A 72,089-nucleotide genomic window follows, 5' to 3' on the forward strand; every position below is an offset into this window, starting at 1 on the left:
GGTTAAATCTTAAAACAGGCCAGGGTGAGTCTATGGGTAAACTTAGGATAAAGTATTTGAATTGCAGATGAGAGCAGGTTAGGAGTTTTGTGCTCTTAACCACTGTAGCTGCCTTTGGTGAGTGGAACGTCTCCTGGTTTCTTTTGACTTTACCATTTCTACTTCCTCTGCAGGCATATCCTACCCAACTTGGCCATGAACCTGTGGGATTTCTGAAGGTTGGATCTTGGGTCCCTTTTTCTCCCTACCCCAGATTCTATCCTTAGGGGATCTCACCCATACTCACAGCTTCATAATCTGGAAACCCTGTTGTCTCACAAACTGATATCTTCAGCTCTGACTTTACTCTGATCCTATATTAAACTTCTATATTGACATTTCTACTGGGATGTCTCAAATATCCCTTACACTGCACTTGTCCGAATGCAGATGCACATTCCTCACCAAGTGTGGTCTTCTTTCTGTGTTGTGTGTTGCCGTGAACGTCACCCCCCGGGTTTCTAGTCGGAGACCTCGGAGGCCTTCCTCACCCTTGTGCTTCCCCAGCCCTGTTTAATCCCTTCCCATGTTCTGGTGAACCCATGTCCACTTGTCACCTCCTCCAGGCCCGCTGGGGCACCATGGCCTCCCGTGGGATTTTGGCTGCCGTCTCCTAAGGCCTCTTTGCATCCCCTGTTGCCCTACAATCTGCTCCATATAATAAAGTCAGAATCACCACTGGAAAATGCAAAAATACAAATCTGGTCATGCAGTCCACCCTCCTAATAAAAAGCAGTGACACAAAATACCCTCTGTGATGATTTAATGCAAACTGTAAGCTCAAGGGCTTAACTCAAGAATGGAAACTGCTTTCCTGGTGGAGCATGGAACTCCAGCTGAGTCTGGTTCTTTGAGCTCTAGTTGGGCCTGCATGGTCCTGAGCCAGCCAGAGATGCAGACAGAGTTCATACAGAGAATTTGGGGCTCTATTCCTACCAGACACTCACCCCCCATTGGTTTCCAGATGCTGGGGTTTTTCCATCTCTCTCTTCTCATCTGCAATTCAATAAGACTGCAAATTTTCACCTGCTCCTTCATGCTACACACTGGGGTCTGTCCTCAGGGCAAAAGGCACAGACAGCTCCTATCCCTTTTTCAAATAAACCTCACCATCCCTTCAGTCTCTGCCTGCTTTAGTCACCCTCCAGCACCCTTCAGGCAGTTGCTTATTATATCTGGTCTCAAGTTTGTAGGTTGTTTTTTTAACAGTTTAAGGGAGTTTCTTTTTTAATTTTTTATTTTTTTAAAATAATTTGCAGGGATGTTGGTCCCATAGGAGTTACTGAGCCATTATCAGAAGTACAAACTCAAATCTAAAATTCTCAAGCTGGCCTTCAAGCTTGCTTTTTATGTGTTCCCCTCTCTTCATCCCAGAAATGCTCCCCCAAACACTCTTCCCTTTGGCCACACTTGTCAGTTTTCACTTCCTCAATGGTGCCACCCTCTTTCCACCATCTTGGTGTTGTCCACGCTTTCTTTCCCCATGACCTGAGCGCTCTCCCCCTTTCCTCAGCTCCACATAGTTGAAGAAAGATGCTCTTCCTCTGGGGGAGTCAGGCACTGCTTTCTCAGAAAAGGTTCCCTGTATCCCCTCCAGGTCCTTTCTCTGTTATATACTGTGAGTACCATGGATGTTTCCTTTGTGTCTTTATTTATTTATTTGTTAAACTTTTTATTTTATATTGGAGTAGAGCCAATTAACAATGTTGTGAGAGTTTCAGGTGCACAGCAAAGCGACTCAGCCATACATACACATGTATCCATTCTCCCCCAAATTCCCCTCCCATCCAGGCTACCACATAACATTGAGCAGACTTCCCTGTGTCATACAGTAGGTCCTTGCTGGTTATCCATCTTAAATATAGCAGTGTGTACATGTCAATCCCAAACTCCCTAACTGTCTCTTCTCCCCACACCCTTCCTCCCTGGTAACCATAAGTTCATTCTCTAAGTCTGTGAGTCGCTTTCTGTTTTATAAATAAGTTCACTTGTATCATTTCTTTGGAGATTCCCCATATACGTGATATCATCTGATATTTCGCTTTCTCTGTCTGACTTACTTCGCTCAGTATGGCAACCTCTAGGTCCATCCATGTTGCTGCAGATGGCATTATTTCATTCTTTTTTAAGGCTGAGTAATATTTCATCGTGTATGCACCACATCTCCTTTGTCCATTCCTCTGTCGATGGACGTTTAGGTTGCTTGTGCATTTATATTGGCTGTAATTTGGCGTTTGTTTCTGGAACTCTGATTCATGTCTATTTCCTCAGTCAGACTATAGGCTGGTGAGGTCTGGGACCATTTTGGGGGGATGACAGTGAGCCACTCTCTCACCACTGTGTATAACTCCTGGTCCATCCCAGGAAGTGCTTGCTCAGCAATTTACATGCTTTGTACATAAGGCTCTCCATACATGCATTACGGATTGATTAATTTTAAAAATAATCCAGCAGAGTGTGGAAGGTTCAGGACAGCAGAAGTCTGTTCCTATTGCTAAGCTGGTTTAAAGTGGGCAGAGCGTTAAGAGTCTTTCGGGCTTTGGGGAAGTGACTCAGCAGAGAAAATGCAGGCGAGGTCGAATCCATTTTTTTGGAGACTCATTCTTTGTGACTGTTAACCCCTTGTCAGTCAGTCTAGAGCAAGAAGAGAAAAGGCAGAAAGTTGGGGTGTTTCAGCAGGCAGCCACTGTGGAAACTCAGCCATGAGGCTGCCCCAGATGGAAAGGGAGGGAGAGAGGAAGGGGCACTGGAGGAGGAAGGGTTGTCTGGGTGTGGGGAGGTTATGGTGGGATGAACAGTGAGAGAATCAGAGGTTATGGGTCACATCAGTGATTCTCTCCAGCTTTGTCTAAGCCCCAGCTCTGTCGATGTACTTAGGATTGGTCCAGGGCAGCGGGCTGTTTCCACTCTTCCGCCTCTGCTCCTGTTTCCTTGCTATATTGTATGAATCCTAACCCCTTTCTGGGAGTACTCCTACTTAGCTTTCAAGTTTCTGCTCAAAGTTCCATTGATTGTCTTTTCTTTTCAGGCAAACTGACTTTCTTTCTTTTTTTCTTTCTTTCTATCTTTCTCTCTTTCTTCCTTCCTTCTTTCCTTCTTTTTTTTTGAATCCTTTCTTTTTATTCCTGTGTAATGTCCATATATATTTCTATTTCCCTAGTTATGCTTGTTACAACTTATCACACTTGTTCATTTTCATATCTGCTTTCCCTGTTGGACTGTAAGCTCTTCAGTACAGAGTCCAGGTCTTATTCACCTTTTATCTGTAGTACGAGCTCAGTGACAAGCACACAGTCAACGTTGTATAAATGGTTATGGTTGGAACAAGTGAGTAAATGATGACAGGTGTTCTGGGTGGTTTGGGGGTTTGGGACGCCACCTTTTATATACAGGTGGTAGTGGAAAAGCCTTGTGTGATGAGTCGAGTATTGGGGGATGACAAAGGCAACATGTGGATAATCAAAGACAGTGGAGCGAATGTGGTCAGGGAAGTAGGAAGAAAAGGTCTTGAAGTTCTCTGTGACCAGGGTGCTGAGGAAACTGGGGAAGACAGGATGAGATTTGCTGGGAGTTAAATCACTGCCTGTGATTATTAGTTTATGGTGTGATCAAATTACCTTTCAGTTAAAAGAAAAATGATGGCTGGATATGGACAACTGAAACTCCCTTGTCCTACTGATAGAATGTAAATTGGTTCTATTACTTTGGAAAACAGTTTGGCAGGACCTACTCAAGTGAACACACATACAGTTTATGCCTCAACAATTTCACCCTCAACAGTAATGCAGACATGTGTGCACCAAAAGCTGTGTGTGAGAACATTCCCAGTGCCATTAGACATAATGGTCCTAAACGAGAAGCAACCCCAATGTCCATTAACATATGGAGTGAAGTAAATCAGAAAGAGAAAAATAAATACCTTATGCTAACGCATATATATGGAATCTAAAAAAAAAAAAAGGTACTGATGAACCTAATTGCAGGGCAGAAATAAAGAGGTAGACATAGAGAATGGACTTGATGACATGGGGTGGGGGGGCGAAGCTGGGGTGAAGTGAGAGTAACGTTGACATATATACACTACCGAATGTAAAATAGTTGGCTGGTGGGAGGCAGCCGAATAGCACAGGGAGATCGGCTCTGGTGCTTTGCAATGACGTAGAAGGGTGGGATAGGGAGTGTGGGAAGAAGGCTTAAGTGGGAGGGGCTATGGGGACATGTGTATGCATATGGCTGATTCGCTTTGTTGTGCAACAGAAACTAACAGTATTGTGAATCAATTATACTCCAATAAAGATCTATTAAAAAAAGGTTAAATAAATTAGAATTCAACCCCCCCCCCAAAAAAAACAATAGGATGGATAGATTTTGGTAAATTCAATAATGCAGTAAACTTCTATACAGACATGAAAATCAGTGAAATACTGCAGAATGAAATGACATGGATAAATCTCACAAACATAGTGTTAAAAGAAAGAAGGCAGACAGAAAAAATATGAGAGTATGAGAGTCAGTATTTTATAAAGCTTAAGAAAAAGGGAAACTTCTATTGTTAAGGCCAGGAGAGTTGCTACATCTGGGGAGAATCAAGAGGTAGCAACTGGGAGAAGGCTCGAAGGGCTTGTGGTGTGTGGGGATGTTTTATTTCGTGACCGAGGTAATGGTTACGTGGATGTTTTACTTCCTGATAATTCATTGAAATGCATACATAGGCCTTGTAAACTCCATCTGTGTGCTTAACTACAATAAAAGAACTTATTTCAAAAATATAAATAATGTTATATATTTTAAGTTAGTAAAAAGGTAGCTACCATCCTCAGTTTTCTTAATATCATTTCTCTACGAGAAACCAGTTCTTTGATACTGCTCATAATTTTAGTGATGTTTCTTCCCCAATGTACTTTTCCTTATTTATTTGCAAATGGATTTTCAAATGACCACTTTGCTAGTTTTGTTAGAAAGAATTCTAACCTGTGTTTTATATTTCATATGCATTTATTACACCAATGCCTCCCTTCCTTAAAAGGTTAATTTGCTGCCATGTCATCCTTCCCCTGCCCTAAGCTTTTCTGACTCATTGACACATGTTCTTCTCCCACATAAATTTTCAGTTGATCAAATCATTCTTTTTCTCTTAAAGGATGAATTTACATTTTAATTGGAGGCTGCAGAGAGCTATTGATGAAACTGTACCTTCTCATACTTGAGCTTCTTTTTTCCCTGACTTATACCATTTGTAGTTCAATTTCTTAAAACATCCAAACTTAACAACACCACATAACTGAAAAATGTTTGATCAGAGACAATTAGAGCAGTGCTGCAGAAACAAAGTTATGGTATATTATAGCAAGAGATTGGATCCTGTTACACTAAATAATTTGTGTTTGTGTTTTGCCTACAGTGATATCTACATAAAGCAAATGAAAGGAATTAATACTGTCTCTTGTTAGCCAAGTCAGCAGTCTTTGAATTTCAAAGTGATCACAAATCTTGTATTTTTAACCAAACGGTTTCACTTATATTTAACTTTTCTTCAAAAAAAGAAATTATAAATTCATAATGATTATCAAAACATCAAAATTTCATTGAATATCGGTAATTTATTCAACATTGGAGAGGCAGTACCATGTATAGATGGAAACAGGGGCTCAGGATCAGACTGCTGGGGTTTGAATCCCGACCCCTGTATCAACTGAGTGACCTTTGGTGAGTCATTTATCCTTTTGGTACCTTAATTTCTTTGTCTGTAAAAAAATGTCATTGTGAAGATGAAAAGAGTTATCCATGTATATGGCCTCTCTGCCTGGTACACAGTAGGTACTCAGTACACACTAGTTGTTTTGCTGGTTTTGTTGCCATTGTTACATCTGTGTTGCAACTGGTGAACTATTATTTAGGACTGAGAGTGAATGTCAGTTTAAAATGGAAAGCCATATTTTTGTGTAGCAAGGGTCCATGTGACAACAAAAAGCACAATTTGAATGATAGGGAATGTAGAAAAAGAAATGATTTCTTTTTAAATACAGCTATTTTCTAGAAAAAGGTCAAAGTTATTTGGAGCTAAGGTTTAAATAAGGGTATTAGCTGAGAGAGAGAAATTAGTGTTGGAGAGAGTGCCAACTGTTGATTGCCAGGCTGACAGCTTAATAATAGTTGGGGTGACAGGACAGACAAAATCTACCCATTATGAATCCTGTGGAAATGATACCTTAGTAACCAATAATAGTAATTTTTGTCTCAACAATTAAGATGAAAATGTATCACATTAGATATTCCATTATGCTTATTCTAAGTACATGAGAAAGCCTAAGTTCCTCAGAACTGCCCAGTAAGGACCAGAAGAACTCCCAGCTCATCCATAGACTCAAGAGAGATAAAAATACCATTTATACCATTGAGTTTTTAGTGCAGCTTGTTACAAAGCAATAGCTAGCTGGCACAATCAATTTTATCTGAAGGGCTGAGAAGCTTTGTCTTTAAATATTAGTGATATGTTCTCAAGGTCCTCAATCTTTCTAATCTCTGTTACTAAATACACAATGTCGACCACATCAGTGCAAAATATGCTTTCAGATTCCCCAGTCTGGTCTTCTAGTTGGTCCCTCATTTGAGCCTGACTTGAATTTTATCTAGCAAATGGTATCTCTGGTGATGGACTTGGTATCAGCCTCTCCTTGTCTACAACCTGCATTTATTTTGTAGGCAGACTTCATCCTTATCTGCCTCTGAACTCTCAATGTCTGATCTTGGGTTGGCCTCCACTTCTGACTTTGCTACCCCAGCATTGGCCCTGGTAGCTAGAAGGAGACTGTGTTGTCATCTACACCAGTGGTGGGACTGTGGTGTCATCTACACTCTTAACTGGGGGCACTTTTGGCACCCAGCAGATGTGTGGCAATGTCTGGAGACATTTTTGGCTGTCACCACTGGGGGAGGCAGGACTATTGGCATCTTGTGGATAGAAGCTATGGGTGCTGCTCAACATTCTACAATGTATAAGAGAGCCCCCCCCCCCCACAACAAAGAATTATCAGTAGCGCTGAGATCAAGAAACCCTGGTCTAGATCTGTCACAGAGAATGGGTCCCTCGACAGAAAAGTCTCTAATCTCCAACAGCTGCCCTTGGGTGTCCACCTCTCTGGGCCCCAGCTCTTCTCATAGCAAGTCTCAACAGCAAGGTTGCTCACTCTCTGATAAACTGTGATTTATCCAACTGAGCCAAAATTCCTCAAAAAGCAGGTGTCTTCCCCAGAGATTGTATGAGAGTCTTTTCATGATCATGACCCCAGTTTCTACCTTAACCAGCTCCAGGACATATAACAATACCAAAATTATTCAGAAACGAATCCATGATTTCATAATCTGGAAACTTCATAAAAATCCTTAAAGAAGATAAACAATTCTTCTCTTTTAATTATATTTTAAGTTTGACTGAACTTTGCAATTTGTGCTTTCAAACACAATAGTAGTTTCCTCCAATGAGGCCCAGGTTTGTGGAATTTGAGTTTATTAAGCATGCCTTCTTTAGGGGACTATGGCTTTGTCTTTATTGTTGATAAAGAAAAAACTAACCCAAACTAGATGAGGAATATCTCTGCCCCAGAATAGAGACAGGGACATCCTAGTTATCTGTTTCTCTATCAGGTATAAACAGTAGGCTCCACTGATATGGAGTCTCTGATAATTTAGCAAAAGAATGCACCAGGCAACATCTTGACCACATCAGAGAGATGGCTCACACAGACAGAGAGAGAAAGCTGTAGCTATTTCTTTGTACAATTTGACCTTACCACTCCTGGAACTTGTGTTGTATTCCTAGCTGACATAATCTAGTTTGTATACAGAAATCATGTCCTTATCAATCAGAGAAGTAGAACCACAACAGTGGTATGGAGTATGGGGATGCTGTTGGAACCTTCTGTGCTACTTGTTGCCATGGTATCCGGTTTCTGTTTTGAGGGCTGAGCATGAAGTTGCTGTAGGTCCACCCGAATGACAATTGGAAAGCTGCATGTAGAAGGGCATAGAGACACACTGGAGCATCCAAGGAAGAGCAGGACCCTGAGAAGGAAAAATGGAATGTGCATATGTTGTTCACTGTCTCCATCAGTGCTGTGGACAGACACACCCTCTGCTACAGAGCTACACGTGTGCCAGTCCCATGCTTTGGACAAGTTGAAGAAGACCTCGTGGCCTGTGAGATCAATATTACTGATTCTTCCTTTTGCCTCAGACTGCTATATGGCTTGTTCCTGCACTGTGACCCCTCCTGTCTATTTAATATTGCGATAATTTTTTCACTGTATATTTTTCTGCATTCATTTAAAAAATCACATTAATACAGTATCTATCTTGATTATTGGGTTTTTTGATTCCCCCTTAAATTGTGTGCCCTGAGGCCAGTACCTCACTCACTTCACCCCAGTCTCTCCCTGCTTGTGGAATCTGGAGAGCTGCCCCACACCACCAAGGTCAGCCAACTGGTCAGTGGCAATATCTGTGAGCTGCCACAATGCCTGGAGCCCCACGTGGACCTTCAGAGCTTAAAAAGACATAGCTACTACTTCACTTCTGCATTCCAAATCTCATGCAAAATGTCCCCTGTGGCCAGCACTAACCCAGGACCACACAAGAACGGGAACCTGGGAAATGTGCTTTAAGCTTAGCTTAGTTGACACAGGTCAAAGTCACTAGAACATTCCAACGTGTTGCATTTTATTCTTCTTTGTGGAAGGTGTTGATGAGTGCCTCTAGGTTCCAAAAGTTTCTCTAAAAATGCATTCACAGGATGCCCAGTGGCTCTTCGTGTCCCTACCCTGACACAGTTACTATGTTTGGAACCCATTGTAACTAACACCCTTATAGCTGTAAACCAAGAAAGATGATGTAGTCACATGAGCTAAGTAAAAACGACCCCAAACTAAAGACAAGTAGCTTTGAAAGGCTTGTATTGTCTAAGTGATCAGACAGCACTACTTCGTTGCAAGGGTTCTTGGTTCATGTCCAAATGCTGTCGGATTCTATCTGTTAGATGGCCAGTTCTGTTTGGATGCTTATGCATGTTGAGTCTCATCAAGTAGCTCAAGGCGCTAATGAGCGAAAGCCTTCTGATGAGCATGATCTATCCTCCTGGCACCACCCTCCATGGGAGGGGCGGTGGTGCTGGGCATGGCGTGGAGTATCTAAAAGAAACTCTCCCACCGAAGTGGAGGAATGTTGAGGAAGCTCCCAGTGTTCCAGGAGCTTAATGCCCTGGATGAAGTTCAAGATGAAGCATTTTATATTACATTTTACTCTCTGCCGAATGCTATGATGCTATGGTGACTGAGTTTGTTTTCTGAACCTACAAATTGACTGAGAGCTCCCCAATGACTCGTGTTCCCCACACATGGCAGTCCAAATGACTCCTGTTACTGGCTTTCAGTGGAGCCGTTTTAGTGGATTGTGTCTAATTCTGGTGGAGGGAAAGAGCAGCCACAAGCTATAACATGTCCTCCTCCTCTGGTTTCTTCCTCCAGCGAGATTTTGATCCACTTTTCCATTAGGAGGCAAGTGACAGCTGAGTTTAGAGTCCTTTTCTTTTCTCTAACCTGTGATCATAACTTGAAAGACATGATATTCTATTGATGTTGTTTGGGGGATGGGGGGAAGGAGGTGACTTACAGAAAAAAAAAAAAGAGGAAAAAGAAAGAACAACTTTTATACTTTTATCTCAGAGGGAAATTCATGCTGATTTCCAATATATTAAGTGGTCCCCAGACAGAAATTTGAAAATACTTCCAGCTGTTTAATTTGTCTGCTCTATCGAGAAAGTAAATGCGTGTCAGCCATTCACCCAGAGGACAGCAGTTAATACTCTGACACAGGCCAGATGGCCCTGAACAGTGTGTCGGTGAGGTGATGCCACCGATGACAGGATCAGTTCCTGGATGTACTTCTCAATGTGTTAATCAGGAGACTGCATGTGTGTATTTTAATACCTGTGGTCACTTGCTATTCAAAAAGTACAAAGAATGGGAGTCTGGGATTGACATATACACACTACTGTATTTAAAATAGATAACCAACAAGGCCCTACTATGTAGTACAGGGAACTCTGCTCAGTGTTCTGTAATAATCTAAATGGGAAAAGAATTTGAAAAAGAATAGGTACAGGTATATATATATAATGGAATCACTTTGTTGTACACCTGAAACTAACACAACATTGTTAATCAACTATATTCCAATATAAAGTAAAAATTAAAAAAATCCCAGAAAGTACAAAGAATTGAAAGGGTGAAAGAGGCATATTTTGCATATATATTGAATTTTATTCACAAGGGTAATATTAAAACTTACTGGTAATTTGAAACTGTTTCTAAAATCTCTTCTATATCAGGAAAGAGGGAAGGAGAGGGGTTAATTGACAGTAGAAAACACAGATTGGGGAGGAAACCCAGCTATTTTCTGTAAAAATAAGAATGTGGTTAAGAGTTCAACCCTCTTGAACAGTGGGTTTCAAGAGAGGCCAGTTACAAAAATATAAAGAAACCTCTGTGTTAAATAGTCATTTCAGGAGGAGTTTAACATCTGAGTAAATATATTAGAGTTGGGAGCATTTGTGAACTGTGGTTTCATGTTCCTGTCTTAGGAGTTGAGCAGAAATTTGGAGGAAGGACATTAAATATGTGTTTCTGGAACTCTATATTCCTTGTGGCATGTGTAGACACATTTGGGAGTAATCTGTATCCTGGGATTGGTGGTGTCTTTGTTCTTTTCCTTTACCTGAATAAACGCAGTGGAATTGAACACGTGTGAGTGCTCAACCCGACACATTTCAGGACAAGGAATATCCTTTATGATCTCTGCAGCTCTACGACCTACCTTTGCTTTTCCATCACCTCCCACTCGTGAAGTTTCTTGTGCAGCTGTTGTCGCCATCTCTTTCAGTCCCTCGTGGGAAGCTGGATCCATAACTTTTAAAATTAAGAAGTCATTATAGTGTTATGATTTGCATTTTTAGGTTAGCTTTTTCCATCTGCTTTCCATAAAAGATACTTCTGCAAAGTAAATTTGGCAAGGTTTTATTTAATAATACTTTAAAAAACCCACCAGGAAAGGCAATGTTCATTACACACAGAACAGGAGAAAGACTATGCTACTGAGATGTGACAGATTTCGCTTTAGGACTAGATAGAATGTTCCATGGGGCTCCTGTGAAGACTGGATTTCCTAGCCAAATGTACAAGAGAACAATTATGGACTTCAACAGTTATAAGTACAGAAAAAGGAGACAGACAGATCTGGAGTTCTCATTTTAACAATAACATAAAGAAGTGAATGCAGGAATAATCTCATTACTCTAAGCTACACCTCGCTGTGTCTTCTCAACTCAGCAACCCCACTGGCTCACCCCTTCAGAACATTGAATGCATATTTGAACCCCTTGCCCATCTTTTGGTTTGTCATCTCTTTCCTCCTACACTTCTCAGAGGCCCGCTTCCTCCAGCAGGTAACTGGCTCTCATGACTCCCAGATCCTTGTCTTTCTGGAGTTGTCCAGGCAGGAAAGGGTCCTTCCCCACTTGTGTCTGCTCTTCCCTGGATGCTGGGTTTCTGCACAGCCCTGGATCCCTGGATATGCTGCTGCTTTCTCTGTGAGACTCAGCAGATTGCTTGAAGTGAGATAGGGCTCGTCTTTCCAACATGGTGTCTCAAGTTCCCCAGCTGTGCCCACACCTGCTTATGCAAATATATTTCCTGAAGATATGGAGCAACTTAAGATGGGAATTACAATGCAGAAATGGAAAGGTTAAACCTAGGTGCAAGTAGGACAGTCTCCAGAGGTCTATGAGAAACATTTAAGGGATGAAACACTTTCCAACAAAGTTCCCCATAAACTCTCTCCCACAAGAATTACCTGCCCCCCTGTCCAGTGTGTCAGTCATTAAAAATCTCTCTTTTCTTCTAATCTATCACAAAGGAATTGCTCCGCACTTTTGGGGAGTCCTCATGCTCCCATTTCACACGCATCCTTCTCCCGTCCAAACAGTCTGCACTCTGAGACATTGTCATGGCTAACACCACAGCATCAGCAGGATGGTCAATGCTGGCCCCTGATGCACTCAGTCCCCCTCTTCCCCACAAAGCCTGAAACAGTTCTGGGGGGAGGCTGTGGGATTTCACACTAGATGATGGGCTGCTGAGAGAACAGACCTTCGGTGACTCCCACACTACTGTGAGTGCCTGCATGCCGTTCCTTTCCTACTTGACAGGATGTGCCAAACTTGCAAGTGTGTCTCCCAAGGACCAACACCCTTTCTCAGGCACTGAATCGTCCAGATGTGAAGTTGCAAGCTGACAGCACAGGGGCTGGATTCAGGTGACAGCCTTATTCAATGTGGCTGGCACGGAGTTATGAAAATATCTGAATTTGAATGCCTGTTCGTACGTCCCCTTTCCAAGTCACCATGTCCTCACCACTCCCTGTTGGCTTCTGTTCACTCTCTCTTTATTTGAGCTGCCTGATTCCTAAAGTCATCTGAATGTGTGATCAAATGGAGGAGGGAAAGGATGGCTAACTTCTGCCTAATTTTCAAAATGAGTCCCCCTCCATGAAGTCTGTCAAAGCATTGCTATGCACAGTAGGTCTTCTTGCCCTTGTTTGGACTTCCCAGCATCAGAGAAGAGCCACACCTCCCTTCATAGCACCTCCCTTAGCACAAGAGGAAATGTTCTGGAAGTATTATTACTGGACAGTTGCCAATAAACTTGGGTCTGAAGCATAAGGTCTTTCTGCTTGAAATTGTTTGATTTGGCTTGAAGATGGGAAGTTGATAGAATCACATAAAATGTAAGATCAGTGCACGACCTTCAGAGATCTTACACCTTGACTTAGAAATGGAAAAAGAGAGGTTGAGGGAGATTGAATGATTTGCTCAGAGTAGAAACAGCATCTATGCCCAGATCTCTTGATTCCAAGTCTGCAACTTTCACCTCTGTATCAAGAAAGTCCTTCAGCAATGCTGAACATCTTTTCATGTGCCTGTTGGCCATCTGTATGCCTTCTTTGGAAAAATGTCTATTTAGGTCTTCTGCCCATTTTTAATTGGGTTGTTTGTTTTTTGATATTGAACTGTAGGAGGTGTTTATATATTTTGGATATTAAACCGTTATTGGTCATATTTGTAAATATTTTCTCCCACTCAGTAGGTTGTTTTTTCATTTTGTTGAAGGTTTCCTTTGCTGGGCAAAAGCTTTTAAGTTTAATTAGGTCCCATTTATTTATTTTTGATTTTATTTATTTTGCCTTAAGAGATAGATCAAAAATATTGCTATGATGAGATATTATGTCATATCTGTCAGAATGGCTATCATCAAAAAGACTGCAAATAACAAATGTTGGCAAGAATATGGAGAAAAAGGAGCCCTGGTACACTGTTGGTGGGAATGTAAATTTGTGCAGCTACTATGGAAAAGAGTATGGAGGTTCCTCAAAAAACTAAAAAAAAACCTAACATATGATCCAGTAATTCCACTCCTAGTATATATCTGAAGAAAACAAAAACACTAATTCAAAAAGATACATGCATCCCAATGTTCATAGCAGCATTCTTTACAATTACCAAGATATAGAAGCAAGCTAAGTTTCCATCAGCAGATGAATGGTTAAAGAAGATGTGATTTATCTATCATCTATCTATCTACATATACACACAATGGAATATTGCTCAGCTATGGAAAAGAAGCAAGTTCTGCAATTTGCAACAGTGTGGATGGATCGAGAGAGTATTATGCTTAGTGAAATAAGTCAGACAGAGAAAGACAAGTGCTGTGTGTTACCACTTCTATGTGGAACCTAAAAAATAAAACAAATGAATGTATATAAAAAAACAAAACCAGACTCATAGATATAGACAACAAACTAGTGGTTACCAGTGGGGAGAGGGAAGGTGGGGAGGGACAAGATAGGGGTATGGGAGTTAGAAATACAAACTACTATGCATAAAATAGATAAGCTACAATGATATATAGTACAGCCCAGAATGTAAATATAGCCATTATTTTGTAATAACTTTAAATGGAGTATAATCTATAAAAATACTGAATCGCTATGTTGTACACCTAAAACTAATATAGTATTGTAAATCAACTATACATACTTTGATTAAAAAAAGAGAAAGTCCTCTAGTGTGGGATCTTAGATGAACCCAGCTTAACTTTGGAACAGGCATAAAAATAATTTAAAAAAGAAGAGGAAAAAGAATCCTATGGCAATTATGTCCTGCAGCTTGAAGAAGGTAGCAGAGATGAGGTCTTAGTAGGACTTTGAGAGTCCACTCTGGCCTTGAAGGTCTGACTCAGAGCATGAAACAAGACCCCAGAATCTCCACCTGAGGAATAAATGCTGGGCAGTCAGTGAAGAGAAATAAGGTTATTTCTCCACTTTTAGATTTTGCAGATTTTTAAAAAGACAATCACAACAATAGTTTTTCCTGATCAACCTAACATTGCCAACATCTCACTTTGCCATATAGGATACTGAAAATAAAACAAAGTGAAACTAGTACCATCTACTATCTCTATTATTTTATAAGATAAAAGACTTTTTTAAAACCAAAAAAGTAGGATGGACATAATCTCAAAGTGGGAGAACAGTCCTTCCAAAGAAAAATCGTTGGCAAGTTTATACCAACAAGGTAAGAAAAATAAAGGATTTTGTTTAAAATATCAAATGCAGAGAAAATACATTATACAACTTCACGTTGTATATTTTGCTTTTACAATAATTTTGTCAGTTTGAGAAGATATATTTGATGCTGTGAGATCAAGTGACCCTTAGTTACCCAACTCATTCCATGTGGTGCTTTGTTTTTATCACAGTTGACACTGAGAATTGTGCTGGTATGGAGTTTTGATAACATTTTACATATGTAGAATATTTTCTGCAGTCTGAGAGGAAGTTAAAAACAGTCTATTTTTTCCAGTGGCTTCTCTCACTTTCCCTGTGCAGGACCAGGAGAAAGCAGGCCAGATGCTTAGTTGCATGGGCTCCAAGGGAGTCATTTAGGATTGCCAGTCTGAGGTCCCCAGCGTCCATCACAAAGAATATACCAGAGACGGACCCCAGTGTCCAGGGAAAGATGGTCAGTGGGTGGCACAAGTCTGGTACAGTGGGTGAGGCCTGGGGCTCAGAGGTGGACTCCCAGGTTGATGCCAGGACCTCTACTTGTTAGTTTCAAACTCAGAACAAGTTACCTAACCTGAATTCTTTATTTCCTTGTTTGTAAAGTGAAAATCAGAATAGTCCTACCTCATTGGGCTATTGTGGTATCTTTGAAGTTCTTAGGACCACTCTTGACGTGCCATACACCCTCAAAAGACAGTTACCATTATTACAAAGCCAGAACATTACCTGACAGATTAATGATTAATGGAATAAATGGATGACCTAATGATAACAGGGCACCGGTGAATTTTAGGATTAGACATGCTGTTTCTTCAAGTCAGTTATGCGTCCGACAGTGTGATTATCATCTGTTGCTTGCATATATTATTTCCCCAGCTTAATTAACAAATCATTTCTTCATGTGCTAGAATTACACTATTTAATTAATTTACATAAATCATCTTTGGTTAGTGGCCTAGGGGGCGGGATGAATTTACAGGTGAAATTTAATTTCTGGGCATATTGGTATTTGTCTGCATTCAAGTATCATGTTTCAATTTTAGATAGAAAATTCCAAAGTTGTCATAAGGGCCTTGGAAAATAAAAAGTGTGAGGGCCATTTGGAAATACTTGATTGAGTATCTAATTCCAGCCTACTCTTTCTGCTACCCAGAGTGATGGGTGGTTAGAGACTGGACTAAGGCTTTTGATTTTTGAATGATTAGTATTAGTTTTGTACTGTCTTGAGCAACAGGCTTTCTCAAAGGGGAAAATTATGAAAATTAGAACTTGTGGTCATAGATATGATTCTCTCTTTGCTAGTGTGAACTACTTTGGAGAAGTCATCCTCCAATCAAGCTAATGGTGGCAGTCTAGAAAATAAAAAGTTAAATGGCTGGGTGTGAATTACATTGTTATATCTATTTGCCGATCACTGTACCATCACTGAGCTCTCTGAATTACATGGAGCCTTTTGGGAAAATTGCAGGAAATATTTTCTTTCTTGTTTTTTAAGGCCACAATACTGTAAAAAGTGTTTATTAGCTTGGAAGCAAAAATAATATATATAAATAAAGGTACTTTTGTTGACTTAGAAAAAAAGACTATGTATTATATTAGTATATTTACATACATAGATATAACTTTATTATATAATAAAATCTATAATTTTGAAGTTGGCAATGAGTCAAAATTATTTGCAATCACTTTATTCCTATTGGTTTTCTTTTTCTACCCTGAGCCTATGTCCATATTGGAGATTTACTCTTTGATCATTGTGTTTGTTAACAATAGACAAAGTATGACACTTTGGTTGAATTTCCCATTTCCTAGAAGTATTTATTTTGTGGTGGGCAGGGAGCATGTCTTGTAGACATTAAAAAGCTCAGTGGTAACTAGTGCAGCCACTTACCCACAGAAAATTTTTGACAGTTGTTAAAATGAATACCAGTTATCCTTGGACTGTCCTACTTTGTCTGGGCACAATTTGGAGCAGAGGGAGAATTTCAGGAGGCACCTTTTCACACATGAAGAGAGGAAAGTCCTGGGGTAAAATTCCTTCTGTGGACACAATGGGTCTTAATGAACACGCTCCCCGAGGCCAAGTCTGAGCAGTGGGGGAGGCGAGAGAGGGGTTCTCTGAGATTGCTCTGGCGAGCCCGGGCTGGGGTCCTGTGTCTGTGTCCATGGATGCAACTGGGACAGGCAGAGTGGACACTGTGGTGAGATTTGAAATGTGCCAGGAAGTCATTCTTGACCCAAACCTTCCTGTGAGTAGTAATTGTGACACTGACTATAGGAAAATTGATACCAATGTGAATGCAACCAACTTCTGAAACAGCAGCTGTTAACTATTCTCTGGACAACCTTGGAAAGGACGTGGTCAAACAGATACTCCCCGAGAGCCTCTCCTCCACCCACCCTGTTATCATCAAGAATTGTCTGGGGAAGAGATTTTGCCCCGACTACTGGAGTCTTTAACTGGCTTCCTTATCATAATTCCCTCCTTTTAAAGATTTCCTCTCATAATCCTTTTTGCTCACATTCCCCTGATGCCTCTTGGAACTTGAATCTGGCTCTTGTCTCTTGCTCTCAAGAGAGGAAAGTGCTTACCAGCTGCTCTCTTGAGAGCTAATGGAGACAGACTTGTCCAGAGCCTTAATCATTTGAACCCCGCATCATTCAGCAAAACTCTAGAAATGCTAGTTCTTTTATTTCATTAGATTCTCCTTGTAGTTAGGTTTTCAAATGAATGCTGTTTTAAGAAAATTAATACCCTACATTTTAAATTAGCTTAGTTCCTGTGACATTTTCTGTTGTGGTTTTCCATAGGCATAGTGACTTTGACATGGCCATTTCTCCCGGCAGTGTGCATTTCATCCTCTCATCCATTCTGTCTTTATGAAGAATACCCACTGAGCTGTCAAAATGTAGCTTAAGCATCCCCTCCTCCATATTCTGGGAGATCTGACCACTTCCCCTTTTGAGCACTCATTGTATGTCCTGACTTTGTTCTGTATTCACATTTATCATTCTTTATGGTACTTATTTATTTCTATGTCTGCCACTATTTACTGGCCTATAAAGCCCTTGAAGATTGGTTCCATGTGTTAACTATCTTCATATCTCTGGTGTCTAACAGGATGTATGTAGTAGATGCTCAACAAAGTCTTATTGTCTGAACCCAGAAATTGAAAGGATTACAGACAGAGAGGAGACATACTATGCAATAACTAGGATTAAAAAGTTTAAGTGGAGGCACGAGAAAAGTGAAAAGTGTAGGTGAAGAGGAGGTGCTGAGAGACAAAGCAGTTGGTTTGTTTTTAATAGGAATGTTGGAATCACCCAGCATTTGGGGTAACTCTGATTTATCTGAGAGATAAGTAGGCTGTTCAGCATCCAGTTTTAGAGCCTGAAAGGAAGTTCGAGGCCAAAGCTGTAAATGTGTAAGTGCTCTGTACATAGGAGGTATTTGAAGCTGTAGGTGTGGATAAGAGTTCCCACATAGAAAGGATATCATGAGAAGAGTAGAGGGCCCAGGAATCTAAAATCATGTGCTTGCAAGTTTGTCAGAGGAAGAGAGTAAGATGTAAACCCCATGACAAATTATCAGTAAAAGGCAATAAAGTCATGTTTTCAGAAAGTTGGATGGTCAACAATGTTAGTGCTGTTGAGAGATCAAATGAGAACCAAAGAAATACCTGGTAGAACAATGAATAAATAACAGGTCAAGTAAGATAAAGAGTACCTCAAACTTAATCTATCCGAATCTGAAATCATTTTTGTTCCCAACTCAACTGGTCTGTGTTCAGAGGTCTCCAAGACCACTGCCAGGGTTTGGGGATTCCCTAGAAGGATGTACAAGACTCAGCATATAGTCATACTCATGGTTATGATTAATTATGGAGAAAAAGGATCCTGGTCACAAGTAGCAAAGGAAAAGGCATATGGGGCGAAATCTGTGGGAAACTAGGTGCAAGCTTTCAAGAGTCCTCTTCCAAATGGATTCACGAAGGATGAACTTAATGCGCCCCAGAAATGGGTTAGGACAACACGTGTGAAACGTTGCCAACAAGGGAAGCTCATTAGAGCTTTAGTACCCAGGGTTTTGGCTGGTCACATTGGCACCCTCTGTCTGGCACATACTCAAATTCCAGACTCCCAGAAGGAAAGCACATGTTCAGCATAAACCAATAGTTATTACAAAATGTTTAGGCACAGCAAGATACTCTTATCAGTAATGACAGGAGCCCTCCAGAAATCAAGTTCTCAGACTCCAGCCAAGGGCTAAACTTGGATAGCAGTCAGGCCTACTATGTTAACTCTTTACTGCAGAGTCCTTTTCTAGAATCCCTTGTCTTGGTGAATGACACTATCACCAATTCCCTTAAGCAAGTCAGAAACCTAAGCACCTTCCTAAGCCAGCTTTTGGCTGACTGTGTGGTTTTAGATCCATGGGGAATAGTGAGAAATGCTATAACACACATGCACACACATATACATATATATGTTTGAAGGCCTCAAAAAGATACAAAGAGAGTGAGAATTTCTGGGGCTAAGATACAGAAAAAATGAGAAATAAAGAGAGGTGTTTGTCATCTGCAGTTGCTTTTGCCCAGACAGCAAATGCAAAATCAGAAAACAAATGTGGCATCTGATAAGTTAAGATTCTGAGCAAAACTTTTGGTACTGTCACAAGTCTGAAGAATCAAAAATTGTAGTGAAGGACATTTTAAGAAGAAGAAGTCCTATAATTGCTCCAGGTTTTTGATTATTACATGAAAGGCCTGCACCCTCAGAGTAAGGCTAAACTGAAAACATCCCATAACTCACAAAGACTGAAAAACAACTCCCAACCAGCTTAATCCTAGAAAAGAAAAAGATGATCTGCCAGAGGAAAAATTAAACACACTTGGGAGGGTAATAACATTATCCAAATCCTTGAATTGTCTCTACAATTTTTCATACATATTTGGTACCCAATTAAAAAAAAAAATCCAGGTATACAAAAAGACTTGACCCAAAACTGGAGAAAAAAAGAAGTAATATAAACATACCTTTAGACAATAAAAAATTGGAGTTATTGTACATGAACAGTAAATGTCTATAATTAATATGTTCAAGAAATAAAATTGAAAGATGAGGAATTTCAGTAGAGAATTAGAAACCATAAAAAGATTCAAATTGAAATCCTATAGTGGAAAAATAAAAATAAATAAAATTGAGATCTTAACTGATGGGCATAACATCATATTTGGGTGAACTGGAAGCTGTAGAATATATGCAGACTAAAGCACAGAAGGACAAAAGACTAAATATAAGGAAAAGAAGAAACATATGAGACATAATGAAAAGATGTAATTGTAGTTCCAGAAAAGAGAGAAGAAAGAAAATGAACAGAAACAAAATTTGAAGAAATAGTGGTCAAGAGTTTTTCAAAACTTTGGAAGGACAGCAAGCTTCAAACTCAAGGCCTATGAGCCCCAACAGAATTAAGACGAAGAAAATCAAGCTTTAAACACATCACTGTAATTTCTGAATACCAAAGACAAAGGAAATCTTAAAAGCATTCAGAGGTGTTGAAAAGGCAGAGGACTTTGAAACAGCAAGACCAACAACTGACTTCTGATGGGAAACAATGGGAGTCACAAGACTATTGAATAATTCCCTCAAAGTGATAAAAGAAAATAACTGTGAACATAGAATGCTTTACTCAGCAAAATAATCTTAAAATATGAAGGTGAAATAAAAACACTTTCAGAGAAGCAAAAATTAAGAATACTTTCCAAAAGCACATGAAGGGAGTTCTTTAGTCAGGAGGAAAATGATCCCAGATGCAGATATAGAATGCTGAAAGGAAGACTAACAGAAAGTGGAAATGAAATTGTCTATAAAAACAACAAAAATAACATATCAAGATGTTTAACTGTACATGTTAATTAAAAACATGAAAAGAAAAGCACAAGTTTTGGAAGCTGAGTAAATGGAATGTATTAAGTACTAAGAGCACTTCATTGCTTTATGAATCCACAGGCACAGTGGGAAACAATAATTCATGACCACTGACCTTGTTTTACTGATTTTACATCCTGCTTGTCCCTTGAATCTCTGTCCTTCTCTCCATTCTTCCACCCACATCTAGTCCAGGCTGTAGACGATCTCGTTTTCCTGGAAGACTGCAGTCACACCCACTGGCCTCCCCACTTTCCCTCTGCAACTCATGCAGTCTGTTCACTAGTAGCCAGAGTGATCCTCTGACAGTCTAAGTGATTCTGTCTCCATAATCACTTCTCTCTGGTCCCGATCCTGCTCTTCCTCCACTGCCTGGATGTGATCATTCCTGCAATGCTCCCTGACCTGAGGAAGGGAGAAGGTATGTAGATTCCTACTCTTTGCTGAGCTGCCACAGCACCTGGCTGATGTCCTTGTGATCACAGCCCCAAGCTGGTTCCTCGGTCACAGGGAGGTTTGGCATCCCTCTCTTCTTTTGTAGCAGGACCCTCCTGTGGGTCTTAGACTGAAGTTTCCTTCTTCTATCTGTGCCCTGTCACTTTCCATCCTTCTGGAATCCCTCAGTTTCTTGTTCAACAAGGAATGCCTTTCTTCTTTACCATTACATTAATGGGTTAAGTTTTTAAATGTACAGGAACTGGGTGATGATGTGAAGGCTGTAAGGTAGGCAACTTCACATTCCAGAAAGGGATGGGAAACTTCTACAGATGTTACCTCTTTTCATGAGGTGGGGAAAATATGCTCCATCTCTTGCCTCTCTCTCCTACACACATGGTGTACCACTCGCTCAGACAGAGCAAGGCTCCCTGGCCGCTCCCTCAGGTGTGTGTTTCAGCACAACTGAGGGTCTGTGCCTGCCACACTGAGGAAGGCTCAGCAGGACAGGGGTCCCTCTTCCTATCTCCAGGAGAAATTTCCCTTAGCTTGTTTTGTTCCAGTTCAGACCGGTGGATCCAGATGTCTTTAGCTGTGTGGGTAGTAAGAGTCAGGTTTTGAATAGAAAACCCTTGTTTGGTCTCAGTTCTAGGCCATGTTCTCTAACTGAGCTTTTACTAGAGAACCCACTTCTCTCCTGGTTACTGGGGACTTGCTCAACCATTAATTGGGTTCAGACCATGGACTCTATTTGGCTAACTGTCCTTTGAACACATTCTTTATTGTTCAGAACTTTTGAAGGAGAGGAGTGTGTCCATACTGGTCCTTAAGTACCAACATCACCATCAAAGTGACATGTGATTACTGTTTATATGATCATCTTCATAGGTTGCTCTTATTTCTTGGGCAGCACTGAGTACTGAGCACTGAGAGCAATCTACCATGAGTCAAGAAACATGGGATTAGTTCCTAGCATGAAGAAGAAAGGTCAGTGACCATCTTTGGGCCTCAGCTGCTCTCTGTGTGAAATGAGCGACTAGGTCAGCGATGTCTACTTCAGAATCTTGTTGCGGGGGATAGTGTTTGGTTTGAAAAACATATTTAATATTGTAGTATATATTTATATTGGGGGAAAATTTTTTCGTTGTTTCCATTGTTTTTCTTCTGTTGGTGTCTGGTTGTCAGCTGTGTGATATGATCCTGCATGGTTTGCTGCAAGGACAGCATTCTCTCCATCAGCTGGGTGTGGATGCTATGGTTTCTGAGGGCCTGGTCCCTCACCTGGCCATAGGGCATGCAGGGGATGTCTGATGGGTCACTCATGTTCTGGGTATTCGTATTGACCTCAGCAGGCTGGCTAGAACTTCTGTCCCTGTTTTCACTCATTTCTTCTCTGGTCTAAAATCCTTATGTCTGAGGAAATCATCCTTAACCATTGGGGCTTAGAGACCCCTTCATCACCCTCTGCCTCTCACTAAGCTTGCTTCCACTGTTCCCATTACATACTCTATACAATATGAAACTCTGAAGTCTACTGGCTTCTCGGGATTCAGAGCAAGGCAGAGGTGGGGTAGAGCTGGGAGCCAGCATCTTTTGAGGGCATTCACATTTACTGTGCTTATTAAAAGTTATAGTTTTTAAATAAGTCTAAGAGAAAGATGGACTACACCCCTGCTAATATCCCTCCTATTGTAATGTAGTGGATTCTTTTTTATTTTATTAATTAATGTAATTTAATTTAATTTTGGAAAGAACACTTAACATGAGATCTACTGTCTTTACAAAATTTTAAGTCTACAATATAGGTACAACGTTTTAGCAAGTCTCTAAAGCTTATTCATCTTGCTTAACTGAAACTTTATGACCACTGATTAATAACTTCTCATTTCTCCAATCCTCCAACTCCTGGAAACCATCATTCCATTTTTTGATTCAATGAGCTTGACTACTTCAGATACCTCCTGTAAGTGGAATCGTGCAGTATTTATCTTCCTATGACTGGCTTGTTTCACTTAGTACAATGTCCTCAGATTTCATCCACATAAAACATTGCAGAATTTCCTTCTTTTTAAAGACTGAATAGTATTCCATAGTATGTATATAACACAGTCTCTTTATCCATTCATCTGCTGATGGACTTTGAAGTTGTTTCCATATTGTGGCTATTGTGAAAAATGCTGTAATGACCATGGGAGTGCAGATATCTTTTTGAGATCTTCTTTCTTTTAATTGAGGTATAAGTGACATTTAACATTACAGTAGTTTCAGGTGTACAATATAATTGTTCAATATTTGTATACATTGTGAAATCATCACCACAATAAGTCTAGTTAATATCTGTCACAGTTGTAAAAATTGTTTTCTTGTGACAAAAACTTGTAAGGTTTACTCTCCTAGCAAACATGAAATTACTAACTATATTATTAACTATAATCACCACGCTGTACATCACATCCCCATGACTTACTTATTTTATAACTGGAAGCTTATACCTTTCGACCCCCTTCACCCATTTTGCCCATTCCCCACCTCCGGTCTCTGGCAATCACCAATCTGTTCTCTGTATCCATGACCTTAGTTTTTCTTTGTTTCTGTTTTTAGATTCTAACTATAAGTGAGATCATATGGTATTTGTTTTTCTCTGTCTGACTTATTTCACTTAGCATAATGACCTCAAAGTCCATCCTTCCTATCACAGATGGTAATATTTCCTTCTTTTTATGGCTAAACAATATTCCATTGTATATATATATACCACAACTCCTTTATCCAGTCACCCACCAATGGACACTTAGGATGCTTCCATATCTTTAGTTATTGTAAATAATGCTGTAGTGAACATGGGGTTCATATATTTTTTCCAATTAGTATTTTCATTTTCTTTGGATAAATACTCAGAAGTGAAATTGTTGGATCATATGGCAGTTCAATTTTTAAGTTTTTGAGGAATCTCCGTACTGTTTTCCATAGGGGCTGCACCAATTTACATTCCCGGTAACAGTGCATGAGGGTTCCCTTTTCTCCTCATTCTCAACAACACTTGTTGTTTTTTGTCTTTCTGGTAATAGCCATTCTAATAGGTGTGAGGTGATATTGTGATTTTGATTTGCATTTCCCCAATGGTTAGTGATGTTGAGCATCTTTTCAAGTACGTATTTGTCATCTGTATGTCATCTTTGGGAAAATGTCTATTCAGGTCCTCTGCCCAATTTTTAATTGGATTTTGTTGTTGTTGTTATTGAGTTGTATGAGTTCTTTATAAATTTTGGATATTAACCCATTATCAGATACATGGTTTGCAAATATTTTCTCCCATTCAGCTGGTTGCTTTTGAGATCCTTGATTTCAATTCATTTAGGTAAATGTCCAGCAATGGAATTGCTAGATTATTTATTTGGTAGTTCTATTTTAATTTTTTGAGGAACCTGCATACTGTTTTCCATAATGGCTGCCCCATTTTTCTTCTAGTGGATTCTTTATAAACCTATTTATCCTTTGGAATAGTGGGTTCAGTGACAAACCATATGCAGAAGACTCTACAGTCTGATGCATTGAAGGTGCTTTGTCAGACTTATTCAATACTTCTGTTCCTCCCCAATGGTTTTTCTACAGATGAGGACAACAGAGCAAGTTGCCCACAAACTGAAGGTTCTAGCTCTCTGCCTCATGTCAGGCTTAGATCTAACTTTGAGTTTTAACAGCAGCAAAATTTGACCTCAAAACACAAACCTCTAGTCTTTTAGCTGGAGATGGATGCAGCAAATATAAGACAGTAAGAAATGAGATGAAAAATTGACTCATTTTTTAGACTTAAAGTTTCTTGTTTTTAGCAAGTAAAATGGACTTGAAGGAGCCTATTTGCTTCTAATGGATTTGCCAGTCCCTCGTGGTAATCAGATTGCACAGGGCCTGCTCTCCTTTATCATCTGGTAGTCATTTTCAGAGCTAGTGAGACACCATGGGGGATTGCCTCTGGCAGGCAGTTCTCTGTTTGATTTGCACCATTTGTCCATGTGCATTTTTATGCATTTGAGGAACGCACATCACATCATCACTGAGCTTGATTCTTTCCATCATGCCTAAATCTGTGTTAGCTCTGGGATGAGGACGCCACATGCCTGGCTGCCCTGGAATGTGGCCCAGCAAGTATTTTGTAGCGATGTTTCAGGCTGCATTAGGGCCAGCAAAGGAGCTGAGATAAGCACTATTTCCCTGTGCAAACCCACTTTCTCCTCCTAAGTTTAGAAGGGGAAGAAAGAATCCCTGCATGAGAGTACAGGATGTGCAATGGTAGCATGCCCATTGCTGGACGCACACCCATTCTGCGCCATTCTGCAGCTACTTTGCTCCCACCCATTCCTGAGAACAAATGCACTCTACTGCTATGTCTGGAGTCTCATTTTCTTCCTTTGGTGCCAACTTGGTTCTTTGTGAACTGAGCAAGTTTAGTCCCAGACAAAACTTTGAAACAAGTTCTTTTTCTTCACCACCACCAACCCAAACAATATCTTCCAGTCCTCTGTGAAGATAACACACCATTTCATTGGCCAAATACTTTTTTAGCAGCTACTGTGTGCCTGGAATTGTTCCTGACCATTGATTTGCCTCAATGATCCAAACAGACAAAATCACTGCCCTTAGAGGGTTTATATTCTGACAGTGACACAGGCATGAATGCAGGCCAGTCAAAAGTTCAGATGACCAGAGGGGACAGTCAATAAATAATGAGTGGTGTGAGCTAGTGTAAACCTAAAGGAGTGGTGGGGACTGTGGGCACCTGGAGAGGGAAAGTGCACCTGATCTTCTGCAGGAATGTTGGCCCTTTGCATCTCATCTTGAGAAAAAGTGGAAATCTGAATGTATAACATGTAAAATCTCTGGTTTACTAAATGTTGGTAACTAGCTCAAAAGTTTTAAAAGCATTATCAATCCCTAAATCCAAAACCAGACAAACAACAAAAAATCGTCTTCGCCAGATTCTATCCAACACAGTCAGTTTGTGACTTCTGTGCTGTAGGTTAAGCAGTTAAGATGGGTTTTTTAATTTCAAGTGACCAATAGATTAGGGAACATAGTTCTTGAGAGGCAGCTGCTCAGGTCTGTCTCCTGCTACAGGGGATACAAGTGACCAATGGTCCGCTTTATTCACTCCCCTTCTTATCCACTCCCACAGTTATACCAAGGCCACCCTTGCTGCAGGCTGCAACCAGCCAATGACTGGGCATGGCTGGGTACTAAAGCACGATGCAGACTCCTCCAATGGGCGACTCTGGCTCAGGGTTGCCCATAGGCTTGGCCAAATTTGGCTCTTCCTGCGGCTGAGGTTCTTGCTCCCCAGTCTTTCTTCCTTCCTTCTCTCCTTCCAGAGTATCAGACCTGCACTGCAGTCTCAACCTCTTCCTGCCTGCTCCTGCTCTCTCCCAATAAATCCCTTGCACGTCAAATATTCAGCAGACCCAAAGTAACACAAGGTGCCAGAAGTTCTGATTGAAAGGAAGTCTCCTTTCTAATCCTGGTTCCTCCTTACCTTGTTACTTCCTATTGTTTTTTATTTTATTTTTTTGCTGGCTTGTTACTCGATGCCTCAGATAGTTTCAAAGGCGCCCAGAGGCTGGGGAGATGAGCTGCAGGGCAAGGAGATGGGCTGGAATTCAAGCAGGTGGGGAGGAGAGTGGAGCTTGGCAATGACAGAGTTCCGAGGGTGGAGGCAACACAGGCTAATAGGTTAGGGTAGACAGGTCTGGACAGTAGGCTGCGATGGTGGGTGGTGTCTTTCGTGCAGAGGGCAGTGAAGGCCTTTCCCAATAACCAGCTTTGCCGCCTGATTCCTCAAAGGTTCAACTGAATGTTTTCGTATAGTTACAGAGCAAAGAGGTCATGGTCTCCCCTTTATTATTTCTTCTTTGGATTCTGTTCCTGTCTGTCTGTTCTCCTTCTTACCTTTGTCATCACTCCCCTCACTTAACACTTAAAACACATACTCAAACACAGGTGAGCGCACACACCACACACACACACACGCACACAAACACACGTGCGTGCACACACACACACGCGCGTGCACACACACACGCACACACTTCCAACTTAGGTCTCCGGAAGTTCACAACCTGCCAGAAAAGACATCGGACTTTGGGGATGTTACACAACGGTATTGTTGACTTGATATTTTATAACAATGCACTTGGTACTTTTCGCTCCTTTATACTGATGCTTTCAATCCATTTTTATTTGTTCAGTTTTTCACTGAATCCTGTGAGAGGTAAGAAGCATTGTCCTTGCCATGATGATGGCGATGCGGACTTGAACCCACTCACTCTAGTACTCAGGGGCTGTCGTCCAGACAGTGTAAAGACTTGTCGATGCATGTTTGTTGACAGTAGTTGGAGTAATATATTCAATTCTGTGGAAGAAATAACCAGCCACTGAAGTTTCTAATGGGCAGCTTTCATCCGGTCCCTCAGCACTGCTTTGGCTGTGAGTGTGTGTGACTCAGGACAGAATTGCTTTGAAACCAAAACAACGGACACTCCCCAGTCACTTAGGTTCTAAGAGATCTGTGGCTTGTAGGGAGCAGAATGCAATAATCAATGGGACACTCTAAGCAAAACCATCTGGGGCTCTTATATCAACTTGAAAAAAATGCTTCTTCAAAAGAGTGATGAATTTTCAGTTCTTAAATGAGGATGAACCCACTCTATGAGAAACAAAATGTGGTTTGTAAGTGAAATACATCCACTGGTGGGCAGAAAGTTCTTGTGCTCATTTTTAATGCCTTAAGCTTTTTCTTTCTACAGACTAACTTCTCCCACCATTCTGTATCTTTGCTTTTATTTGATTTCTGCCATAGCTTTCTTTCTTGGCTACCTTGACCATGTGGTGAATCCAGTCCAAGTTAGGGAGGATTGGAGTATACTTTGGGGGCCAAGGGGAGTGGCTGACCTAAGACCCAGGGTGCTGCTAAGTGAGGGTTTAATTGTCCCCGACAGACAGGAAAAGACCATTATAATGAAAAGTTTCTTGAGCTGGTAGGGAATTAGTAAAAAAAAAAAAAAAATCATTTAAGAAAAGACTGTTGGTCTTCCCTGGTGGCACGGTGGTTGAGAGTCCGCCTGCTGATGCAGGAGACACGGGTTCGTGCCCTGGTCCGGGAGGATCCCACATGCCGCGGAGCGGCTAGGCCTGTGAGCCATGGCCGCTGAGCCTGCGCGTCCAGAGCCTGTGCACCGCAACGGGAGAGGCCACAACAGTGAGAGGCCCGCGTACCACAAAAAAAAAAAAAAGAAAAAAAAAAGAAAAGACTGTTGTTGTTCTTGCATCTGACACTTTAAATACAGCTATTAAACTCGCCTACTTCTTGGTGACTGGGACAGGAAAACCAGCAGCTGACACCACTTCATATACCCAATTGTGCAAGATTTTCTGTGGCTTACCTGCTACCTACTAATTCTTGTTTTCATTTTGGAAGTCTGAGACTTCCTAGAGACATTGCCTTTTGTCAATTATTTTTCTTGGTTTTATTGTGAAATATAACACATCCAGAAAGTGCTTACAGTTGATATGAACTGCTGTTTGACGAACACTTATAAAGCAAACAACCCCAAAACAGCCACACCGTCTGAGATACAGAGGCTTACCAGGCTCCAAATTTCCTTCTCAGATCTATTGCTCGTCCAGGGGCTAACCCTTGTCCTGGTATTTTCAGTAATCATACCCTTGCTTTTTAAAAGTATTTTTGTCTCTTATAAATGCATCGCTAAACAATATAATTGAGATCATCCCGTTCTTGAACTAAACATAAATGGAATCAGAGTGAACGTGTTCTTTCGTCTGACTTCTTTTACTCAATACTGTTTGTGAGCTTCATAAAGATGTTACATGTGGCTGTCATTCATGCATTTTTATTATTATAGAGTATTCTATCCAATGACTGTATCACCATTTAAAAATAATTCAGATGACTTTTGCTGGACATTTAGGTTGCTTTCATTTCAGCCTTGATACACATATCTGAATTGACACAGTAGAAGTCCCTCTGGGTTGATACCCAAGAAAAATATTGCTAGGTCCCACGATATATTTATCTCCAACTTTATTAGATAATGCAGGTTGTTTTACAAAGTATTTATACCATTTACACTCCCATCAGCAGTGTATAGGGCTCCCCTTTGCTGCACATCCTCAACACTTAGTATTGTAAGACTTCAACTTTTGCCAATTTCATTTGAATTTCCTGATTATGTAGGGGGTTGAGCACCTTTCCATGTGTATTTTGGACATTTGATTGTCTTCCTTTCTGAAGTTCTTGTTCTAGTCCATTGTCCTTTTTTTTTTTTTCCTTTGGAGTTGTTTTTTTCTTTTTGGCTTGTAGAAGTTTTTAATTTTGTACAGCAGTCTTTTGTTAGCTATAAATGTTGCAAAAAGCTTCTCTTCTGGTTTGTCTTCTTTTTAGCTTTAGATTGCTTTTAATGAACAGAAGTTCCCAATTTCAAATCAGGGACATTTATCAACCTTTTTATTGTTGGTGCATTTCAGGGCTAGTTTAAGCAATCCTTATTGACTCTAAGGTATCTGTCATGGGCTGAACGGTGCCCTCTCCCCTCCCTCATTTATATGCTAAAGTCCTAATCCCCAGTTTCTCAGAATGTGACTGCATTTGGAGTTAGGGCCTTTAAAGAGGTAAGGTTAAATGAGATCATATAGTTGGGCTCTAATCCAATCTGACTGCTGTCTTTATAGCGAAGAAGAAATTTGGACCCACACAGAGATACAAGGGATGCACACATAGAGAAAAGACCATGTGAAGAGGCAGCAAGAAGGAGACCATCTGCAAGCCAAGGAGAGAGGCCTCAGAGGAAGCCATCCCTGCTGGCACTGTGATTTTGGACTTCCAGCCTCCAGAACTGTGAGTAAGTAAATTTCTGTTATTTAGGCCACCCAGTCTGTGGTATTTTGTTGTGGTAGCCTAAGCAGACTAAGACAGCATTGAAGATATTCTCATACATGATCTTCTAAAAATTTTATATTTTTGTTCTTGGCATTTAGCATTTAAATTAAACTGAAATTTATTTCTGTTTGTAGTGTGAAGCAAGGGTTCAATTTCATTTTTTTTCCCTTAATGGATACCTAATTATCTCTATGCAGTTTACTGAAAAGTTCATCTTCAGTCACTTATCTGCAATGCCACCCCTTTCACTGATCTAATATCCACATAAACATGTGTATGTTTTTAGGCCATATATTCTATTTCATTTGTCAGTTGCCTGTGTCTGCACCAAAACCAATGTGTCTTCGTCACCTAAGATTTATAACAAGTCCTCGTATCTGGTAGAGCAAGTCTAAACCCCCTGTTCTCCATCAGTGTCTTGGCTACCCTTGGGCCTTTGCATCATCCTATATGTTTTAGAATCAGCTTTTCAATTTCCACACATGTCCACACACACATTAACCTGCTGGTATTTTGATTGGGATTGCATTTAGTCTATAATTAATTTGAAGAACTGACATTTTAAAAATCTTTAAAATATTGAATATTTTATTCCATGAACATGATAAATTAATTTATTCAAGTCTTTTAATGTCTTTCACTAAAGTTTATTGATTTCCTCTGAAGAGGTCTTGAACATAATTTGTTATATTTATTCTTTACATTTTTATATTTTTGATGTTACTGTCATTGGTATCATTTTTAAGGTTTTACTTATTGTTTATTGTAATGTATATTTCCAAATATACATAAAATTATTATTTCATATGTATGCAAAATTGATAGTTTACAACTTTATTGAGGTGTAATTGAAGCATGATAAGCTATATTTACAGTCCACAATTTGATCTGTTTTAACATGTATATACCCATGAAACCGTTACCACAATCATGGTAAACATTCTACCAACCCCACAAGTTTCCTTGTGCTCTTTTGGAAGCCATCTCTTCCTCTGTCCTGTTCCCATGCTACGGCTTACATGCTTATTGGCCACTTGTATAGCTGGTCCCCGACTTACAATGGTTCAACTTGTGATTCTTTGACTTTATGAGGGTGCAAAAGTGACACACATTCCATAGAAATTATACTTTGAACTCTGAATTTTGAGCCTTTCCAGGGCTAGTGATATGTGGTGTGGTACTCTCTTGTGATGCTGGGCAGTGGCAGCAGCCACAGCTCCCAGTCAACCACGAGATACACTTACAACCATTCGGAACCCAGACAACAATTCTGTTTCTCAGTTTCAGTGTAGTATTCAATCAATTACATGAGATACTCAACATGTTACCATACAATAGACTTTGTGTTAGATAATGTCACCCAACTGTAGGCTAACAACCTAACTGTTCCTTGCATGTTTAAGTTTTGCTGGGCTAAACCCTGATGTTGGGTGCATTAGGTGTATTAAATGCATTTTTGACTTATGATATTTTCAACTTACTGTGGGTTTATCAAGAAGTAACCCCATCATAAGTCAAGGAAGATCTTTATTTTTTCTTTGATAAAGAATAAGTCTTTCGCCCATTTAAAAAATTGTGTTCTTTGTCTCAATACTGACTTAGAGTGGTTCTGTACATGTTCCTTAGACAAGTCCTCTGTCAGATACATATGTTCCCATTATTGTCTTCAGCTCTGTTGTCTTTTAGTTTTAAAATTACATCTGCTCAAGAACAAAAGTTTTAAATTTAAATAAATTCCACTTTATCATTTTTTTCCTTTTACATTTTATGCTTTTTGAGTTCCATATCAGAAATCTTTGCATTCTATAGGGTCACAAACATTTTCTGCTAATTTTTCTTTTAGAAATGTTATAGTTTAGGTTTTACTCTTTGCCTATGATCTATTTTGAGTTAATTTTTATAAATGATGTGAAGTAAGGGTTGGGGGTATTATTTTTTTTTCTATATGGATATCCATTTGATCCAGCATCATTTGTTGAAGACTTTCCCTTCCACACTGATTTGCCTTAAAAAAATTGTCAAAAATTTATTGACCATATGTTTGTGGATCTGTTTCTGCACTCGCTAGTCTGCTATTTTGTTTCATTGATCTATGTCTATCTTTTTGTCAGAACCAAACTGCATTGATTATTATTGCTTTATAGTAAGTCTTAAGCCAGGTTGGGTAAATCCTTCATCTTTGTTCTCAGCTCACAAAATTTCTTTGATTATTCTAAGTTCTTGCATTTCCATACACATTTTAAAATCGGACTGTGAAGATCTACTAAAAAACCTGCCAGAGTTTTGACTGGGAATGCACTGCATCTTTACATTAACTTGAAAGGAATGGCATTTAACTATATTGACTCTATTAACTATATTGAGTCTTCCAGTTTATGAACGTGGCATGTCTCTGTACTTAATTCTTCTTTAATTTCTTTCAGCCATGTTTATAGTGTTTATTGCAGAGGTTGTGATGTCTCTGTTATATTTATCCCTAGGTATTTTATGTTTTTTGATGCTACTGTACATGTAATTAAAACAATTTTTATTTTCTAATTGCTTGATGGTAGTACAGCATAGAACTGTATAGTACAATTGATTTTTGCATTTGCCCTCATTATTGGGCAGACTTACTAAACTTACAATTTCTGATTAGCATCTTTAGATTATTTTGTATTTTCTAAAGACACAACTATACTGTCTAAAAATAAAGAGATCTTTGATACTCCCTTTTAATTTTTTTTGTACATTTCCTTCCCCCTCCCCCCTTTTACAGTGTTACTATACTGGATAGGACCTAGAACACAACCTTACACAGAAGTAGTGATAACAAGCATTATTGTTCTATTCCTGACAACAAGGTGAAAATTTTCATCATGTTATTATCAAATAGGAAATGACTTTTAGATTCCCCTTATCATGTTTAGGAAATTCTCTTCTATGCTTTGTTTATATAAATGATTTTATGAATAGATGTTGAATTTTGTCAGTTTGGTAGCATCTATTGAGATAATCTGTAGCTGTTGGAAATGAGGTACATTAATTCAATTTCCAAGATTAAATCAAGCTTGCTTTCCTAGAATAAACCCATTGACTTATTCTTGTATATTATATACTCTATTTTTAAAAATAAATTGTTTAATCAATGTGCTAATATTTGTTTAGGATTTAAAATTCTTGATATTAAGAGTTTGATTTTTCTTGGTTTTTATCTATTTATTTTTAATTAACCTCAGGAGAATTTTACAAATAATGCAGTATTCACAGGTTCTGGGCTTTAGGATGGAGAAATACCTTTTGGGGGGCAACCATTCAGTCTATTACAGGCATATGTGAATTAAAATGTTTATGTCTTCTTGGTGAATTAAATCTTTTATAACTGTGAGAAGACCCTCTTCATCTCTAGCAATATTTATTGTCTTAAAGTCTATTTTATCTAATGTTCAAACAATCATGGCTTTTCTCTTTGGTTAGCAGTTACTGGCATATATATTTGAATCCTTTTCTCCAGTCTTTTTGGGTCCTTATATTTTGGATGTATCCATATGCACAACACACAGCTGGTCTTTTAGAAATCTATTAGCTAATCTTTGCTTTTATCTGAAACATTTAATCCATTTACATTTACTATAATGATTTAAATATTAGGGTTTAAATGTATCATCTTTTTATTGCACTTTCAATTTGTCTCTTCCTATTTATATTTCTTTTTCTTTTATCTCGTTTTATTTTTGTGTGACTGAGTAGTTCTTATTAATCTATTTTTTCCATCTTCTTGTTTTGAAGTGATATATTATGTCTCTGTCATTTTTAGTAGTTACTTTAGAAATCACAACCTACATACTTAATTTATCATGTTTTAAATTTAATCAATATCAATAACAAAATAGTTTATTGTTGTATATTTAATTATATTTCCCTTTAACATCTTTTTTTTTCCAGTTCCTTACTTTCCTTTTGTGGTTACTTTTCTTCTTCCTGAATCATATATTTCAAGATTTCCTTTGTGAAAGTCTGCTGGTGGTAAATTATCTTAGCTTATGTTTACTGAAAGTATGTTTTACTCTCATTCTTAAATGATATTTTGACAGTTGGAAGTTATTTCCCTTAAGCTTAGTTGAAGACATTATCTCACAGTAGTCTTGATTTTATTAATGCTTAAGGGTTCAGCTGCATTTAACTGTTGCTTTTTTTGATGGTATTCTATTTCTTTTGCTTTTAAAATTTCTTTTTCTTTTTTTTTATCTGATTTTACTCTGATGGATATTTATGTAGATTTCTTTATTTCCCCTTTTGGGATTTGTTGGGTTTCCTATATCTTTTACTAGTTCTGAAAAATTCTCAGCAATTTTACTTTTAAATGTCACTTATGCTCTGTTCTCTCTCTATTATTCTTTTGCAGTTCTGTTTAAATGGATGTTAAGTTTTTCTCACACTAACCACCACACTTTTCTTTTTGCTTTCTCTGTCTCTGTCTCTGTCTCTCTCTTTTTTTTTTTTTTTGGTCTCTGTCTCTCTCTGCTGTATCATGGTTAATTTCTTCTGGGTTATCCTCCAGATCATCAATTCTACATTCACCTGTTTCTAATATGTTGTTAAACTTGTCCATTCATTAAAAAAATTTTTCTTATCTATTTTTGATTTCTAGAAGTTCTATTTGGCTGTCTTTCAAATGTGCTAGGTCACTTAAAAAAAAACTCTATTCCCTACATATAGTAATCATAATTATTTTATAATCTAGTTCTGACGATTTTAATACTATAGTCTTGTAAATATAATTCTGCTGTCTGCTGTTTTCTCCTAAGCTTTCTCATGGTGATTTCTTTCCTGGTGAGCTTGGTTGTTGGTGTGCTGTTCATTACTTTCAGAATTTTATTATGGTAATCTTTTGAGGGCCAAGAGAAAGGTGATTTTCTCCAGAGAGGATATTCATTTGCTGGTGTCAAGTTCTAGGAGTACTTCCAGTCTGGGATCACCATAACCAAGTTTGTAACTTGAGGATACCTGGATCGCCCAGGCAATGCTGTAAAGGTTAGCCCACTGCTACAATTTCTTGGGGACATTTTTTCCTTTCATTTTTACCTGTTACAAATGGGGCCAAGACAACCTCTTCTACAGTTTCCTCCATAGATGTGTAAGAAAAGTTTACTTGTAGCTCACTGTTATTCTTTTTTATGAGGTCCTGATCCCTCTGCCTGAGGAGGAAGATACAGACTGTTATAGAAATATTGTTTAGGGGCTGTTATGAGTTGAATAGTGTCCTCCTCAAAATTATATGCTGAAGTCCTAGCTCCCAGTATCTCAGAATGTGACCTTATTTGGAAATAGGGTTATTGCAGATGTATTTAGTTAAGATGAGATCATACTGAAGCAGGGTGGGCCACTTAGCTAAAATGACTGGTATCCTTATTGAAAGGGGAAATTTATACACAAAGACACACACATGTGAATAATGACACATGAACATGAAGACAGAGATCAGGGTGATGTTTCTTTAGCCAAAGAACACCAAAGATTCCAGCCAGCAGACCTCCAAGAGCCAGGAGAGAGGCATGGTCAGATTCTCCCTCAAAGCCTCAGAAGGAACCAACCCTGTGGACACCTTGATCTTGGACTTCTGGTGTCCAGAACTGTGAGACAGTAAAATCCTGTTGTTGGAGCCACCCACCACTCTACTTTGTTACAGCAGCCCTAAGAAATTAAAATGGGAGATTGTGTGAGTTACATTGAAATGAAGGATGATTAAAAAATAGGGGGAACCCTTTTAATTCAGACCAATAGAAATTATAGGGAGTTGGGTTTGGGGTTATATGTTAGTACCTTAGACCTTCTCTTCACTCTCAAACATGCTTTTTCCTATTGTGACCCTCCATCATGGATCACTATGCCTGAATTCTTCTGCCTCAAATACTCTCACATGTCCATCCCCACTTTCAGGAGCCACTGTTACCCAACAAAGTTACATTCCTGCAGAGGCATCCTTAACTATCCCCAGTTAGAGGACCCAGGGACCTCTGATGGTTTCATGTGTATCCAGGGATAAAATCAATTTTCCATTTTGAGATATCAAAGATTACATGAACTGGTAGAGACAAAGGCAGAACTACTTTGTCCTAAGTGCCCTACCCTCCCTCCCAGGCACAAAGTGAAAGAATGATTTTTATAGTGTATTTTCCAATGCCAAAACACTAACTAGCTCAGCTAGAAAACTTTGAGATGGTTACCTGGGAAAAGTGTCACCCTCATTCATTGACTGGGAATAATGCCAAAGGGATGAATGAGACATTTTTTTTTCCTACAAAAGGGAAGCCAGAGATAGAAGCCACCAGTTCAAATCAAGCCAAGGCTGAAAATCAGTGTCATTTGTCACCATCTGAAGTTGTACAGGAATGTCAGCATTGTGGATGAACCCACCAATCCTCATGGGCTATTTTCTAGCTGTCTCATTTTAGAGAGGATTTATATTTTGGAGTCTTGCTACAGATTACTTCTGAGACAGATGAAAGGAAACAATTTATAATTGTTTAACATGTGCTCACAGGCCCACATATACCACCTCCAAATTATCTGCCTTCTTAGGAATCACAGTTCTTTGGAGATTTATAGAAGGCACTGGGTTTCAATCACAGTATTAAATTCAGTGACCTTCAAGGGAAACAGGGAGCAAATTACAGCTTCCTCAACTTGTACATGCCAGGAAGGAGTTGGCCATTCATCCTGCTACCAGACAAACGAACATTGTAGTGACTTCCTGCCAGGGAGAGTAGAGAATGAAAAAAAAATTCTGGGCAGCGAAGACAAGTTTGGACACACTTATGACCTACAATTAACTCATCCAAAGATGATAAAGTCAAACTATTGGACTAATTCTGACTGAAAAACCAGTGGGTTCTGAATACTTTTGAAGCTCTTGAAATGCATGTAAATAAAATTAGAGGTTAATTTCTTCAAAACTTGTGATGTAAAATATTCCAGAGGCCAGGTGTTGACCCATTATTAAAAATAAACTTGTCTTTTCCTTGCAGAAAAATATTTTGAGCACACCTGTGACGCAGAGTAGACATATATGCTATCCTCCATTGTTTAATCAATGCCACATTCCAAGCTGTCACAGTGAGATAACCCTTCTACAGCAGATATTTAAACTTCTCTTCTACTTATTCTTTTTCAATGTCTCTGAGCCACATTTATGATGGATGCTTAATCCCCAGTCAGGTCTCTGCCTGGAGCTGTCTGGAAACAAGGAACGACTTAAAAGGCAGACAATAAACAGACTGGATGGATTTTATCTATACAGAAGCCCCTGGCACCCCTAGTGTGACCCGCAAAACTTGGGGTCTTTAAAGGTTTCAGCTTCCAAATGTTACATCCCTGAATGAATATTTATAACCCATTTTGGAGACTGAGCATCTTCTAGTACTGGACAGCATATTGGTCCAGTAACTGGGTCACCTGCTGGCCATTGGCCAGTTTTGCCAGATGATCTGCTTTCCGTTCTGTGGCTTCCCTGAGGTGCTATAGCTGTTTGGCACATTCTGCCGATGACCGACTGGGAAGTTCAAGCTGCGCTTCTTGTATCCAGATGAGTCATGGGTACATTAGAGTTTGGAAAGTAAAAGTAAAACCACAAATCCCAGTGGAAGAAATTACTTGTGAGATCTACCGTGCGAGATCAATGCAGTTCCTATCTGTCTTTAGTGTCTCAAGAAAGACCAGAATTAAAGTGCTTTAGGGTTGTAGGTGGTATTATTTCTTTGTCAGTTTCAGGCTTTTAAAATTGTAGTGTATGCCAAAGGCCGCACTGGCTGCTCCCCAGGCTGACTGTGTTGCCTAGCCAGCTGAAGCCGTCAGATTACTAAGATAACTCCTGAGTCAATAAAGGTTTTCAGCCTAGGTTGGGACATAACTGCAACTAGGTTATCAATAAGGTGGCATGTTGAGCGCATTATTCTTCTCTCTGAACCTGTGTGGTTGGAGCATGGTTTATAGATTTTGGCTCAGATGGGAAGTTTAAACTTTTATTCACCCCTGTATGTGGAAGCACACCAGGCCCCGGGAGGAGTATCTGTCCTCCTGCTGCCTTGCTGGCAGCCCTAGAAGCCCCAATCATGGATTTAGCCTCTGCCTTAAATCTGAACTCCACCTGGAAGGAGCATCTCCCCCAATCCACAGATGCTACCAGTCAAAGCTTTAAACGGAGACAGAATGTTTTCTTTCATCTCTTTCTCATCCTTACTCCCTCCTCCAGGTCTGGGAATTTTTGTTTTTTTTTTTTGTTTTGTTTTTTTTTTTTTTTGTAACAGTAGCACTTAGTAACAGGAAATATAGGGTTTTGGTTTTCCTAATTCTATTCCATCCTTTTACCTCAATTTTACAGCAATTCTTAAATTTACTTATTTTTTATTTATTTATTTATTTTTGGCTGCACTGGGTCTTTGCTGCTGCACACGGGCTTTCTCTAGTTGCAGCCAGCGGGGGCTACTCTTCGCTGTGGAGTGCCGGCTTCTTACTGCGGTGGCTTCTCTTGCTGTGGAGCATGGGCTCTAGGTGCGTGGGCTTCAGTAGTTGTGGCTCACAGGCTCTAGAGTGCAGGCTCAGTAGTTGTGGCTCACGGGCTTAGTTGCTCTGCGGCATGTAGAATCTTCCCACACCAGGGCTCGAACCTGTGTCCCCTGCATTGGCAGGTAGATTCTTAACCACTGCACAACCAGAGAAGCCCTGGGACTCTTTAATTAATGTTTTCTCAAATTAGAATATGAGGGTAGTTCCCTTGCAGCATCTCACATAACACAACAGTGTGCTTTTGCTGTTTGGATGGGGTGACACCATGTGTGAGAGACAAATCTTTTATTGGGAGCTCCAAGTGGATGTGCATGCTTGCTACCTGGCACACTTACATTTGTGCCCATCTGTTTGGGTGGCAGGAGGCCTGTGGAGGGTGGCACAAGCCAGTTCTGAGAAGGCTCGTTTGCCAATGGAGGAGCTGGTTCAGAGGTGCAGACTGCAGAACGCGGCATGCACCAACACTCCTGCCAAGAATACCTTCTGTTTGGCAACAGTGCCTGAATGGGGCAGCATGCTGCTCTGCAATGGGCAACATCTGCCGGTGGGAAACTGGCAGGAGATATTGATCCTGCTACACGCTGTCACCCAGCTCCCTCTAGAACAAGCTAACAGTGAACACCTCACAAAAGCAAGCCAGTTCTAACATCACTTACTCTTTGTGGAAATATTTATTGAATGCCTACTATTTGCAATTCATTGTGCTAGGTGCTCCTGGGTGATACAGATGAATTTGAAATGGATCCCAGCTTTTCGAGGCAGACACACAAGTCGAGAGCTGGTTGATTTGAAAGGAATGCTAGAAGCATAGAGACCTATGCACCAAAGCTACAGAGATGTGCAATCAGAGTGCAGAGGATGCTTAGCTGCGGGGCTGGGCAGTGGCATGTGCACTGGGCCGTCAGGGTGGGAGGATTTGCATCTGTGGCTGGGTGGGAAGGACCACTTCAGGTGGAGGGAATGGAGGGAATTGTACGTGCCAGCAGGAGTGAGGGAGTGTAGTGCTTGACTGGAGTGTGGAGTGAACCAGGAGCCATGAAAGAGGAGGGTGGAAAGATATTCTGAGGACAGATCACAGGAGGACCAGGAACCAGTGTGAGAGTTTGGCCTCAGAGAGCTGGTCAAGACAGAGCTCTATTGCCTGTGGGTGTGGGGAGAGGGGTAGGGGGGAGATGGGGGCTTGGTTAAGTGACCACAGCAACAGTGCTGACCCTCAGTCCCTCGGTGCTAAGAACCGTATTAGGGCGTCATCACTTATCGCTTAGCCAACACTTCCTGAACTCCTTGCGACAGGCTCCTTGTGTGGACCACGCCAAACCTGGCCTCTCCACCTAGGTGGGTAGTTAAATCAAGAGACCTTTGCAACTCAGTTCAATGAAATAAGGTCAAAGTTACAGGAATTCCTGTGGAAATCTGGGAATCCAGAGATGGGGGTGCAGAAGCAGCCAGACGCCTGAAATGTCACCCACAGAGCAGGAGACTGCATGACGTTCATAGCTAGGGGTCCTGGGAGGGTCCCAGCAGTGTGGCTTTGGGCAAGCTACATCACTTTTCTTCCCTCACCTTCCTCACTTGTAAAATGAGCCTAAAAGTAGCACGCATTTCATAAGGTTGTTCTGAAAACTAAATGCGCTAGTATATGTTCAGGGCATGGAAACATGATTGTCCTCCAGGGTCTGACCAGGGCACGTGAGCCGTTGTTGTTGTCCTTGCTGTTGCGGCAGTGCTGCAACACACAACCAGGGTGGCATTTCACCGACTGCTCATTTCTCGCTCATGCGTCTGGGGGCTGCGGGATGTCTCTGCTGGGTTTGACTTGCTGGACCCAGGCTGAGGGGCTGGTTTAAGTCTGGTCCACATGTCTCCATGGTCCAGATCCCAGGAGCCCCTCCCATCCGAGACATCGCGGCAGAGAGCAAGAGTACTGGGGTCCAAGCCAAGCAAAGTGTCCCCCTCGGCAAAGGTCACACCTCCTCACATTCCACAGCCAGGAGCAACCTCAGTGGGGGAGGGAAAGGTTGGAGGTGGGGCGGGGTAGTGGATATTTGGTAAATAATAATAATATATAGCATCTGTCATGAAAGCTTTCCTGGAAGAGGTGACAGAAAGAGATGGAAAAACAGTTGGGTAGGCATGTTAGCTAGAGGTGAAAACCACAAATATAAAGAGGTAAAACTCAACAAGTTGCGACCGTGTCATAATGAATTTTCTTAATTTGGAGTAAAGTTGGCGTTGCAGATGACAAAAAAGATTAAACTTGAAATAAGGAGTGTTCCTGTTGTTTAAACTCAGTTCAGATTCTGACAAGTTGGGGGTCTCTATGGTTCCATTTGCCAAAAGTAGGGAGCTAGATTAATTAACCTCAAAATTTTCTTCCAGTATTCTGTGATTCTGTGATAACTAAGAGCCATGGAGAAAGAGGGGTTGCTGAGATGCACCTTTGGAGGAATAGAAGATGTCTAATTTGGATGAAAGCATTTACTGTTAACCTTGGGAGTTTATTTTTGAGTAAGAGTTACTACCGGCTCTTGATTAGTGGAAAAATACTCATACCGGACTTAGAAATGTTCACGAGCTTTGTGTTGAATGATACAATCTTTAGTATGTGGCAGAATCACCTGGAGGGCTGGTTAAAACACAGCTTTTTTGGTCCCACCCCAGAGCTTCTGATTTGGTAGGTCTTGGGTGGGACTCAGGAACCTGCATGTCAAAGAAATTCTTGGGTGATGCTGCTGCTGTGGTCCAGGGGTCACATGTTGAGAACATCAGGGATGTTGCTGGTGTCCTGCCCAGATGCCCTCCACCCATCCCCATCTGCTCTGAATTTAGTCACACCCTATAGCTGTCCTGTCTCTAGGGAGTTGCCCTTGGCTAATTGAACCCTCTGGGAGGTAAAGCACCCCACCCAACAGGTACAAACTATCAAAGGCTTGTCCTCTTGTCTCAAGATGGAGTCAACTCTGTCTTGTCACTGATTCTCCAAAGCTTCCCTGTGACATTGACTCAAACTAATCTCTGGTTGAGAACATATTTTTTGTTAGCATTTTGACCTTGCTGTACTTGGGTGTCTGCCCCTCCCCTTCTCCTGAGAGCAACCCTTCAGTCAATCACAGGGATCAATAAATTGTATCTCATATTCTGCTTCTAGTGAAAGTTACTTGAGACAGATGGTCTAGAGCTGGGAGAGCCCCAAACAAGGAAACCCATTGGTATATTGTTCAGGGATTTAGACATTAGGTGTTGAGGACACAGTTTTGTGGAAACAGAAGTAGGACAATCCAAAGAAATTTTGTTAAAAAAAGAAGAGCTAACATAGATCCACTTACCATGTGTAACATTTTATATAGGATTAGACGTGGGGCAAAGGAGAAGTACAGAAGTTTCCCAGGTGGTTGACATCTGAAGTCTGTGAATATGATGAAGCTCACTGTAATAATGGACAATTTGACAAGATTGTTTTGAGAGAAGACCAACTTGAGTTTTGGCTTATGAGAGTTTTGTGTGTTTTAGGGTTGTCTGTGAAGGTTGCCTGTAGGTACCTGCATACACAGAGCTTGAGAGAGGGTGAGCTGTCAGGGATGGACTGCAGCTTTGGGAATCATTTTCACACTTTGTAGTTAGATTGTGAGGGTTAATGAGGTTGCTGAGATATTGAGAAGCAAAGAACAGAAATTTCGAGGCTGCCCACTTGGGTTATACCCAAGGGAAAAGCAGACTTTAAAAGAAGGTAAGGTGACAATCTACACAGAATTATAAAAAAGGACCAGTGAGGCTGGAAAATGGTGGACCAATTTTGTTTTCAGTTGGTTAACTTTATTCGACATATGTTGAAATATTGGTGTCATGAACTTCTGAGCCCTTGAGCAATTTTAGGCTCTACAAGTAGTGTTCATTTTTGTCTTGTGTGTGTGTGTGTGTGTGTGTGTGTGCGTTTAGTGATTGGTTTAGACATGAACAAACATTTTCATCTAAATGCGGTTTCTCAGAATCCTAAATAAATATATTCAGAGAAGGTGAACACTGAACATTTTTTAAGAGGAGATAGGCATGCAATGATGGGCAGATGGGGGAAGGTTATTACAAATGGCCTTTATTCAGGCTATTTTATCTTATTCCAAGAGAGATGAGAGGTGTGTGTGAAGGCAAATCCATAGAACTGAAGTGTCAGGGAAGCACCAGCAGTGTGACTCAAGTTTATCTGACACTCATTGTGTGTAGGGCAGTATCCGAGAGTCAGGAGGAGTCCGGGATGAGTAAGACATGACTGCTGCCCTCCAGACTTGTTTTCTTGTCCCCAAGAGACAGGGTCCTATTTAGGGAAACAATGTACAGTATTGATCAATAGGTGCTCAAAGTTTCAGGACCTCGTAAACTTTTGCACATTGTTATTTTCCCCTTGAAGTTCCCATTTTCTCCACTGAAAGACCTCTTTTGTTCTCTAGCCCTTCACTGGAAATCTTCTTGTTTCATATAAATCTCATCTAATTATATTTATGTCTCTCCTCCCCTTCTTGCTCTTTTAAAAAATAGTTTATTGCTTCCATTTTCTAGCTCCTTCCCTGCAGTAATTGGTCCCAGAGTGAAACATTATCCTCAAGCTCGTGCTAATATAGGAGTAATATTTTTTCACTTCTTTCAGATTTTATTTATTTTTATTTATTTGACATTGCCTCTCCTGCTTTTGTTTGATTTATTTTTATTTTTGTTCTTGTTTTGGATTGCTTTCCCAGAATATGCTTCTTTTGTTTCCAGGATATTCTTGACTCTGTTATCCATAATCTTTAAGTCTGTCAGTAAATCGAATTAAAAAGAATAAGAGTAATATCCCATAGCACGTAGAGGACACCTTCCAAGTGTTTTCTCATTTCATCACTTACTTTGGTCCTTAGTTTAGGTTTAATTTGAAAACAGGTTAATTTGACTTTGGTTTCAGCTTCTATGCATCCTCCTTCTTTTGCTCTCCTGATGTGACGCTAGCTCTTGTCTGTCACATTTCTGAAGCACTTAAGGCTCATTTTCATTTGAATTAGTGCACCATACTTGATGCCTTACATCTTTTTCAAACTTGACAACTAAGACACACTGAAGGACTGTCTTATCCCTGGAGAGCACTAACATTTCTTTTGCCTTCAGTTAGGAGCTTAAGCAGAAACTGATTTCACTTGGGTCTAATTTATTCCACAAATATTATTAAATGTTTACCACATGCAAAGCACAAGCCCAGGTTCTATGGGGGAGATACAGCAGGATAAACTGAGCTTTTTATTTAGTAGCACAAATGAATCTGTCAACGAACACTATCCCAATAATACCCAGTACAAGGCAATGTGGAATCAAGACTCTAGGAGGGGTATAAACTCAATGACAATGGAGTGTTGAGAAAAAGAAATTGATGGAATTCATTGAAGGTAATTATTTTCTAGCAAACAACGGAGGAGGAATTTAGTCTGCTGATCATTCAAGTCAGCTGAGCCAGTCCCACTTCTATTTCAGTACAGACAGTGGTAAGCTGGTAAATGTTTACCAATGGACTCTCTGGGGTGGCTGGGGTGGTGGGGGTGGGGGGACGGTGCTTATTGTGGCAGTTGTGCATAACCGTGGTGTAAATACTCCCAGTACAGCTGATTTCAAGCTATCAATCTGATGCTACTGGACGTGAAGTTGGGAAGAAATGCATGGAAGTGACTCTCCTAAGCCAGTGTGAGCTGGCTCCATCGCTCCAGAATATGGATCAGAAATAACTACTAATAGAATATTTTGAATTTCTTAAATTTTTTCTAAATTCACCATTTGTTTCCTGTAAGGAACAGTAGTAAAATAGTTGAAAGAAGAAAAAGAATCCCCTGTTTTTGTATAACCAGAGCCATGAAGAAAGACCACATCTTTTTACTGGGTTTGGTTTACCACTTTATATCCTGAGAAGCAGAGTGGGTGGAAATAGAAAAAAGTAAGGTCAGTGGACTTAATGTGGGGGGCCTTGGGCCTCCAGGAATAAAAAATAGATGCAATGGTATAAGTGCTGGTGGCAGGAGTGGGCTGGGGTTAATTGTGCCCTACGTAATATGAGATATTGGCCACTAAAAATGAACAGAATTCTTTATTGTGGATTCTACACAGTTTATTATATGTTTAACAGTGGAAAAAAAAACATGGTTTCATGTAAAATGTAAAAGCCCCACTATGAATATCTAATGACAGTTTATTTTGAGTTTTATTTCTGTATCATATACTTAATGTGGTGACATTCGTGGAGAATATGATATTCATGTGCTCCAGTTTTTTATTTGTTATTACTTCACTTATACATTTCCAAATACCCTCACATACTTCAGTTTTTAAGGATTGATGTAGGTCTGTATGAGTTGAATAATGGGGAAGAATCTAAGATACAGACACAAAATGGTGGAGCTGATAATAAAGCCTGGTTTGTACATGAGGAACAGCAGAAAGCCCAGCAAAGCCTGGGATTTAGAGGGGTGTGTCTTAGCTCGGGCTGCTAGAACAAAATATCATAGACTGGGTATTTTGAACAGCAGAAATTTATTTCTCGCAGTTCTGGAAACTGGGAAGTCCAAGATCAGGGTGTCAGCAGACTCAGGCCCTGATGAGGGCCCTCTTCCTGGTTTGTAGACACCCGCTTCCTTACTGTGTCCTCACGTGACCTTTCCTTGGTGTGTCGGGGCTCTCCCCTTATGACCTCATTTAAACGTAATTGCCTCCCAAAGGCCCCATCTCCAAATACTATCACATTGGGGATCAAGGCTTCAGCATATGAACTCTTGGGGGTGAGGAAGAGCACAAACATTTAGTCCAGGGTATAATAAGAAATAAGTTTGGAAAAGTTGGTTAAGCTCAGAATACAGAGGACATTTCAAGGCCAATAAGGAATGCATGTAGAAAAAAATTTGAAGTTAATTGATACCATTAATGCCATTGATCATGACGATATCATGATCAGTGATATCCTGGTTCTGTCCTCAAGAACTGGCTGGCTTAGAAAAGACTTTGACTATAATCTTTTTTTTTTTTTTTTTGTATAAGAGTGTATCCACAGCAGAAGGCTTCAAGGAAAGCTGATGAAGAAGTTGCCCATTGGTCTGTGCTGATTTGCAAAGAGTTTGCTGCTGGTTGACCATGAGGTTAGTACAGAAATTGAGAATAAGCATTTAGAAACTTTTGTTTGCTGAATTTTAAAAACTTGGCCTCGCATTTTATTATTGTATTTATTTTTAATAATTTATTTTTATTGTACATTACAAAGGTATTGGTCTGTGGTTTCTTGGAAATTAAGGATAATACACTGAACCTTTATTAATGAGTATTTGAGAAGCACTGACCTGGTAGGGCCATTAATAGCAGACTCTGAGGTTGTTCTATTCTTGTTCAAATCCTCACACTGTCAGTTGCCATTTGCTTAACCCCAGGCAGTTATTTAACTTTTCTGACTCGTATTTCTTGGGATAATGGTACCCACTTTATAGGATAGAGGCAATGTGAGTGTTAATTGAGATACTCTATCTAAAATTGTCTGCTCAATGTTTAGTATTTAGATTGTATTCTGCAATATATATTATTATTGTCTCAGGAGTGCACATGAATAGTGAAAGAAATTTAGCAGAACCTGGATATATATATTTTTAACATCTTTATTGGAGTATAATTGCTTTACAATGGTGTGTTAATTGCTGCTGTATAACAAAGTGAATCAACTATACATATACACAGATCCCCATATCTCTTCCCTCTTGCACCTGGATATTTTTAAGGTGAGATTTTTGTCCTAGAAATGCTCAAATCTTTCCTGACAATTATCCTTTCACCCTATTAGGTTCCTGTGAAAGTAACATATGAAAAATAGATAATTAGGAGTCAAAACACCACTTTATTAATAGTTGCACATACACAGTGCAGAGCTGGTAAAAACCTGAGTTCATCTACTGAACGATTATTGAACAAACGCATCCTGAGGGTCTCCTGTGTGCCAGGCAGTGTGCTGTACACTGAGGATTCAGTGGAACCCAAAACAGACATGACATTTGACTTTACAGAGGAGGGGGAGGGAGGAGAAGGGGAGGAGGGAGGGAGGAGGAGGAGGAGGAGACAGACTAAAACAAAATCATCCCATAAGTAAGTGGATACTGTATCTGAAATTACAAAAGAGATGTATTTGGGGCCATGTAACAGGGATTTTTCCTGATTGGGGATGTCAGGGAAAACTTTTAGAGGAATTGTGCTTATATTGAGAATGAATAGGCATTACCTAAGTAAAAATTAATGTGTGTAGAAGAACTGCCTGTGCAAAGGCCCTGTGATTAGGGGGAGTAGGATAAACATAAGGACTAAAATGTGGCTGTAGTACAGCTAATGGGGGATGGCATAGCATGAGATAAAGATGGAGAGCTTGGGTTTAGATCATGCGGCTCTTTAAAAGTCACTCTAAGAAAATTTTTTCCTAACAGTAATGGCAAGCCATTGAAGGGGGTTAATCTGAGGAGGCTGATGTAAATGCTCAGACTTCTAAGATGATCTCTGCCCCCTGGTGATACTCCCAGTATAATCCCCTCTCCTTGAGTGTGGGTAGAATCTGTGACTTTCTTCTACCTCATAGAATAAGGTAATGGGATGTCACTCTGATGATAACATTACACCACATTAGACTCTGCCTTAACAGACTAGAGTAAGACATTATCCCCTGGCTTGATGAAGTGAGCAGGCATGTTAAGGAGGTTCACATGACAAGAAACTGAGACCTGTAGGGTCTGAGGGCAGCTTCTAGTGGTCAGCCAGCAAAAACCTGGAGCCCTCAGTCACACAGCTGCAAGAAGATGAATTCCACCAACAACTTGAAGGATCCTAGAAAAAGATTCTTACCCAGCCAAGCCTTCAGATGAAAATACAGCCCAGCTGACAACTATATTGCAACCTGGTGAGACCCTAAGGAGAGGACATAACTAAGCTGTATCTGAATTTCTGACCCAGCTGTGAAATGATAAATTGTGTTATTTTAAGCCACTGAGTTTTGGTAATTTGTTATGCAGCAATAGAAAACAAATACTTTATTTTAATGTAACATCCCTGTGGTTGCTTTTAGAGAACAGATTGAAAGAGAAAAGAGTGGATGAGGACAGATCGGTAACATAGGTGAGAGATGAAGTAATGGTGGGGAGATGGGGAGATGGAGAGGAGTAGAATGATTTGAGAAACATTTAGGAAGTACTGAGTGGAGAGGGTAAAAGAAGGGCATGTAGGAAGTGATTCTTTGGATTCTGGCTTGTGGTGGATCAATGACTTTCCTGAAAATTTGAGAAAATGCAGATTAAATATATTGAAAAAATATGATTAAAGACATTGAAGAAATACTGAAGCAACCAAGACTTGAAAGGCCAATAATCCAGAGGGAAGGGAACTACAGAGAGGTAAGCTAACTTTCTGTGAATTACTTATTTCTTCAGAACATTTACAGTGGGTGAGGGGTTGAAAAACCAGGAAGAGATCCCTAGATAAAAGGTAGAGAAAACAACCAAGCTTGTAGCATGAGGTTGGAGAACAAAAATCTGTAATTTGAAATTGCCAAGGTAGGTAGAACAGGAGATGCCAAAGTCCTGGAAGTAAGCATAGCATAGAGAAGTAAGTCCAACCTTCAGTGATTTCCCCCCTCAGGATATTTGCCTGATTATTAAGTTGCTCTGGGAAAGATGCTAAGAAGCTATTAAAAAGCAGAAAAGAGATTTTGGCTATCTTGAGGTTTTCAGTAGACAAAAATTGGAGGGCAGGACTTGCCAAGGAGGAGAGGCAACAGTTAAACATCAAATACCCCAGGTTTCCAATTTGGACCAATGGAAAGGTATATCCTAGAAGTAGAAATGAACCAGAGACAGACAGAGACTTACAAAAACTTCCACCTTGCCTGAAATCAGTTTAGCATGGGATATGAGCTTAGATTAGGTTAAGGTGGTCTATTTCAATATAGACTGCCTACCAGAATGTAGGGTGAACTTTCACTGCAGGGAGATAATGTGTTCTAGAGACTTTTCTATTTTTAGTAGATAATGCCTGACTTTAAATAAAAAAAAATTACCAGACATACCAATTAACAGGACTGAGAAAAAAAAAGACAATAGAAACAGACCCACAAATGATAGACTTTTCACACATATACATGAAAATAACTGTGCTTTAATTTTCCAACTTTCTTTTTCAGATCAATTGTTTATTGATTTTTTTCCCTAAAATACTATATATTTAAGGAAACTTCTAAACTGAAAAGAGTTGACAAATTTTGGTAAATCTATAACAAAGGAATGAGAATTTCTGCTGGTAAGTTTTCATGACAAACGCAGATACGCATCCGCTTTCCAAGCAAGATATCAAGCTCACTGGAAACATTGAGTTAAATGTATAGCTGTGGTGGTGGCAGCCATTTCACTGATGTTTGAGTTACACAAAATAGAGTTTTGCTCTCCCTCCCCTGCCCTGTGATTACAGTGTAGCTTCCTGCCCCAGCATGTCTGCTCCATGATAATTAAGGATGCTCTAAGAAACCCTCATGCTATGGAGTGAGACCCAGCCTTTGTTTGCTCATGAGGAATATGGTCAACTGTGTTATCTGCAACTGCTGGGAAGACATGGCAGCTTGTACAGTGTTCTGCTGTGGAAAGGACTAAGGCTAGTTAGAAGTTGGACCTACAGCTGACCAGTGAGGATAGACTTCCCTGTAGTAGGCTCCATTTAAGTTTGCAGCCACTATGGAAAACACTATGTGCAGTATGGAGGGTCCTCAAAAAAGTAAAAATAGAACTAACAAACATATGATTCAGCAATTACATTCCTGGGTATATATCCAAAAAAAAATTAATTCAAAAAACCCATGCACCTCAATGTTCATAGCAGCATTATTTACAATTGCCAAGATATGGAAGCAACCTAAATGTCCATCAACAGAATAATGGATAAAGAAGATGTGGTAAATATATACAATGAAATACTACTCAACCATAAAATGAATGAAATTTTTCCATTTACAACAACATGGATGGACCTAGAGAGTATTACGCTTAGTGAAATAACTCAGATAGAGAAAAACAAATACTCTTTGTTATCACTTTTATATGGAATATAAAACAAATGAACGTATAAAACGAAACAGGAACAGACTCACAGATATAGAAAACAAACTAGTGGTTACCAGTGGTGAGAGGGAAGGGAGGAGGGTCAAGATAAGTGTAGGGAATTGAGAGGTACAAAATACTATGTATAAAATAAATAAGCCACAAGGATATATTGTATAGCATAGGGAATATAGCCATTATTTTGTAATAATTTTAAATAGAGTAAATCTATAAAAATTTGGAATCACTGTTATATACCTAAAATTAATATAATATGGTAAATCAACTATACCTAAATTAAAAAAAAAACTGTGCTTGATTGTCTGGGCTGGAATTTGACTTCACCTTACTTTCAAGATAATACATTAATCTGTTGCTGTTTCATGGATGCTGCCAAAAACATGAGACTCCTGGGTCAGAGGAAGGACTTTGCTGCTCTTGGCTCAGCAAGCAGCATGAGCATTGGCAAATTTGCATTGCTCCTTTCTTCTCAAGTTCCACAGGGGCAATGTGATATGGCGCAGATGAATGCTATATATTCAGTGTGTTTGCATGACAGCTGAGGAACACTGAACTTAGGAAATCCCTGCTTTATAGCTAGCAATAAGAAAGCCTACTCTTTGTCCTAGAGAAAGACATTACATTATTCCTCAAAACTGCTGGATGAAAATGCAATCTTGAGAAATGGTCTAGGTAAAGGGCGGCCAGGGCCTTACATTCTTGGCATCCACAGCAGAAAGAGAAAGTGATGCTTAGAGCCCAAGAGAGATTGCCTCTCCCAACATGCTATGCTCCAGAAAATAAATGACAGAGTGGAGAATGTTATCAAGTACTGAAATCTGTAAAATAGAATCATTTGAAACTCTAGAAGTAAAATACTCAATAAATACAATTAGAAAATCATTGGATGAATGTAATAGCAAATTTAACCAATCAGAAGAGAGAATTAGTGAGCTTAAACTAAGAGAAAATATCCAAGCTGAAGCACTGAAATGCAAAAAGTTGAACACATATAAAGTAAGAAACATGAATTACTGTGAAAAACGCTAATATATGTATAATTGTTGTCCTCAAAAAGAGAGAGAGAAAGGGGCATAAGCAATCTTTCAAGAGAAAATGATAGATTAAACACATTCAACCCCATATTCTAGAAGCTCTGTGATTCTCAATCTTAATAAATTCAAAATATTGCAATAGTACTGCAAAAACCAAATGACAAAGAGAAAGCAGAGAGGAAAACACATTACTCACCAAATGACAAAGAGAAAGCAGAGAGGAAAACACATTACTAAGACACATTACTCTCAAAGGAGAAATAAATAAAGACAGAAAACTGACTTCTCAAAGAATATGATGAAATTCAGATGATGATAGAATAACATCTTTAAAGTGCTGAAAGAAAATAAAGACCAACCTAGATTTCTGTGTCTTGTGAAAATGCCTTTTAAAACTCAATGTGAAATAAAGACATTTTTAGATAAAATCTGAGAGATTTTGCACTAGCAGACCTTCATGAAAAAAATTCTACAGGAAGTTCTTCAGGCAAAAGAAAAAGAATCCCATTGGAAAAACAAAAATACAGTAAGAAATGAAGAGCAAGAGAAGTGGTAAATATAAATGGATATTGACTCTACAAAATAATAAAAAAGTGTTGGAGGGCTTCCCTGGTGTCACAGTGGTTAAGAGTCCACCTGCCGATGCAGGGGACACGGGTTCGTGCCCCGGTCTGGGAAGATCCCACATGCCGCAGAGCAGCTGGGCCCATGAGCCATGGCCGCTGAGCCTGCACGTCCGGAGCCTGTGCTCCGCAATGGGAGAGGCCACAACAGTAAGAGGCCCGCGTACCGCAAAAAATAAATAAATAAATAAAATTTAAAAAAAAAGTCTTGGGATCTAAAATATATGTAGAAAATACAGAATTAAAATGCATGACCGTGATGTTTCAAAAGACATGAGTGGGTAAATGGAGTTAATGTTTTGTAATGTTATTTGGAGAATAACATTACAAAATCTTAATTCATGTTAGATTTTAAAGAGTCAAGGATGCATGCTGTAATCTTTAGAGTCACTACTAAAAGACAGTAAGATAATGTATAAACTAAAAACAGAGGACAGAGATAGGAAAATATAAACAGAGTGAATATTGGTGTTGTTCATTCAGATGGTGAACTCTGGAAGAGTTTTAAGAGGAGATGTAAATTTGGTGGTTGGATGAATTAATGTGGCTCTCAGAAGAGATGTCTGGGCCAGGGATAAGCTTTTTTAAGGCAACTGTTTTCCAGGTAGAATTGAAGAAGAGTGAGGAATATTCTATTTGCACAGGTCAGTCCTCAGTTTAACTCACCTTTTCTGTGGCTTACAGTGAAGTGACTGATGGAATGGGTAGCAAATCCCCAGGAAGGAACCAGATGCACCTGAAATACAAGGCAGTGAGGGGTACAAGAGTCCAAAGCTTCTAGTGCATAGTCATCTCTTTTTCTGGTAATCACGATCCATCCACAGTCACCCTCCTAAATGATTGGATTTAGAGCTCTTCTTGGAGTACAGAAGTTTTGAAATGGTGAGTAGAACTGGGTCTGATAAGAGAAGGGGGGTGAAAGTTACTTTTCCCCTTGATATGTCACAATGAATAATATATCACATTAAATATTCTATATTAAATTAGCCAAGATATAAACACAATTGTTAAAGTTGGAAAGCAAGAATAATGACTATAATTTTAAAAATATAATTTCCTGTAATGGACTACTTTTTTTTTTACATAGGTGTGTTTACCTTTACACCCCCTGACAAAACTGTACATAAAAAATACCCATCTGCTTTTGAGTCTTGTGAGATACTCAGTACCTCTGGTGTGAAACTTGGGAAGAATTTTGCTCATTTGTTCTTTATTGACAGCATAACTGAGCTTTGAGTCATTTTGCACTTATTGGATTCCTCAAGCACAATTTCTCATGTTTTGGTGCAGAAAAACACCTTCCCCATGTTGAAACTGTCAAGGGTGTTGTGATCGTAATTTCAAGGAGTTCCATCATTTCACTGAAAGCTTCTCTTCTTTATTTTGTCTTAAGGAAAAAAAGAGTAATGGACTAGATTTTCATTCACTTATGAGATCTGCTTGTCTTTATAAAAGACTAAGGCTGTCTTTAGTGTATTTCATTGTTTTCTAAAACAGGATTAGTTTTATTGCTGATATTATGTATGAATTCTTACCTCTTGCTTTTCACATGGAAGCTTGAGAGTCAAAACCCTGGGAATTCAGCCTAAATTATTTTTCCTTTTTGCATGTGTGCAATGAGTTCCCATCATCCTCTCCTGCCTTCATGCCCGCCCCCTCTGCTGCTATAACAAGACCTGGTTATGTGGTACATCTGTCTCCTTGGATTCCCAATGGCAAGCACAGCATCCTGGTGCCTGTGCAGCTCAGTCTCCATCACAGCAGTGGTGACAGAGGCCTGTCTGATGCTGACTATGTCATGGTCCTGAGTTAAGAATTAAAAATTTAAAACATTATGTCTGCCAACTACAAATTGGCACTTGCCATCTACCTCTACAAGGATTAAATCATGAGCTGCTGCAGCTGCTGACCTTCAACAATCCCTGAAAGAAGTCCAAGGTGGCAATCAGGAGTGAGGCCCTCTGTGCTCTGGGAAAAACTGGCAGAACAGGTCTTCAGATAATTAGATATTTTCAGGAGAAGGTTTTATGAGCCCAATTCTTGCATCTCCTTGTATCTAGAAAAGCACTAAAATTTTTCATGGTGATGTCTGCTCCTCGTGACTAGCAGTAACCTTCATAAGATGAGCAGAATGTTCTGCAAAAAATATGAGCTTGATTGCATGTACTACCCCTTCACCAAAAACATATATACTGACCTTCCCCCTTACCTCTATGGAGCAGTTTCTCAGAGCTATCTCCCAGGCTATAGTCCTCATTTTGCCCCCCAAGAAACTTAACTCTCAACTCTCACTTTGCGCATTTTTTTTCAGTTGACATGTCTTTTAACAGGCTTTTGTAATAAGCACTCCAGCCTGCACGTACATATCCAGTTAGTCTGAAACTCGAGTCTCCCAACCTCCCCACTCACATGGCATTTCAGATCGTTGGTTTAGTCCGCTGCTGCTGTTTAAACACCTAGCAGAGAAAACACTGAAGGTCAGTTTTCTCGATGTGAATCATTTCCAGCTCTGAAGATGACCTTAAGGGACTGAGCTTCCTCCACAATGATATCATCGCACCTTACCCCCTTCCTAAAATATTCATATCAAAGAATTCTGTTCCCTGGGCTTGTTATGGTGAGATGCTGAGGAGAGCTGCTCTTTCAGAACGAAAGTGTTGTTCAGTGTTTAAAGCTCCCAGAACTTCTGATTGATTCCATGTTGAGAACTGTGGACATTAAAATCAGAGGCAAATGTCAGTGATAACCCCAAGTTTCTGAAGAACAGAAATCTCTGCATCTCGAGGTGTCACTTCACATTATTTATGCATAACTTGCATACCACAAATTCTGTTTGCAGCTTTTTCTTTGCATACTTGGGGCAAAAAAAAAAATAGGGCTGAGAGATGTCTCGGCTGTCACGATGGGTGGACCTCTCCTCAGGCTGTTTAGATGAGGCATCTGCATTTTAAGAGGAATATTCTAGTCCCCTCTCCAATCTCCTGTGCTCTCACAGACTCTTGGGGACTCTTGTTCCTACACTGATTTCTCAGACTTGGGTTCTGGGGAAGAACCAGGGGCCCACTGATGTTTCTGGAGGAGGTCAGGGATGCACAGTGTGAGTGGAACAGAGCAGTGCACTGTCCCAGGCAGTGTGCCTAGACACTTTTACAGATTCCCGGGCCCCAGCCCCAAACTAGAGAACCAGAATTTCAGGGACTGTGCCCAGGGGTCTGTGCTCTTTGAATGCTCCTCAAACGGTTCTGATCCTCCTGCTTGTTTGGAAACTACATCCCTGGGGCAGAAGTCCCTCTATATCACCCATGGGCTTTATGGAGATGTTCACCATAGCCAAGGCTTGGTCTGTGGTGTGATGAGATTGAGGAAGCAAGCCTGGGACTGAAGATATTAGAGAAAAGGGGAGACCATTAGAGACACACACTGTCTTACACAACAGCAAGCAGATGTTTCTTTCAACACCTCTTTATTGTGTACCTACTCTGTGCCGAGTGCTTTTCTTGATGCTGGGGACACAGCAGTGAACAAGACAGAGAAGATCTCTGCTTTCAAGGAACTTACAGTCCAGTCAGGCAACCAACCAACCAACCAACCAACCTACCTACCAAGTAAACTGTTAGAGCCACTTCCACCTACATAAACTAACAAATCCAGAAACATTCATCAGTACACCCTGATTGATAAATTAGGACCAACCCAGTGTTAAATGGGTTAGACTACGGAGCATAAACTCAGTGTTAAGCTCCGTAGTCTAACATTAGAATCTATTCTCATGAACATTCCCCAGGTTTCTGCTAATATAAATAGGCAAAATCTTGAAATTCTTCTTGAGTACAAGTCATTTCCTTCTGGTCAGACTTTGTTTATGCCTCTAGAGCATGAAGGGCACAAGGGGTGGCTGGTCTACTTATTTTGTGGAAAGTTTATCATTAACTATCAAGAAAAGGCAATTTCCTGATTCTGCTGCTCTCTATTATCTCCTTATGTTCAATATGTATCCGATGAGCAGCAAAGAATAATTTTTGCAGTTAGATGTCCTAGCATCCCATGATAATATACAGCAGTGGTTCTCAACTGGGAGTAATTTTTCCCCCCAGGGGACAAAGGGCAATGTCTGGGGACATGTTTTGGTTGTTACTACTGAGGAAGGGAGATGCTCATGGCATCTAGTGGGTGGAGGCCAGGGATGCTGCTTAACACCCTACAAGGCACAGGACCGCCCTTCACAATACAGAATTATCCAGGCCCAAATGGCTATAGTGCTGAGTTTGGGAAACCCAGATATAAAGGGATTGAATGATGATAGATTTTATTTAATGCTGAAGCTCCAATAACACACAAAAACCTGATTTTATCTGGGCTCTGTTGATGAATTTATTACAGACTCAGTGTCAGCTAACATTTACTGGGTTTCTCCTAGATGACTTCCTGCACAATTATCCCAGACAACTTGGGCTCTAGGCATCACCAGCCAATTTTTATAAAGAGGAAACTGATTCTGAGAAGTTCTTGCCCAAACTCAGAGCACCCCTTAGGGGCAGAACAGGGATTTGAACTCTGGATCTCTGCTTCTGAGGCCCTACTCAGCAGGATACAGCTGTCACGGTGGCATCACGGGGTCCTTATTTGGCAGGGTTCCTCTTTCATAAGGCGTCGTTGGTCACTTGAGGTCTGGCTCTGTGATGTCGTTCACGGCGTCAACAGACTGCTGACAAGTGGTGCTGAATTCTTTTCTTTCAAAACTGGCTCTTTTAGAGACTGAATGAGTGATGGCAAGCAATTATTCCTTTCTGTCTTTTGCCTGTCTTCTCTGGTATTATTCAGAAGCACAAAAGAACTTTTCTATGGGCGTAAGTGTCAGCGGATGGCTGTGAATGGGTCTGAGCCACATGACTCGGAGCAAATGCTGAACAAGCCATGTCCAGGCATTTCTCACAAGAGGCCATGGCTGCTTGTTTTAATTCATGAGTGTGGTGATGGCGGGGCCACTCCTGACCACAGTGGAAGGATACTCTGGGAGACCCCTGGCTTGGGACCTGGACTCTTGGGCCCCAGAACATCACAAAATACTGTGTGTACATGTCTCCCCTTCACCAGCCCAAATTCTGCCCCGTGCTGCCCTGTGCTGGCTTCTTGAAACATGCAACTGCCTTGGAAAAGGAAACTTTTCATTCCCTTTGCATTTGTGAACCTTGCAAAGCTGGAGCAGATGTTTCTCTGAGACCCAGGAGTGTCCCTGGAGCAAGGGGGCAATCAATTTCTAACCTATTGCCGGACAGCTCAGGCATCATGAAAGAGACTTAATCTCCAACGATTAAACATTAAGTGCTTTCTAACATTTAAACATTAAGCTCGTTTTATGATTGTGAAAGCAGCAGTAAAGCAAGAGAGGGAGAAGTTTACTGCATCTTAGCTTGCACAGCAAATTGAATTTCTATTGACAAGAAGTGCTTCTCCTCCAGAAGAGCCCTTAAAGTGCCTAGGTGGAGAAAGACGGGAAGAGGTTTGTGAGTTTAAAAAAATACAGTAATAACATTTATAGAGATGAGGCTGTCAACACTGCCCTTAATACTGCAGATTAGTTTTGACAGTCATCTTTATGATGCAGGGGGAGAGGGATTGCCCACGTCCCTGGGGGATGTCTACAGAGATGAAACTAGACCAATGCAACTATTTACTGTGGTTGCTTTCCTGTGTTTGATCTTTAAAAAGTTTTTTCAAGCTATGAACTTTTTATCCATAGGTGTGAATTAGCATATTTTAAAAATATTTTATTTTATTTTCATACAGCAGATCCTTTTTTAAAAAAAAAAAAATCTTTATTGGAGTATAATTGCTTTACAATGGTGTGTTAGTTTCTGCTTTATAACAAAGTGAATCAGTTATACGTATACATATGTTCCCATATCTCTTCCCTCTTGTGTCTCCTTCCCTCCCACCCTCCCTATCCCATCCCTCTAGGTGGTCACAAAGCACTGAGCTGATCTCCCTGTGCTATGTGGCTGCTTCCCACTAGCTATCTATTTTACGTTTGGTAGTGTACATATGTCCATGCCACTCTCTCACTTTGTCCCAGCTTACCCTTCCCCCTCCCCGTGTCCTCAAGTCCATTCTCTGGTAGGTCTGTGTCTTTATTCCTCTTTCCCCTAGGTTCTTCATGACCTATTTTTTTCTTTTTAGATTCCATGTATAAATGTTAGCATACGGTATTTGTTTTTCTCTTTTTGACTTACTTCACTCTATATGACAGACTCTAGGTCCATCCACCTCACTACAAATAATTCAATTTCGTTTCATTTTATGGCGGAGTAATATTCCATTGTATATATGTGCCACATCTTCTTTATCCATTCATATGTTGATGGACACTTAGGATGCTTCCATGTCCTGGCTATCGTAAATAGAGCTGCAGTGAATATTGTGGTACATGACTCTTTTTGAATTATGGTTTTCTCAGGGTTTATCGCAGTAGTGGGATTGCTGGGTCATATGGTAGTTCTCTTTGTAGTTTTTTAAGGAACCTCCATTCCGTTTTTCATAGTGGCTGTAACAATGTACATTCCCACCAACAGTGTAAGAGGGCTTCCTTTTCTCCACACCCTCTCCAGCATTTACTGTTTGTAGATTTATTGATGATGGCCATTCTGACTGGTGTGAGATGATATCTCGTTGTAGGTTTGATTTGCATTTCTCTAATGATTAATGATGTTGAGCATTCTTTCATGTGTTTGCTGGCAATCTGTATACCTTCTTTGGAGAAATGTCTACTTAGGTCTTCTGCCCATTTTTGGATTAGGCTCTTGGTTTTTTTGTTATTGAGCTGCATGAGCTGCTTGTAAATTTTGAAGATTAATCCTTTGTCAGTTGCTTCATTTGCAAATACTTTCTACCATTCTGAGGGTTGTCTTTTTGTCTTGTTTAGGGTTTCCTTTGCTGTGCAAAAGCTTTTAAGTTTCATTAGGTCCCATTTGTTTATTTTTGTTTTTATTTCCATTTCTCTAGGAGGTGGGTCAAAAAGGATCTTGCTGTGATTTATGTCATAGACTGTTCTGCCTATGTTTACCTATAAGAGTTTGATAGTGTCTGGTCTTACATTTAGATCTTTAATCAATTTTGAGTTTATTTCTGTGTATGGTGTTAGGGAGTGTTCTAATTTCATTGTTTTACATGTAGCTGTCCAGTTTTCCCAGCACCACTTATTGAAGAGGCTGTCTTTTCTCCACTGTATATTTTTGCCTCCTTTATCAAAGATAAGGTGACCATATATGCATGAGTTTACCTCTGGGTTTTCTATCCCGTTCCATTGATCTATCTTTCTATTTTTGTGCCTGTACCATACTGTCTTGATTACTGTAGCTTTGTAGTATAGTCTGAAGTCAGGGAACCTGATTCCTCCAGCTCTGTTTTTCTTTCTCAAGATTGCTTTGGCTACTCGGGGTCCTTTCTGTTTCCATACAAATTGTGAACTTTTTTGTTCTAGTTCTGTGAAAAATGTCATTGGCAGTTTTATGGGGATTGCATTGAATCTGTAGATTGCTTTGGGTAGTACAATGATTTTCACAAAAGTGATTCTTCCAATCCAAGAACATGGTATATCTCTCCATCAATTTGTATCATCTTTAATTTCTTTCATCAGTGTCTTATAATATTCTGCATACAGGTCTTTTGTCTCCCTAGGTAGGTTTATTCCTAGATATTTTACTCTTTTTGTTGCAATGGTAAATAGGAGTGATTTCCTAATTTCACTTTCAGATTTTTCATCATTAGTGTATAGGAATGCAAGAGATTTCTGTGCATTAACTTTGTATCCTGCTACTTTACCAAATTCATTGATTAGCTCTACTAGTTTTCTGGTAGCATCTTTAGGATTCTCTATGTATACGATCATGTCATCTGCAAACAGTGACAGCTTTACTTCTTCTTTTCTGATTTGGATTCCTTTTATTTCTTTTTCTTCTCTGATTGCTGTGGCTAAAACTTCCAAAACTATGTTGCGTAATAGTGGTGAGAGTGGGCAACCTTATCTTGTTCCTGATCTTAGTGGAAATGGTTTCAGTTTTTCACCATTGAGGATGATGTTGGCTGTGGGTTTGTCACATATGGCCTTTATTATGTTGAGGAAAGTTCCTTCTATGCCTACCATCTGGAGGGTTTTTATCATAAATGGGTGTTGAATTTTGTCAAAAGCTTTCTCTGCATCTATTGAGATGATTATATGGTTTTTCTCCTTCAATTTGTTAATATGGTGTATCACACTGATTGATTTGCATACACTGAAGAATCCTTGCATTCCTGGGATAAACCTCACTTGATCAATAGTGTATGATCCTTTTAATGTGCTGTTGGATTCTGTTTGTTGGTATTTAGTTGAGGATTATTGCATCTATGCTCACCAGCGATATAGGCCTGTAGTTTTCTTCTTTGTGACATATTTGTCTGGTTTTGGTATCAGGGTGATGGTGGCCTCATAGAATGAGTTTGGGAGTGTTCCTCCTTCTGCTATATTTTGGAAGAGTTTGAGAAGAATAGGTGTTAGCTCTTCTCTAAATGTTTGATAGAATTCACCTGTGAAGCCATCTGGTCCTGGGCTTTTGTTTGTTGGAAGATTTTTAATCACAGTTTCAATTTCAGTGCTTGTGGTTGGTCTGTTCATATTTTCTATTTTTTCCTGGTTCAGTCTCGGAAGTTTGTGCATTTCTAAGAATTTGCCCATTTCTTCCAGGTTATCCATTTTATTGGCATATACTTGCTTGTAGTAATCTCTCATGATCCTTTTTATTTCTGCAGTGTCAGTTGTTACTTCTCCTTTTTCATTTCTAATTCTATTGATTTGAGTCTTCTCCCAATTTTTCTTGATGAGTCTGACTAATGGTTTATCAATTTTGTTTATCTTTTCAAAGAACCAACATTTACTTTTATTGATCTTTGCTATCGTTTCCTTCATTTCTTTTTCATTTATTTCTGATCTGATCTTTATGATTTCTTTCCTTCTGTTAACATTGGGTTTTATTTTGTTCTTCTTTCTCTAATTGTTTTAGGAGTAAGGTTAGGTTGTTTATTTGAGATGTTTCTTGTTTCTTAAGGTAAGACTGTATTGCTATAAACTTCGCTCTTAGAACTGATCTTGCTGCATCCCATAGGTTTTGGATCGTCGTGTTTTCATTGTCATTTGTTTCTAGGTAATTTTTGATTTCCTCTTTGATTTCTGCAGTGATATCATGGTTACTAAGTAGTGTATTGTTTAGCCTCCATGTGTTTGTATTTTTTACAGATCTTTTCCTGTAATTGATATCTAGTCTCATAGCATTGTGGTCAGAAAAGATACTTGATATGATTTCAATATTCTTAAATTTACCAAGGCTTGATTTGTGACCCAAGATATGATTTATCCTGGAGAATGTTCCATGAGCACTTCAGAAGAAAGTGTATTCTGTTGCTTTTGAATGGAATGTCCTATAAATACCAATTAAGTCCATCTTGTTTAATGTATCATTTAAAGCTTGTGTTTCCTTATTTATTTTCATTTTGGATGATCTGTCCATTGGTGAAAGTGGGGTGTTAAAGTCCTCTGCTATGATTGTGTTACTGTCAATTTCCCCTTTTATGGCTGTTAGTATTTGCCTTATGTATTGTGGTGCTCCTATGTTGGGTGCATAAATATTTACACTTGTTATATCTTCTTCTTGGATTGATCCCTTGATCATTATGTAGTGTCCTTCTTTGTCTCTTGGAATAGTCTTTGTTTTAAAGTCTATTTTGTCTGATATGATAATTGCTACTCAAGCTTTCATTTGATTTCCATTTGCATGGAATATCTTTTTCCATCCCCTCACTTTCAGTCTCTATGTGTCCCTAAGTCTGAAGTGGGTCTCCTGTAGACAGCATATATATGGGTCTTGTTTTTGTATCCATTCAGCCAGTCTATGTCTTTTGGTTGGAGCATTTAATCCATTTATGTTTAAGGTAATTATCAATATGTATATTCCTTTTACCATTTTCTTAATTGTTTTGGGTTTGTTATTGTAGGTCTTTTCCTTCTCTTGTGTTTTCTGCCAGGGAGGTTCCTTTAGCATTTGTTGTAAAGCTGGTTTGGTGGTGCTGAACTCTCTCAGCTTTTGCTTGTCTGTAAAGATTTTAATTTCTCCATCAAATCTGAATGACATCCTTGCTGGGTAGAGTAATCTTGTTTGTAGGTTTTTCCCTTTCATCACTTTAAATATGTCCTGCTACTCCCTTCTGGCTTGAAGAGTTTCTGCTGAAAGATCAGCTGTTAACCTTATGGGGATTCCCTTGTATGTTATTTGTTTTTTTCCCTTGCTGCTGTTAATAATTTTTCTTTGTATTTAATTTTGAAAGCTTGATTAATATGTGTTTTGGCTTGTTTCTCCTTGGATTTATCCTGTATGGGACTCTCTGTGCTTCCTGGACTTCATTAACTATTTCCTTTCCCATATTAGGGAAGTTTTCAACTATAATCTCTTCAAATATTTTCTCAGTCCCTTTCTTTTTCTCTTCTTCTTCTGGGACCCCTATAATTCGAATGTTGGTGCATTTAATGTTGTCCTAGAGGTCTCTGAGACCATCCTCAATTCTTTTCATTCTTTTTTCTTTATTCTGCTCTGCAGTAGTTATTTCCACTGTTTTGTCTTCCAGGTCACTTATCCATTCTTCTGCCTCAGTTATTCTGCTATTGATCCCTTCTAGAGAATTTTTAATTTCATTTATGTGTTGTCCATCATTGTTTGTTTGCTCTTTAGTTCTTCTAGGTCCTTGTTAAACGTTTCTTGTATTTTCTCCATTGTATTTCCAAGATTTTGGATCATCTTTACCATCATTATTCTGAATTCTTTTTCAGGTATACTGCCTATTTCTTCCTCATTTGTTTGGTTTGTTGGGTTTTTACCTTGCTCCTTCATCTGCTGTGTGTTTATCTGTCTTCTCATTTTGCCTAACTTACTGTGTTTGGGGTCTCCTTTACTCAGGCTGCAGGTTCATATTTCCCGTTGTTTTAGGTGTTTCAGGTCTGCCCCCAGTGGCTAAGGTTGTTTCATTGGGTTGTGCAGGCTTCCTGGTGGAGAGGACTAGCGCCTGTGTTCTGGTGGATGAGGCTAAATCTTGTCTTTCTGGTGGTCAGGTCCATGTCTGGTGGTGTGTTTTGGGGTGTCTGTGGTCTTATTATGATTTTAAGCAGCCTCTGTGGTCTTATTATGATTTTAAGCAGCCTCTCTGCACATGGGTGGGGTTATGTTCCTGTCTTGCTAGTTGTTTGGGATAGAGTATCCAGCACTGTAGGTTGCTGGTCATTGAATGGATCTAGGTCTTGGTGTTGAGATGGAGATCTCTGGGAGATTTTCACTGTTTGATATTACATGGAGCCGGGAGGCTTCTTGTGGACCCATGTCCTGAACTTGGCTCTCCCAGCTCAGAGGTACAGCCCTGATACCTGGCTGGAGCACCAAGAGCCTGTCATCCTCACGGCTCAGAATAAAAGGGAGAAAAGAAAGAAAGAAAGAAGAAGATAAAATAAAATAAAAAAATAAAATAAAAGTTATTTAAAAAATAATTATTAATTTTTTAAAAAAAGTAATAAAAAAAGACAGAAAGAAGAGAGCAACCAAACCAAAAAACAAATCCATCAATGATAACAAGAGCTAAAAACTATACTAAAGAAATAAAAATGGACAGACAGAACCCTGGGACAAATGGTAAAAGCAAAGCTATACAGACAAAAATCACACAAAGAAGCATACACATACACATTCACAAAAAGAGAGAAAGGAAAAAAAACCAAAAAACAAAAAACAAAAAAACGATATATATATCGTTGCTCCCAAAGTCCACCTCCTCAATTTGGGGTGATTCTTTGTCTATTCATGTATTCCACAGATGCAGGATACATCAAGTTGATTGTAGAGATTTAATCTGCTGCTCCTGAGGCTGCTGGGAGAGATTTCCCTTTCTCTTCTTTGTTCGCACAGCTCCCGGGGTTCAGCTTGGATTTGGCCCCGCCTCTGTGTGTAGGTCGCCTGAGGGCACCTGTTCTTCACTCAGACAGGACGGGGTTGAAGGAGCAGCTGATTCGGGGGCTGTGGCTCACTCAGGCCGTGGGGAGGGAGTGGTACGCAGTGTGGGGCCAGTCTGCGGCAGCAGAGGCCACTGTGACGTTGCACCAGCCTGAGTCATGCTGTGCGTTCTCCTGGGGAAGTTGTCCCTGGATCACGGGACACTGGCAGTTGCAGGCTGCACAGGCTTCCAGGAGGGGATGTGTGGATAGTGACCTGTGCTTGCACACAGGCTTCTTGGTGGTGGCAGCAGCAGCCTTAGCATCTCATGCCCGTCTCTGGGGTCCGTGCTGATAGCCGCAGCGCAAGTCTCTGGAGCTCCTTTAAGCGGCACTCTTAATACCCTCTCCTCGTGCACTAGGAAACAAAGAGGCAAGAAAAAGTGTCTTGCCTCTTCCGCAGCTCCAGACTTTTTCCCGGACTCCCTGCCGGCTAGCTGTGGCGCACTAGCCCCCTTCAGGCTGTGTTCACACTGCCAACCCCAGTCCTCTCCCTGTGCTCCGACCGAATCCCGAGCCTCAGCTCCCAGCCCACACACACCCCGGCAGCTGACCAGACAAGCCTCTCGTGCTGGTGAGTGCTGGTCGGCACCGATCCTCTGTGCGGGAGTCTCTCCGCTTTGCCCTCCGCACCCCTGTGGCTGCGTTCTCCTCTGTGGGTCCGAAGCTTCCCCCCTCCACCACCCACAGTCTCCACCCACGAGGGGCCTTCCTAGTGTGTGGAAACCTTCCCTCCTTCAGAGCTCCCTCCCACTGGTGCAGGCGCCAACCTTATTCTTTTGTCTTTTTTCTTTTTCCCTACCCAGGTATGTGGGGAGTTTCTTGCCTTTTGGGAGGTCTGCCAGTGTTTAGTAGGTATTCTGTAGGAGTTGTTCCACATGTAGATGTATTTCTGATGTATTTGTGGGGAGGAAGGTGATCTCCACATCTCACTCTTCCACTATCTTGAAGCTTTCGCCTCAGATTCTTATTAGTTATCTATTTTATATTTATTAGTGTAAATATGTCAATCCCAATCTCCCAATTTATCCCACTACCCCTGCCCACTCCCCGCCCACACACACACTTTACCCCTTGGTGTCCATACGTTTGTTCTCTACATCTGTGTCTGTATTTCTGCCTTGCAAACTGGTTAATCTGTACCATTTTTCTAGATTCCACATATATGCGTTAATATACAATATTTGTTTTTCTCTTTCTGACTTACTTCACTCTGTATGACAGTCTCTAGGTCCATCCACGTCTCTAAAAATGACCCAATTTCTTTCCTTTTTATGGCTGAATAATATTCCATTTTATATATGTACCACATCTTTCCTTATCCATTCGTCTATCGATGGGCATTTAGGTTGCTTCCATGATCTGGCCATTGTAAATAGTGCTTTAGTGAATATTGTGGTGCATGTGTCTTTTTGAATTATGGTTTTCTCTGGGTATATGCCCAGTAGTAGTATTGCTGGGTCATATGGTAATTCTATTTTTAGTTTTTTAAAGAATATCCATACTGTTCTCCATAGTGCATATATCAATTTAAATTCCCACGAACAGTGCAAAAATATTCCTTTTTCTCCACACCATCTCCAGCATTTGTTGTTTGTAGATTTTCTGATGATACCCATTTTGACCTGTGTGAGGTCATACCTCATTGTAGTTTTGATTTGCATTTCTCTAATAATTAGGAAAGTTGAGCAGCTTTTCATGTTCCTCTTTGCCATCTGTATGTCTTCTTTGGAGAAATGCCAATTTAGGTCGTCTGCCCATTTGTTGACTAGGTTTTTTGTTTTTTTAATATTGAGCTGGATGAGCTGTTTACATATTTTAGAGATTAATCCTTTGTCCATTGATTCATTTGCAAGTATCTTCTCCCATTCTGAGGGTTGCCTTTTCGTTTTGTTTATGGTTTCTCTTGCTGTTCAAAAGCTTTTAAGTTTCATTAGGTCCCATTTGTTTATTTTTGTTTTTATTTCCATTACTCTAGGAGGTGAGTCAAAAAAGATCTTGCTGCAATTTATGTCAAAGAGCATTCTTTCTATGTTTTCCTCTAAGAGTTTTATAGTGTCCAGCCTTACATTTAGGTCTTTAATCTATTTTGAGTTTATTTTTGTGCATGGTGTTAGGGAGTGTTCTAATTTCATTCTTTTACATGTAGCTGCCCAGTTTTCCCAGCACCACTTACTGAAGAGACTGTCTTTTCTCCATGGTATATCCTTGCCTCCTTTGTCATAGATTAGTTGATCATAGGTGCATGGGTTTATCTCTGGACCTTCTATTCTGTTCCATTGATCTATATTTCTGTTTTTGTGCTAGTACCACATTGTCTTGATTACTGTAGATTTGTAGTATAGTCTGTAGTCAGGGAGTCTGATTCCTCCAGCTCCACTTTTTCCCCGAAAGATTGCTTTGCCTATTCAGGGTCTTTTGTGTCTCCATACAAATTTTAAGATTTTTTGTTCTAGTTCTGTAAAAAATGCCATTGGTAATTTGAAAGGGATTTCATTGAATCTGTAGATTGCTTTGGGTAGTATAGTCATTTTCACAATATTATTTCTTCAAATCCAAGAGCATGGTATATCTTGCCATCTGTTTGTGTCATCTTTGGTTTCTTTCATCAGTGTCTTATAGTTTTCTGAGTACAGGTCTTTTACCTCCTTAGGTAGGTTTATTCCTTGGTATTTTATTCTTTTTGTTACAATGGTGAATGGGATTGTTTCTTTAATTTCTCTTTCTGATGTTTTGTTGTTAGTGTATAAGAATGCAAGAGTTTCTGTGCATTAATTTTGTATCCTGCAACGTTACCAAATTCACTGATTAGCTCTAGTAGTTTTCTGGTGTCATTTTAAGGATTATCTATGTATAGTATCATGTCATCCGCAAACAGTGACGGTTTTACTTCTTTTCCAATTTGTATTCTTTTTATTTCTTTTTCTTCTCTGATTATTATGGCTAGGACTTCCAAAACTATGTTGAATAATAATGGCAAGAGTGGACATCCTTGTCTTGTTCCTGATCTTAGATGAAATGCTTTCAGTTTTTCACAATTGAGAATGATGTTTGCTGTGGCTTTGCTGTATATGGCCTTTATTATGTTGAGGTAGGGTCCCTCTGTGCCCACCTTCTGGAGAGTTTTTATCATAAATGCGTGTTGAAACTTGTTGAAAGATTTTTCTGCATCTATTGAGATGATCATATGGTTTTTATTCTTCAATTTGGTAATATGGTGTATTACACTGATTGATTTGCATATTTGGAAGAATCCTTGCATCCCTGGGATAAATCCCACTTGATCATAGTGTATGATCCTTTTAATGTGTTGTTGGATTCTGTTTGCTAGTACTTTGTTGAAAATTTTTGTATCTGTATTCATCAGTGTTATCGTCCTGTAATTTTCTCTTTTTTTTAGTATCTTTGTCTGGTTTTGGTATCAGGGTGATGGTGGCCTTGTAGAATCAGTTTAGGAGTGTTCCTTCCTCTGAAAGTTTTTGGAAGAGTATGAGAAGGATGAGTGTTAGCTCTTCTCTAAATGTTTGATAGAATTCACCTGTGAAGCCATCTGGTCCTGAACCTTTGTTTGCTGGAAGATTTTTAATCACAGTTTCAATTTCATTACTTGTGATTGGTCTGTTCATATTTTCCATTTCTTCCTCATTCAGTTTTGGAAGGTTATACGTTTCTTACAATTTGTCCATTTCTTCCAGTTGATCCATTTTATTTTCATAGAGTTGCTTCTAGTGGTAGCTGATGATGTTTTTTATTTCTGCAGTGTCTGTTGTAACTTCTCCTTTTTCATTTCTAATTTGATTGATTTGAGTCCTCTCCCTTTTTTTCTTGTTGAGTCTGGCTAAAGGTTTATCAATTTTGTTTATCTTCTCAAAGAACCAGCTTTTAGTTTTATTGATCTTTGTTATTGTTTTCTTTGGTTCTAGTTCATTTATTTCTGCTCTGATCTTTATGATTTCTTTCCCTTTGCTAACTTTGGGTTTTGTTGTTCTTCTTTCTCTAGTTCCTTTTGGTGTAAGGTTAGATTTTCCATTTGAGATTTTTCTTGTTTCTTGAGGTAGGATTGTATTGCTATAAACTTCCCTCTTAGAACTTTTGCTGCATCCCATAGGTTTTGGGTCGTCATGTTTTCATTGTCATTTGTCTCTAGGTATTTTTTGATTTCCTCTTTAATTTCTTTACTGATCTCTTGGTTATTTAGCAACGTATTGTTTAGCCTCCATGTGTTTGTGTTTTTTACATTTTTTCCCCTGTAATTTATTTCTAATCGCATAGCATTGTGGTCGGAAAAGATGTTTGATATGATTTCAATTTTCTTAAATTTACTGAGCTTGATTTGTGACCCAAGATGTGATTTATCCTGGAGAATGTTCCGTGTGCACTTGAGAAGAAAATGTAACCTCCTGTTTTTGGATGGAATGTCTTATAAATATCAATTATATCTATCTGGTCTATTGTGTCATTTAAAGCTTGTGTTTTCTTATTAATTTTCTGTCTGGATGATCTGTTCATTGGTGTAAGTGAGGTGTTAAAGGCTCCCACAATTATTGTGTTACTGTCAATTTCCTCTTTTATAGCTGTTAACCTTTGCCTTATGTATTGAGGTGCTCCTATGTTGGGTGCGTATATGTTTATAATTGTTATATCTTCTTCTTGGATTGATCCCTTGATCATTATATAGTGTTTTTCCTTGTCTCTTGTAACATTCTTTATTTTAAAGTCTATTGTATCTGATATGAGAATTGCCACTCCAGTTTTCTTTTGATTTCCATTTTCATGGATTATCTTTCTCCATCCCTTCACTTTCAGTCTGTATGTGTTCCTAGGTCTGAAGTGGGTCTCTTGTAGATAGCATATATATGGGTCTTGTTTTCGTATCCATTCAGCGAGTCTGTGTCTTTTGGTTGGAGCATTTAATCCATTCACATTTAAGGTAATTATTGATATGTATGTTCCATTACCATTTTCTTAATTGTTTTGGGTTTGTTTTTGTAGGTCTTTTTCTTCTTTTGTGTTTCCCACATAGTGAAGTTCCTTTAGCATTTGTTGTAAAGCTGGTTTTGTGGTGTTGAATTCTCTTAGCTTTTGTTTGTCTGTAAAGCTTTTGATTTCTCCATTGAATCTGAGTGAGATTCTTGCTGGATAGTGTAATCTTGGTTGTAGGTTCTTCCCTTTCATCACTTTGAGTATATTGTGCCACTCCCCTCTGGCTTGTAGAGCTTCTGCTGAGAAATCAGCTGTTAACCTTATGGAAGTTTCCTTGTATGTTATTTGTCATTTTTCCCTTGTTGGTTTTAGTAATTTTTCTTTGTCTTTAATTTTTGTTTTTTGCTTTTTCGATATGTGGGCCTCTCACTGTTGTGGCCTCTCCCATTGCAGAGCACAGGCTCCAGACGTGCAGGCTCAGTGGCCATGGCTCAAGGGCCCAGCCGCTCTGCAGCATGTGGGATCTTCCCGGACTGGGGCACGAACATGTGTCTGCTGCATCAGCAGGCAGACTCTCAACCACTGTGTCACCAAGGAAGCCCTAATTTTTGTCATTTTGATTACTATGTTCCTTGGTTTATTTGTCTTTGGGTTTATCCTGCCTAGGACTCTCTGTGCTTCCTGGGCTTGGGTGGCTACTTCTTTTCCCATGTCAGGGAAATTTTCAACTATAATCTCTTCAAATATTTTCTTGGGTACTTTCTCTCTCTTTTCTCCTTCTGGGACCCCTATAATGCAAACATTGGTGCATTTAATGTTGTCCTAGACGTCTCTTAGTCTGTGTTCATTTATTTCCATTCTTTTTTCTTTATTCTGTTCCATGGCAGTGGATTCCACCATTCTGTGTTCCAGGTCACTTATCCATTCTTCTGTCTCAGGTATTCTGCAATTGATTCCTTCTAGTGTATTTTTCATTTCAGTTATTGTGTTGTTCATCTCTGTTTGTTTGTTTACTCTTTTAATTCTTCTAGGTGTTTATTCTCTAATTCTTCTAGGACTTCGTTAAACATTTCTTGCATCTTCTCGATCTTTGCCTCCATTCTTTTTCTGAGGTCCTGGATCATCTTCACTATTATTATTCTGAATTCTTTTTCTGGATGGTTGTCTATCTCCACTTCATTTAGTTTTTTTTCTGGCATTTTATCTTTTTCCTTCATCTGGTACATAGTTCTCTGCCTTTTCATATTGTTTATCTTTCTGTGAATGTGGTTTTCGTTCCACAGGCTGCAGGACTGTAGTTCTTCTTGCTTCTGCTGTCTTCCCTCTGGTGGATGTGGCTATCTAAGAGGCTTGTGCAAGCTTCCTGATGGGAGGGACTGGTGGTGAGTAGAGCTGGGTGTTGCTCTGGTGGGCAGAACTCAGTAAAACTTTAATTCACTTGTCTGCTGATAGGTGGGGCTGAGTTCCCTCTCTATTGGTTGTTTGGCCTAAGGTGACCCAGCACCAGAGCCTACAGGCTCTTTGGTGGGGCTAATGGTGGACTCCAGGAGGGCTCCCACCAAGGAGTAATTCCCAGAACTTCTTCTGCAAGTGTCCTTGTCCCTGCGGTGAGCCACAGCCACCCCCCACCTCTGCAGGAGACCTTCCAACACTAGCAGGTAGGTCTGGTTCAGTCTCCTATGGGGTCACTGCTCCTTCCCGCTGGGTCCTGATGCACACACTACTTTGTGTGTGCCTCCAAGAGTGGAGTCTCTGTTTTCCCCTATCCTGTGGAAGCCCTGCCATCAAGTCCTTCTAGCCTTCAAAATCTGATTCTCTGGGAATTCCTCTTCCCATTGCCAGATCCCCAGGTTGGGAAGCCTGATGTGGGGCTCAGAACCTTCACTCCAGTGAGTGAACTTCTGTGGTATAATTGGTCTCCAGTTTGCAACACATTCTTTAACATAAAGAATTCTGTACTCTGGACATATTTTTATTATGTTTGTGCGTGTGTGCAGATTTCTTTTCTGGAATTGCACATGTCCACCAAAATTTAGAGTCACAACACTAGCTAATATTTACTGAGTTTCTTCATGGGCTGGACACTTTTTGGTATGAGCATTTTGGTCGTGCTAATTCAGGGCTCTTAATATTCAGAGACAGATATTCTGTGCCTCTGTTTTCCAAGGAAGGAAGAGGAAACGGGATATTGAAGAAATGCTGGGGAGCAACACAGCTGGGACTTGACCCCAGACAGTCTGACTCCTGAGTCTACATTCTGAGCATCTTAAACTGAACCATGCACTGCTTGCTTCCCTTTCTGAACATGCGAGGGGATCTTGTGCTGTTATGGGATTTGTGACCTCCAGTCCGTGGACCTAGAAAGTGAAAGTGGAGATTAGGGGAGGGTTGGGGAGCCAAGTAACCTCCATACTGAGCTAAGAAATCACCAGCCGAAGGCCACCCCTCCCCACCCCAACAGGAATCATTCACTTAAGTTGTTCTACTCTCTTGTTTTACTTGCTTGGTTAGTAAAGGTCTTGCTTGATGTGTAAAGTTCATCTTTAAGTTAAGGCATTTAGAGCTATAACAAAAGGATTGGCTTGAAGGATCTCAATTCCCACTCACAAGGGAAGCATATGCATCTTATATATTAATTCATTTTCTTAAACCATATCAACCTGCATATTAAACTATTCTTGACCTACCAGAACAGCAATTTCATATGATGCAACCATATACATGCTTATGTTTATAGTTATAAACACAAAGGAAACAATGTTTAATGAGATTTGGTGATTTGGTGGGATGACTTTTCCTTTATGCCATCCAGACATTTTTCTTCTTTTATAGGTATTTATTCTTAGTCCTCTTCCCCTCTTTTGGGATAACAGTATTCCTTTTAACCTGATGTTAATCGTCACCCAGCTGTCTTCTAGTTTGCATTCAACCATGGACATTAGGTCGTCCTTTTATTTTTAATCCTTCTTTATCATTTTACCTTAAGTTAGTCTTTTCACAACTTACCAAGAAGAGCCTTCTATAGTAGAGGATATTCTTAGCAATAATGTTGAAAAAGTTAAAGGAAGTTACATAACATAGTGAAATATTTTTAGAGCACTTCAATTCTATTATCAATATTTTGGCTCATTATATATTTTCAGTTCTTTTAATTAATTTTATTTCAAAGTTTGCCTGCTTGCATTGAATCACTTGCTCCATTGATGTGTCATATCTTTTTTTGCTCACTTTACTCTGTTCACGTGTAGGTGATGTGTCCCAGGGGGAAACTCTTTGAATCTCAATGGTTAACTGTCTCCTCTGCTTCAAGGAATGCATAATCATTGTACAGATTACGGCCAAAAGAAAAACTACTCTTCCAGCGTGGAACAGCTGTAAGGAGAACCTTGGCCAGGACCAGACATTGGCAGAATTGTCAGCTTTCTTTCTCAAGAGTCTGGCCTTTTTCTTCAATTCATGATTCATCTTTTTAGTAAAGTTTCTAAACATTAATCCATACTTATTTTCAATCATGAGTCTTAGATTGTATTTCATTACAAGCACAGTTGTACTTTATATGAGTTGCCTCCTGTATTCTGCTAAAATTCATCTCTGCTCCTTTCCAGTATGTGCATAAGGACAGCATGAGAATGTCTGGGAGTAAAGGAAGGAAAACGTTGCTCATTTATTTTATTGAGAACTGGTGCAATGTAAAGAGGTCAATATATGCATAGTTTCATTTATCCTTATGTTTAATCAACAACAGAAATATAAGAA

The sequence above is a fragment of the Orcinus orca genome, chromosome 3, assembly GCF_937001465.1.
Source record: "Orcinus orca chromosome 3, mOrcOrc1.1, whole genome shotgun sequence".
Taxonomy (NCBI): domain Eukaryota; kingdom Metazoa; phylum Chordata; class Mammalia; order Artiodactyla; family Delphinidae; genus Orcinus; species Orcinus orca.